General features: G+C 36.6%; 3 protein-coding genes and 1 non-coding gene across 5 annotated transcripts; 2 read left to right on the top strand and 2 right to left on the bottom strand.

Annotated features, from left to right (window-relative positions):
- Positions 1 to 13,264: 13,264 nt before the first annotated feature.
- On the bottom strand, positions 13,265 to 26,590 carry kcnv1 (potassium voltage-gated channel modifier subfamily V member 1). The gene is made up of 3 exons (XM_073847684.1): positions 26,350 to 26,590; positions 22,992 to 23,960; positions 13,265 to 14,483 (listed from the first exon to the last, which is right to left on the bottom strand). The coding sequence occupies exons 2-3, from the start codon at positions 23,935 to 23,937 to the stop codon at positions 13,972 to 13,974; spliced, it is 1,458 nt and encodes a 485-aa protein (XP_073703785.1). The 5' UTR covers positions 23,938 to 23,960; positions 26,350 to 26,590; the 3' UTR covers positions 13,265 to 13,971.
- A 3,184-nt stretch (positions 26,591 to 29,774) lies between these two features.
- dek (DEK proto-oncogene) lies at positions 29,775 to 35,346 on the top strand. 2 transcript variants are annotated; one of them, XM_073847341.1, is made up of 11 exons: positions 29,775 to 29,848; positions 30,392 to 30,604; positions 30,783 to 30,991; positions 31,082 to 31,176; positions 32,573 to 32,693; positions 32,821 to 33,138; positions 33,247 to 33,366; positions 33,616 to 33,724; positions 33,863 to 34,008; positions 34,276 to 34,344; positions 34,432 to 35,346. In XM_073847341.1, the coding sequence occupies exons 2-11, from the start codon at positions 30,415 to 30,417 to the stop codon at positions 34,441 to 34,443; spliced, it is 1,389 nt and encodes a 462-aa protein (XP_073703442.1). In that variant the 5' UTR covers positions 29,775 to 29,848; positions 30,392 to 30,414; the 3' UTR covers positions 34,444 to 35,346. The 2 variants fall into 2 exon arrangements, with proteins under 2 accessions (XP_073703442.1, XP_073703441.1); XM_073847340.1 differs by having other exon boundaries at positions 30,783 to 31,176.
- Positions 35,347 to 38,397: 3,051 nt separating this feature from the next.
- On the bottom strand, positions 38,398 to 38,469 carry trnae-cuc (transfer RNA glutamic acid (anticodon CUC)). The gene has a single exon. It is a non-coding gene; the product is annotated as a tRNA-Glu (tRNA).
- Positions 38,470 to 46,089: 7,620 nt separating this feature from the next.
- On the top strand, positions 46,090 to 70,462 carry scap (SREBF chaperone). The gene is made up of 22 exons (XM_073846779.1): positions 46,090 to 46,285; positions 48,719 to 48,839; positions 50,157 to 50,314; positions 50,440 to 50,648; positions 50,743 to 50,848; positions 50,946 to 51,118; positions 53,379 to 53,505; positions 54,063 to 54,175; positions 55,420 to 55,514; positions 55,601 to 55,699; positions 55,865 to 56,077; positions 57,736 to 58,100; positions 58,193 to 58,339; positions 60,979 to 61,180; positions 61,265 to 61,380; positions 63,127 to 63,628; positions 63,726 to 63,811; positions 63,915 to 63,997; positions 64,198 to 64,364; positions 66,138 to 66,218; positions 66,955 to 67,161; positions 67,270 to 70,462. The coding sequence occupies exons 1-22, from the start codon at positions 46,164 to 46,166 to the stop codon at positions 67,513 to 67,515; spliced, it is 3,738 nt and encodes a 1,245-aa protein (XP_073702880.1). The 5' UTR covers positions 46,090 to 46,163; the 3' UTR covers positions 67,516 to 70,462.
- Positions 70,463 to 72,089: the final 1,627 nt, after the last annotated feature.

Below are 72,089 nucleotides of genomic sequence, written 5' to 3'. Positions count from 1 at the left end.
TCATTCTGTCTCCCTCTTTTCTAGCTGGCACGATGATCCATGAATGGTCAGCCCCCTAAAATCCCGTCTTCAAAATTGGACGAGCTTGTGACTCACTACAGCATTTTTTGGCAAGTATTTAAAAGCCGCCTGAAATCCTTCACACCATGTGTTATTCCAGATTAGCAGTGACATTTGCGCTTGAATTTAAATATTTGTGTTGGACAACATAATACAGTTCGAGATTACTCTTCACCTTTCAGAGAGTGAAAATAGATAGTGTTTTGAAATGAATTGTTGAACGCTGTGTTGTTTTGAGAGAAAAAAAAAGCATTCTGCCTCTCAAACAATAATGCTGTTACAGTTTCCCAGAGTATTTTCTGCATATTTACAACAATATATCTATTCCAAACCTGCTGATTATTTGACCAAAATAAGAGGGGTCATACAAAATGATGATTTGTGTTAAACAGTTAAACTGCCTGCTGTTCTTCAGAATAATCCTTAAGGTCCAACAAATTTTTTTTTTTTTTTTAGCATTTTTGTGTATTTGAATCCTTTCCAAGAAGGACTGTATAATTTTGAGATCCATCTTTTCATACTGAGGACAACTGAGGGACTCATATGCAACTATTACAGAAGGTTCAAATGCTCACTGATGCTCCAGAAGGAAAAACCATGCATTAAGAGCCGGGGGTGAAAACTTTTGAAAAGAATAAAGATGTGTACATTTTTCTTATTTTGCCGAAATATCATATTTTTCTCATTTAGTAAAACGTTTTGAATTTGAAGTTCAGGGTAAATTTTACTTATTTTGTCTTCTGCAAAACGTGTTAGTATTTTCTGTTGCTTCTGAAGGGCAGTACTAAATGAAAAAATATGATATTTTGGCAAAATAAGAAAAATGTACACATCTTCATTCTTTTCAAAAGTTTTCACCCTGCGGCTCTTAATGCATTGTTTTCCTTCTGGAGCATCAATGAGCTTTTGAACCTTCTGTAATAGTTGCATATGAGTCCCTCAATTGTCCTCAATGTGGGAAAATGGATCTCAAAATCATACAGTCATTGTTGGAAAGGGTTCAAATATGCAAAAATGCTGGAAAAACCAAAGAACCTTCTGGGACCTGAAGGATTTTTCTGAAGAACAGCGGGCAGTTTAACTGTTCAGGACAAACAAGGAACTCGTGAACTAAAAAGTCAAGTGTATGTAAACTTTTGAACAGGGTCATTTTAATAAATTCAACGATTATTTTCTCTTGTGGACTATATGTAAACGTCTATTACGTAAAATATCTTTTTCAGGTCAGTTCTAAATAAAACATAACATGCAATTTGTATGATCCCTCTTATTTTGGTAAAATACTGAACATTTTGCAGATTCTGCAAGGTGTATACTTTTGACCTCAGCTGTTCTAAGTAATGCATCCTCAGTTACCCAATGTTTGTAGAACTGAGCTAATGTGTATAACTGCTTATCTTATCATATTGAGCACACTTCCACTCAACTTACTCTAAATTCACTTAGAAATGTTAAATATTTTAACAACTTGGTGTACATGCTCGTCGTTGCTCTTCAGCAAACTGTCAGTTGATGGCACCAGAAATAAAACAAACTCCCCATTGTTCACATTCTACATGTGAAGAAAAACAAGAAGTCGTCTTTGGCTTCCAAAGCAAATGTTATCTGACACAGTTCTGCTTCAAAAATGGGATTACATATTCCTCCCACTGACACAGAAAGGAGAACAATATCAGCTGATCTTCTCTTGAGCTACATAAGTAGCACTAATGTTTGATCCGTTGCAGGAAGTGCTGTAGATAGCGGTTTAATCCGCCATCACAGGTCTGCGAAAGGACCAAAGAGTTGCTAAATTGAAACATACTCTCACTCTGAGGTCCTGCTGAAGGGCTACACTTAAACACTGCATCCTTCTGAAATAAAGCACAGTATATTAATGCAATGCTGGAGATATGCGTGAGCACTTTACAGATAATCGTCCCAGTTACCTATTTCTATTTGGCCTTGTGGAAATCATTTTGTGGAAAAGGATAAGGCCAAGGATAGTCCTTGGGCAAAGACTAGTTGATACGCTAAACTCAGTTTATCGGTCCTGTCATAAAACAGGGGCAACCATTAGCACCAACAGGTTGACTTCAGATGCATGAAGCTTCCTCCCACTCACCCTACAGGCAGGAGTCCAATTTTAGCTGTCTGTGGAACATTGACTGTTAAAATATATATATATATATATATTATTTTTTTTACCAATTACATGCACTGGAAACTGTCCCTGAGCAAGTGTGCTTTTTTAAAAACATAACTAGTTACTATATGAATATAAGGACTGACTGTTTAAAAACCAAATGTTTGAAGTCTGACATCAAAGACTTGTGCTCAGCCGATCATTATTTAATCAAAGGAATAGTTTTTACGTCTGAAGAAGATAAGTTAGACAGCTGAACGATCTGTAAAGTTATCTGAAGGCCAATGGACTTGCTCATTGGATGAAAAGCCACTGAATGGGAGCAGTTCTCTGGCATTAATTTTTCCTTTGCATATTTAAGGTCATTGCACAATTACATGTTCTCGGCAAATTCATATTCAAGATGTTTCATACAGCTATAACAAGTACATCCTTGGTTTGCAGTGGCCTTGTCCTACTCATGTGTCCCAGCTGTAATTTGTTTGCATGTCTGCCTTGGGCTTTCTTCTCTTCTTCACTTGCCTTCATCTGGCCTCCATTTTGACTTTGCTGCTGTCCTGCCTGGTTCTGTTTCTAAGAGTGCGCTCAATTTTTTGGAAAGTATATACAGTTGAGGTCAAACGTTTACATACACCTTGCAGAATCTGCAGAAAGTTAATTATTTGACCAAAATGAGAGGGATCATACAAAATGCATTTTATTTTTATTTAGTACTAACCCTAATAAGATATTTCACAAAAAAGTTTACATATAGTCCACAAGACAAAATATTACTTGAATTTATAATAATAACCTTTTAAAGTTTAGCATACGCTTGATTCATAATTCTGTGTTGTTACCTGAATGATCAACAGCTGTTTTTTTTAGTGATAGTTGTTCATTAGTTGTTCATGTTTGTCCTGTTAACTGCCCGCTGTTCTTCAGAAATATCCTTTAGGACCCACACATTCTTTGGTTTTTCAGCATAATTTGTGTATTTGAACCCTTTCCAACAATGACTGTATGATTTGAGATCCATTTTTTCACACTGAGGACAACTGAGGGACTCATATGCAACTAATACAGAAGGATGAAATGCTCACTGATTCTCCAGAAGGAAAAACGATGCATTAAAGGATAACTATTGCCAAAATGCAACCTGGGCTGTTTTTTTACTGTAAACAAGACAAACATATATCTAAAAGTAGGGATGCACGATATGTATCGGTCGATAACTTGCGCGTTTTGTCAGTAAAGCCGGTTCTGTAATCAGCGGTAAATGCCATCAGGTGCGTGATTTCACGTTGAGCCGTATATACTACACACAGCCGTTGTTTACAGACGAGCTGCGCACATTCACACTGATAATGAACATTGCTATGCGCAGCTCGTCGGTAAACAACGGCTGTGTGTAGTATATACGGCTCAACGTGAAATCACGCACCTGATGGCATTTACCGCTGATTACAGAACCGGCTTTACTGACAAAACGCGCAAGCTTTATCGACCGATTGGTATCGGTGCATCCCTATCTAAAAGCATAATTACGACAAACGAGTCATATTGAGATTGACCGTGATTTTGTTTTGTGGTCAATGGCCAGTGAATGGGAATACTAGGGGCATAAATTTGAGCGCATCAAAATCGATATTTTTACAACACTAAGAAGGCTCGACACACCATGAAACTTTGCTCGAAGTATCACCTGGGTCTCTACACATGAACTCCAGCACTGAGAACATTGTTTGTGTACACAGAGTTTACTAAAAAGAAAGGTTTTGAACAATTCACTTTCACTGTTTGGGTTTCCGCTCGCAGCCATCTTGCCAGTCAAGAGGTGTCGATCTCCGAATGCGAATGAACGGACTCCATAGGACGAAATATTAGGCTTATATGAGGCTCTTTTTACAACTAGAAGGTTAATATTGTTTTTCACTTGCAACAAAACAACTTAATTAGCCGTGCATTTATATGGAAATATGCTTTGGAGCTATCCATCCTCGCATTCGGAGATCAACATCTCTTGACTGGCAAGACGGCTGCGAGCGGAAACTCAAACAGTGAAAGTGAGTCTTTCTTTTTAGTAAACTCTGTGTACACAAACAATGTTCTCAATGCTCGAGTTCATGTGCAGAGACCCAGGCGATACTTTGAGCAAAGTTTCATGGTGTGTCGAGCCTTCTTAATGTTGTAAAAATATCGCCATTGACCACAAAACGAAATCACGGTCAATCTCAAAAACGTCTCGTTTGTCGTAATTATGCTTTTAGATATAAGTTTGTCTCGTTTACAGTAAAAAAAAAAAACAGCCCAGGTTGCATTTTGGCAATAGTTATCCTTTAAGAGCCAGGGGTGAAAACTTTTGAACAGAATGAAGATGTGTACATTTTTCTTATTTTGCTTGAATACCTTTTTTTTTTTCATTTAGTACTGCCCTTCAGAAGCTAGAGAAGATACTTACATGTTTCACAGAAGACAAAATAAGTTACATTTACTCTGATATTCAAAATCAAAAAGTTTTCACCCCCAGCTCTTAATCATCCATCGTGTTTCCTTCTGATGCATCTGTGAGCGTTTAACCCTTCTGTAATAGTTGCATATGAGTCCCTCAGTTGTCCTCAGTGTGAAAAGATGAATCTCAAAATCATACAGTCATTGTTGGAAAGGGTTTAAATACACAAAAATGCTAAAAAAAAAAAAAAAAAAAAAAAGAATTTGTGGGACCTGAAGGATTTTTCTGAAGAACAGCAGCCAACTGTTTAGGACAAACAAGGGACTCATGAACAACTAAACAATTTTTTTTTTTGTAAATTCAACTATTATTTTCTCTTGTGGACTATATTTGAACATTTTTTTATGTGAAATATCTTATTCAGGTCACTAAATAAACAATAACATGCATTTTGTATGATCCTTCTTATTTTGGTAAATTAACATTTTGCAGATTCTGATCTACCTATCGTCTATCTGTTTATCTTGAGATAAATTATTTTTTTTAGTTAAAAATTACACTTATTGCAGTTATTTGAATTCATTTAAAATTCTACTTCCTTAAATTCAAATGGCAATTTATCTTTTTCAAATCTAAATTAAATTCTGGAGTTTCATTGGAATCACTTTTGAATGTTTAACTTGGATAGATAGACTACAGAAAATAGTTACATTTAGATAAATGAAGTACCAGAGTGTTGCTCACACCATCCTCAATACACAGTCCTGAAGCCTCACAAAATGCTGGCCGTCCATGCTTGTGACCCAAAAGACCATGGGGGCGTCCAACTGCATCGCCCTGGGCTTGTTCAGATCGGAGAGGGAGGTTTGTGTTAAAGAAGTCAAAGTTCACAATACTGTGGTGCACAAGTGCATGAAGGTTCCAACTGAGCAAAACTGTGCTTTATATACAAAAACAGATGATCCACTTCACTTCGCCTTGATGCTCCAGCTTGAGTTTCCTTCCACATGGATGATGTGAAATCCATTTAGTGCAGGGATGATCAGTAGGGCAATTGTACAAACACGGTAAATCGATAACAACAAGATCTTCAGCCATTAAGGTAAGTGAACCAAAGGGCAATTTGTTTAGTGAGCGTAATATGCAAAGAAAGAGGAGAGCTGGATTTTAGATTCTATTAGAATGCTGAATGTCATGATGTGGCAGCTAATTGGACAAAAAAAGGATTTTCAGATGAAAGAATTCGGCCCAAGAAGTCTCCCTCGAGTTCTGCTTAAATTATCCGTGGGATCACACTTCACCATACTATTTTGACCTTTTGTGTAGATGGTATTGGTTTAAATTAAACCTGTACACCACAGTATTTGAACATCTTTACACAAACAGTCTGTCTATAATAGTCTTTGTTCTAAACTCGTGCTTGTCTGTCTCTCAAGAACGACCCTTACCCCTTCCCAGGTGCCCTGACCTAGTTGTGAGACGCCTCATGGAATCACAGGGCATTTTAACACTCGTTTTTCATCACCGCTGTCAGGTCTCACCGGGAAATAGAACAGCTTGACCAGTGTCCTTGGCTTCAAAGAGGAAGGATATCCTGGTTATCATGTGAACAGTGATTTCATAACCATTAGCTAGTGTCTGGTAGTTGCACACAGTGTGATACTCAAAGCCAAGCATGATTACTTTTGCTCTAGTACTTAGGGATTTGAACAAAAGGAAACAACATACCAAAATTACCAGCTTGTTAAGAAGACCTAAAGAGATAGTTCACCCAAAAATGAAAATTCTGTCATTACTCACCCTTATGTAGTTTCAAACCTGTATCTTTGCAACACAAATTAAGATATTTTTATTTTTAATACAGAAGATCTAGAGAGTGAACATAATGAGATGACATAATTCAGTGGGAATCTGTTCTCAGATGCAATGATAACAAGAGTGCATCCTTTTCTCTTTTGGAATACTCTTCTTCTGTGTTTGTTTACATTGGTTTTCGAAACAGCGCCACCACTCTCCTCCTTTTGAGCACGTGCCTGCTCTGGGCATGTGATGTAATGCTCAAATCTTATTGGACGGCCGTGTTTTCGTTTTGCGAAACTGAAAAGATTCGTCGGACTGGTTGTTAAAAAACATTCACTTTTTCGGTACGCGGGTGTTCTCAGTCTATGTGGAAGCATCCATAGGAATCTGATGTTTTATTCCAGTGCGCCATCACGTACGATATTCGTTTCTGTGCTCAGTGTGGAAAGGCCTTTAAGGCCCAGAAAGATAGTAAGGACATTGTTAAAATAGTCCATGTGACATCAGTGGTTCAATCTTAATATTATAAAGCTACAAAAATACTTTTGTGAATAAAGTCGTCATTTTAGTTTTCTTTGCACACAAAAAGTATTCTCGTAGCGTCATAAAATTACGGTTGAACCACTGATGTCAGAAAAACTAGAATGACAACACCCTAGAATTGTGGTGTTGAGTTTTGTAGTGCTAATCACACTTTACACACGGTGTTATGGGGATTTGGTTGACGTTTTCTAAATGTGATTTGCAAATTGCTAGAATCTTCTGTGACAGTCATTCAGACATTATTCTGTGCTGAGTCAAAATAGTCTCAAGAAGTGCTTCTCTTATTAAAAGACGCCAGCTTCTGTGCTTTTCAAGGTGAGCTGTAGCATTGGCACATAGAGAACCATAAGCTTGAGTGACTGAACAAATAGCATTTGGAAAACACATTTAACATTTCCTTTCTCAACACCGATTTGTGGCACAGCATTCAAACTAGTTTTTTTTTTTGAAGGGATAAATAGTGTGTGTAGAGCTAGTGTGTGTGTGTGTGTGTATGTGTGTGATGTAGCATAGGAAACAAAAAGCTGCAGCTAACTGCATGTTTTATTAGGTTAACCCTTAAACTATTTACAGGTCATTTTTACCCATTTATAGCAATTTTTGCCAAATTAGACCCATATTTGACAAACCAGGCACAACATTTAACATGCTTTAAATACACTACTGTTTAAATGTGGTCTTAAGGATTTTTTAAAAATTGTTTTGAAAGTTCAGCAAGGCTGACTTTAAAGTGGTTGCCAAAATTATTAGAACACCAGAATTTTTACCAGCTAAAAAAGTCAGTTTTAAGTCAGTTATTTCTATCTTTTGCTGTAGTGTGTCAGTAGGAAATATCAGTTTACACTTCCAAACATTCATTTTGGCATTAATTGTAATAATTTATGTTTGCACAAGGAGTCTGACAACAGGCAGTGCTCCACAGAGAGATCTGATCTCATCATCATCCAGTCTGTCTGGAATGACATGAAAAAAAAAAAACTAATTCAGGCAGACTAAATTCAGATGAACTGTGGCCACGTCTCCGAGATGCTTCAAGAAACCCATCTGCAAAGATGCTGTCAAAAATTATTTATCTATATAAATTAACTTCTTTTAACTGAATTAAATCAACATTTGCTGTGACCATCCTTTGCATTTAAAGCAGCTTTTGCCTATATAGGTGCACTTGCGCATAGTTTTTCAGGTAGCTTTGCAGGTCTCTTGAAGCATCTTGAAAACGTTGCCACAGTTCTTTTGGATTAAGTGAGTCTCAGTTTGTTCTGTTTCTTCATGTCATTCCAGGCAGACTGGATAATGATGAGATCAGATCACTGTGTGGAGCACTGGCTGTTGTCAGACTCTTTGTGCAAACAGAAATCTCACTGTATTATTACAATGAATGGCAAAATGAATGTTTGGAAATGTAAACTGATATTTCCTACTGACACACTGCAGCAAAAATAGAAATAACTGACTTTGAATCATTTTTTAGCAGGTGAAAATACTAGTGTTCAAATAATTTTGGCCACATAATTCATCAAAATACAATAACAAACAGCCATATTTTAAAATATTATTACAGTTTAAGATAACTGTTTTCTGTTTTAACATGATCATTTCTTATTATTATCATTGTTGTAAACAGTTGTGCTGTGGAAATCATGATACCGTCTTTACTGCTACTTTTGATCAACTTAATGCATCCTGCTATATAAAAGTATGAATGTAATCTACATTTTACATTTCTTTCTTTTAGAACAAATTGTATTACTTCAATATTTCATACACATTTTTGTTTAACCAGAATACACTTTGACCTGGAAAAACAGCAGATTATTGCCACGACAGTAAGTGCAAACCTCTTTAACCGGTGACTTCCCCTTAGGTCTTTTTATATATCTTCTCTTCTTTTGCCTTGTCCCGTTCATTTCAACTCATGCATGCATGCATGCACACAGACCTGTACACACATTCACAAATGCAGCCGGACAGACAGTGCACTCTAATTACATGTGGGCCTCTTGGACTCGCATCTGAATTTTCTGGTGCCAGGAAGACAGGTTGGGGAGGCATCAGTCACATAGGGAATAGACACAGCCCTTATGTGTAGATCAAACACATTCAAATGCATCCTATATATAGCTCAACCAGGGCATGTAGAGTGCTGTTTTCCTCTAACTGAGTCCCAAATGAATCAAGTCAGTTTAAATTTTATGATTGTGGTTGGAAAAATAAAGAATGAAACTCTGAGCAGAAAAAATGATGATCTATTTTTTTTAACCACAGGTTCAAACTAAATCTGTTTTGCACAATTCACTTAGGATACAAAGTCAAAGAAAATTGTATCTGCTGTAGATTTAATTAAAATCTAGGACAACCTCTAAAGAAAAAAACATTTTTTAACTTTTTTTTTTTACATGCCCTTAAGTATTCCAGCTGAAAACAAAACACTAAAGACAGAAATAAGATGCACACAGTGATCTATGCCCACAGTAAGTTTGCTTCACTTTTAACTGTAATAGTTAATATAACAATGCATTTATATGTTACAGCAGAGTTTAAATTTCCAAAAATGAAAATTAGCCCATTATTTACTCATCCTCCAGGCATCCCAGGTGTATAGGATTTTCTTCTTTCAGACGAATGCAATCGGAGTTCTTTAAAAAATATTCTGCCACTTTCAAGCTTTATAATGGCATGGGTGGGTGTTTCTCTTCATCAGTCCAAAACAAGTCTAATAAAGTGCCTCGCACAGCTCTGGGGGGTGAATAAAGCTATTCTTATTCTGTATAAAAATTATACATTTTTAAAACTTAATAATCACTTTAATCTAGCTTGTGCCAACTGGGTGTACACAGAAGCTGTTCCGAGTGCATGACATAGGATTTATGGGTTGCGCATGCACCGGTGAGTCTCGCAAAAACCAAAGTTTGTTTACGGGAGCAAAGGAAGCAAAGTTTCCTTACTTTAGCAAAGGAAAACCAGTTTCCTCTTGGTTTATGTCAAAATCCTTCGACATTTTTCTTTACAAATCCTCCTTTTGTACTTCTAATTTGTGACTGTTGTTTCTGAGTGGCGCGTGCGCACCACTGACGTCCTACGAGATCCGCCTGGAGCAGCTTCCGTGTACGACCAGTTGGTGCAAGCCAGATTAAAGTGATTATTATGTTTGAAATATGGATATTTTTCCTACACAAATGCATCGATTCACTACAGGAGGCCTTTATTCACCATCCGGAGCTGTGTGAGGCACTTTTTATTATGGATGGACGCACTGGACTTGGACTTGTTTTGGAAGTGTCAGGAAAATTTTAAATATAACTAAGATTGCATTCGTCTGAAAGAAAGAAGTCATATACACCGAGGATGCCTGGAGGGTGGTTAAATAATGAGCTATTTTGTTTTTTTATTTTGGGGTGAACTAACCCTTTAGGGCATTTAAACATCTTCAGGAGCTAAAGCCGATATCCCTTAAATGTCCTGGGAACAAGGCGAGCAATCTGCTGTTAGAGGAACCAAAGCTCCATTTAAGGACTTTCATAGTCTGATATTTCATGAGCGATTGAAGGGAGGTATTCTTGTTCATCTGGAAAGATTTCAAAAGGCACAAGAGATGGAAATAGCACAAATCCAACATATCTCCAGGCTGTGGATTTAGCATTCAGCTTGGATTCTGTGGATTTATTAGGACAGCAGGACTGGTGATGTCTTTTTCACAGACACAGAGGCTTTTCCTTGATTATCCTCAACCTAGAATTTTATATATTTTCCTCCCATGCAAAAATCGGTTATAATTTGCTAAAATGTTTTGGGTGGTTGTTAGGGCATTGCTATGCAGTCTTTAGATATGGTTCGGTCCCCTTCTATATTGAAAAGGATATTTTTCACCTGTTTTTTCGTAGATTGGTCCAAAACTCTTAATTCAAATGAATTTGTGACCCTGGACCACAAAACCAGTCATAAGGGTCAATTTTTGGAAATTGTGCAAAACATTGTTACTGTCTTGCTTTAGCCAATAGAGCGACTGATTCTCTCTAAGCTTTTAAACTCTGAATGTCTAGCTGCAACTGTTTCGGAGCAATGTGTCAAATAAGCCATGCATCTTTGAGCAGACCTGTTGGTCTTACAAGGTCATTGTAATCATCTGGCCATTTGTGATATTTTAAAAAGATCAACCAGTCACAGGGAGTTTGCACAGGGAAAAGTGTTGCTCTGATGTAAATGCAGCCCTTAAAAACATCACCCAAACAGGAACATTCAGACATAGATTTTATTACATGTCTTCATGGAACAGTAAAAACTACTTATATTACAAACAATCTATGAGTTGCACAAGGATGAACGGAACAGGCATGTAGCAATTAAAAAAAATCATTTTGTTGATTGTAATTTCACGGTAAAATACATCTCCCGGCTTAACGTGCAGAGACAATTTTAGTCAAAATGTGAATTGCCCTGGTTGTTTGAAGCAGCATAATAACACTGATTCAACCAATGGTTTGCATTTGGGGTGGGGCTAACTGCTGAACCAATGTAGCAGTGTTTAAGAAACTCGTTTGAATAGTCTTTATTTTTGCAATTCTGTTTTGTGCCACTAGAGGTGCAGAAATCACACACTCCTCCCTAAAATGAATCTTGAAGGGATAGTTCACCCAAAAATGAAAATTACCCTATGCTTAACATAACCTCAAGCCATCCTAGGTGTATATGACTTTATTCTTTTAGATGAGTGCAATTGGAGTTAAATAAAAAAATTGCCTGGCTTCTCCAAGCTTTATAATGGCAGTGAACGGCTGTTGAGATTTTGAAGTCCTGTAAAGTGCATCCATCCATCATAAAATGTACTCCTCACAACTCCGGTGGGTTAATAAAGGCCTTCTGAAGCAAATCGATGTGTTTTTATAAGAAACATATTCATATTTAAAAATGTATAAACCATAATCAATAGTTTTCGTTAACTATCGTAGGTGCATTTACAAGAGAGTGGTGTTCCAGCGGATGACAAAGGATGCAGGTGAACGTGGTGATTTTATTAACCACCTGGGGCCATGTGGAGTACTTTTCATGATGGATGAATGCACTTTATTAGACTTCAAAATCTCAACAGCCATTCACTGCCATTATAAAGCTTGGAAGAGCCAGGACATTTTTTAATATAACTCTGGTTGTATTTGTCTGAAAAAAAGAAAGTCATTTACACCTAGGATGCCTTGAGGTTGAGTAAATAATGGGGTTATTTTCATTTTTAGAATCTCTTTAATATACTTTTGTCTTTAAAACAAATTTTCCCTGAGGTTAAATAGTTTTTCTTTTAAAATAAAATGTATAAAAGCATTTATAAATTATAATAACATAAGATTCTTTACTTTATAATTTATAATAACAGTTGTAATTTAGCTAAGACCATTTTATAGTCTGTTAAATGGCCTGTTTTGCTGCTGCTGCCTTTAAAGTTGGCATGAAATGAAAATTCAACCTATTTTAACTTCATCTGTTTTCTAAATGCATGTTAATGATCTTATTGTGAATGATGATGATGATGATAATCAAAAAGTCATAACTTGATCATTTACTCCCCCTCATGTCATTTTAAAGATATTTTGAGGACTGCTGGTAACAAAACAGTTCTGGTTCCCACTGACTTTCATTGTATTTTTTGTCAATGCTATGAAAGTCAATGAGAACCAAAACATTCTGCGAGATTTCTTCTTTCGTGTTCCACAGAAGAAAGAAAGTCATATAAGTTTGGAATGACATGAAAGTGAGTAAATGATGATAGAATTATCATTTTGGGCTTAACTATCCCCCTCTTTAAAGGCTTAGTTCACCCAATTTTCCATGATTTACTCACCCTCAAGGCGTCCTAGGTGTATATGGCTTTCTTCTTTCAGTCGAATCCAATCAGAGTTACATTAAAAATTGGCCTAGCTCTTTATAATGGCAGTGGGCAGGTGTTTCTATTCAACAGTCCAAAAGAAGTCCAATAAAGCGCATCCATCCATACTGAAATATGCTCCACACAGCTTCAGGGGGTGAATAAGGGCCTCCTGTGGCGAATTGATGCATTTTGGTAAGAAAATTATCCATTTTTAAAACGTAATAATCACTTTTCTCTAGCTTGCACCAACTGTCATATGTGTAAGCCGTTCCAGGCGGATGCCGTAGGACATATGCGTTGTGCATGCACCGCTAATTTCACGGAAAAAAATGTTGCACAATGCATACTACGCCATCGCTTCCGTGTACGACAGTTAGTGCTAGCAAGAAAAAAGCGATTATTACATTTTAAATATGGATATTTCTTCTCACAAAAACACATTGAATCGCTACAGGAGGCCTTTATTCACCTCTCGGAGCTGTGTGGAGTACTTTTTGTTACAGTTGGTTGCACTTGGACTGTTGGACTGTTGAACAAAAACATCCGCCCACTGCCATTATAAAGCTTGGAAGAGCCAGGACAATTTTTAATACAGCTCAGACTGGATTCAAATGAAAGAAGAAAGTCATATATACCTAGGATGCCTTGAGGGTGAGTAAATCATAGGCTAATTTTCATTTTTTGGTGAACTAACCCTTTAAACTCTACCTCTTTCTTACAATCAACTAAACCAAGTCCCCTTTTTCGATAATCAACATCACAGTATGGAAGAAAAGATCTGTTGCTACTTCCATTACATCGCAACATTAAGAAATGCCCCATTTGCATGTGAAATGAGCACCAGCACTTTATCTGCAAGCTGCAGGTTTGCGCTTATTTCTAATACAGTTTAAAACTTCAACCTCTTTGCAAAGCTGCATTAGATTGTTACAGAATCACAAAGTTAGGTTTGTGACATCGGAAACATGAGAACGTTCAGTTGTTTTTGCTGTATTTTTTAAATAAATTATTTTGAGGCAAGTTACAGTATGTTTTCCTAATGCAAAAAAACTCTACAAAGATAAAGATTTTGATTCCTCATGAGGTCCTTAAAAGACTTCTCTCACTCACTTTCTCTCTCTCAGTCTTTCTCACCGGCAGCTTGCAGGCCTATTGTTACCACCAGAGATCTCCTGCACTGCTGCGTGTGCTGGCTCGCTCTCGCCCCTGCAGCCGCAGCATCTCCAGCACGCTTCTGGCGTAGGCGTCCCGCAGGTTAACCCCTATCGCCGTCATATCCGAGGCAGAGTTGCGTGTCAGCCGCTTCAGCGCTTCCCCGTGCCGCAGTGCCGCTTCTTTCATTTTAAGCGTGAAGTAGCAGGCGGAGAAACGATCGTTGATGATGGCGATAGGTAATGCGAGAATGAGAATGCCAGATAGGATGCAAATGAAAGCCATCACCTTTCCTAATGCCGTATCTGGACGGATGTCTCCATACCCGACCGTGGTCATGGACGTGGTGGCCCACCACCAGGCACTGGGCACATTGGTGAAGGTGGTCTCTGGCATGTCGTGTTCAATGGCGTATTCCACTGTGGCGAAGATAGAGATGCCCACAGAAAGAAACAGCATTAGGAGGCCAACTTCCTCATAGCACTGGGCAATCGTCAAGCCCAATGATTTGAGACCTGGAAAACACAAAGAGGAGATAAAGATAGTTAATCTAAAGGCCTATTCACACCAGTACAAATGCCAAACAGACGTCAAACAGTATGTTTTCAAATAGCCGTTTAGAACAGATGGTTCATATGTTCTGATAGTTCTGGGGTAGATCTGAACACTAGGATAGTTCACCCAAAAACGAAAGTTATATATATTGTTCCAAACCTGTATGACTTGCTTTCTTCTGTGGAACACAAAAGAAGACTTTTGCTAAAAGAACCACATTTTGCCAAAAATATTGGTAACTAAATTGTTTTGTTTCTTATTGACTTCATTGGGAAACAAAACTGTTTAGTTACCAACCATTTTAAAAGCAACTTTTCACTAAATACATGTGTTAAATTAACAGCCCTAATTTTAACACTATTACTGCATGCCAAGAGGATAGAGAGTGCTACAAGTAATTAACCTAATTACACAATTACTTTTAACCTTTAAACAATAGCATGGAAAAGGAGAGGCCTCACAAATTATGAAGGAAGAAATAACATTATGGCACTTTCAAACAATTTGTGTAATTTGTGTCAATGTTTCCCAATGCACTGAACTCACTGAATCAAGCTACAGTTGCGGTCAAAGGTTTACATCCCCCTTTCAGAATCTGCAAATGTTACCAAAATAAGAGCGATCATACAAAATGAATGTTATTGTTTATTTAGTACTGACCTGAATAAGATATTTCACATAAAAGGTGTTTACGTAGAGTCCCCATTAAAAGTAATAGTTGAATTTATAAAAATGGCCCTGTTCAAAAGTTTACATACACTTGCTTCTTAATACTGTGTTGTTACCTGAATGATTCACAGCTGTGTTTTTTTATGTAGTGATAGTTGGGGAATGGAGAATGGAGATGTGTTTTGAACAGAATGGAGACGTGTACATTTTTCTTGTTTTGCCTAAATATTATATTTTTTTCATTTAGTACTGCCCTTCCGAGGCTACACAAGATAGTTATGTGTTTCCTAGAAGACAAAATAAGTTCAATTTACCCTGATCTTCAAAATCAAAAAGATTTTCACCCCCCGGCTCTTAACGCATGGTTTTTCCTTCTGAAGCATCAGTGAGCGTTCAAACCTTCTGTAATAGTATATGAGTCCCTCAGTTTTCATTAGTGTGAAAAGATGGATCTCAAAATCATACAGTCATTGTTGGAAAGGGTTCAAATACACAAAAAGAAAGCTGGAAAACCAAAGAATTTGTAGGACCTGAAGGACAAACAAGCGACTCATAAACAACTATCACTAAACCAAAAAAGACAGCTGTGGATTATTCAGGTAAGAACACAATATTAAGAATCAAGTTGTCAGTATTTTGTCTCTGTTCTGTTTTGTTTTCCCAGTGTTTTTCCCCTTCTGTTTCTAGTCCATATGGTTTAGTCCTTGTCTCCCCCTTTTGGATTGTGTTTAGTTGGTTCGGTCTTGCCCATATTTGTATTTCCCCCTCGTCATCTTGTTTGTTACCACGCCCCCGTTTCTGTGTATTTAAGTCTGTGTCTGATCACTCCCAGCTGTCCGTCGTTAATGTTATTTATGTTTCATGTGCTCCTTCTTGCTCCCGGTTTTTGTTTGTTTGTATTCATTTGCAGTGTTTTATTTAATAAACTTCTTTATATTCATCTACTCCGGATCTCCTCCTCCATCTCCACTCCTCAACCCATCAGACTGTGACAGAACGACGGACCAAACAAGAAAATGAACTGGGCTGAGGACAAACTTTGGAACCTCCAGCAAGGTGAGCGTTCGCTGGAGGAATATGTGGAGGAGTTTTTGAGCGTTTACCATCTGGTGGGATGGAGTGACAAGATGGTTAACGCATGTTTCCAGATGGGACTAAAGGATGATAGTTTGTTTAATTTGATTACTCCTGGTGATTGCTACCGTCCCGTAGCAGATTTCATAAATTTTGTTCTCGATTTGTGTGATTCCTCGTTCCAAGTCCTGTTGGAGGATGATAGTCCTCCTCCCATCTGGAAGCATGCAGTCACCCCATCTCACCAAATGCCAGATCCCTCCGCATATCACTCCAGCAACCTCACCCCCTCCTTGCCTCCCACGTGTCCCCAAGTCCTCCTAAGCCCCACGTTGGTCCTCAGCCCAGTATCTCAGGCTGCAGCGTCAGCTCACAAAATGGCCGCCGTTCCTGAGTTTCCGGCCAAGATGGCCGTCAAGCCTGAATCCCTGGCCAAGATGGCCGTTGATCCTGAGTCCCCGGCCAAGACGGCCGCCAAACTTGAATCCCTGTCCAAGATGGCCGCCAAGCCTGAGTTCCCGGTCAAGATGACCGCCGTTCCTGAGTTCCCGGCCAAGATGGCCGCCAACCCTGAGTCCCTGGCCAAGATGGCCACCGTTCCTGAGTCCCCGGCCAAAAAGGCCGCCAAGCCTGAATCCCCGGCCAAGATCGCCGCCAAGCCTGAGTCCCCGGCCAAGATGGCCACTAAGCCTGAGTCTACACCCAAGATGGCTACCGCCAAGTCAGAGTCTCCGCTGGTTCCGCCCAGCCTCCCAGAGTCTCCGCTGGTTCCGCCCAGCCTCCCAGAGTCTCCGCTGGTTCCGCCCAGCCTCCCAGAGTCTCCACTGGTTCCGCCCAGCCTCCCAGAGTCTCCGCTGGTTCCGCCCAGCCCTCCAGTGACCGCTCGCCCAGAGCTTGCTCCTTCAGTGTCTCCGCTGGAGACGCCCAGCCCTCCTGAATCTCCGCTGGGGTCGTCCAGCCGTCCAGAGCCCGCTCCTCAAGAGCGCTGTCCAGAGCCCGCTCCTCGAGCACCGTCCAGAGCCCGCTCCTCAAGAGCGCCGTCCAGAGCCCGCTCCTCAAGAGCGCCCTCCAGAGCCGGAGCTCTCTCCTGCGTGCCCTTCTGTGCTCTCCTGGGTGGACTATGCCCTAGGTTCCCCCAAGAAAATTTTGGGGGGGTCCAGGATCAGCCATGGCCTCCTGGACTGTTTACTCGGCCATGGCCTCCTGGACTGTATACTCGGCCATGGCTTCCTGAGCCCCCAGATCCGCCATGGCCACCTGGACTGTATGCCCTGGAGACCGCCCCTGTATCCTGTGTTCCCTGTATCCCTGTCTAGCGGTCTCCAGGGCACCCACCCTCCCTCCCCAATGGATGTTAGACGGCGCGAGACGCGCCTTTTGGGGAGGGGGGTGTAATATCAGTATTTTGTCTCTGTTCTGTTTTCCCAGTGTTTTTCCCCTTCTGTTTCTAGTCCATATGGTTTAGTCCTTGTCTCCCCTTTTGGTTTGTGTTTAGTTGGTTCGGTCTTGCCCATATTTGTATTTCCCCCTCGTCATCTTGTTTGTTACCACGCCCCCGTTTCTGTGTATTTAAGTCTGTGTCTGATCACTCCCAGCTGTCCGTCGTTAATGTTACTTATGTTTCATGTGCTCCTTCTTGCTCCCGGTTTTTGTTTGTTTGTTTTCATTTGCAGTGTTTTATTTAATAAACTTCTTTATATTCATCTACTCCGGATCTCCTCCTCCATCTCCACTCCTCAACCCATCAGACTGTGACATAAGTGTATGTAAACTTTTGAACAGGGTCATTTTTATAAATTCAGCTATAATTTTCTCTCGTGGATTATATGTAAATGTCTTTTATGTAAAATATCTTATTCAGGTCAGTACTAAATAAACTATAACATGCATTTTGTATGATCCTTCTTATTTTTGGTAGAATAATTAACATTTCGCAGATTCTAAATGTAAACTTTTGACCTCAACTGTACAGCAAATGTTTTAATGTGTTTTTATATATATTTATATTTGACCTCATTTGCCACTGCCCAATTGAAATGTAGCCAGTAATTACTGAACAATTTGCATGCCAAATCTTTACTTCCCTACGTAGATGCTGTTAATAGAATTTGAATCAGTGACCTCATGATTTTATTTTGGGTGTGACATGTTCTACAGAGAGCATGAACTTCTCTTACATTGGATAAAAGTGTGCTGAACAGATTTCCGTGTGCAAACATGGTAAAGGCCACCTATTATGCCCCTTTTTACAAGATGTAATATAAATCTCAGGTGTCACCAGAATGCCAGAATGTGTCTGTGAAGTTTCAGCTCAAAATACCCAACAGATCATTTCGAAAATGCCTATTTTGAATGAAAGCAGAAACACAGTTTTCATGTTTCCCCGCTGCTGCTCCCCGCCCCCTTTTCAATAATAGGATTGTGGCTTTACAGTTCATACCTCAGATACTCTGCTAAAAAACATCTGTTTGGATTTGATTTTCATGTCTATCGCGCTGAAATAATGCGTTTTGAAGCCATACCCGTTTAAACTTCTGATAAAAGGTTTTCTGAGCACACATATCCGAAGCACGCTCACAGAAAGTGGCTGTCACATGGCATGTGAGTACTAAACTAAGTTCTCTTTCATGTGTTATTGCACTTAAACTTTCCAATACACACAAGGAATACAGCTGGAAAAGAAATCTCAAAAACAAAATGGCGCCACTGTGGGAGGAAATGTGCAGATTAAGGGCCGGTAATATTATAATAAGATTCCCTTCCTATGTCACTAGGGGAGCGAAATCTGAGCGGCTCATTTTCTGGGTTGTTCTTTTTCACATTTTCTGGATTGGTAGATGTACCGGGGACTCAATTATAGCACTTAAACACGGAAAAAAGTCAGATTTTCATGATATATCCCCTTTAAAAAATAATATTGCTATAGATATCTTCGTAAGTTCACGCTAGTGTTTTATGAAGTAACACTGGTCAAGTGTTGGTCTAGCTTTCAGAGAGTCTTTTGAATGCATGCTTTACATTGTGTCAGCTTATATAGGTTAGATCCCATAGCGCCTAAACTTATAAATATATATATATACCACTGCCAGTGTGTGAATCTTACTGCAAAGACTCAGTCAAGAAGTAATATAACAGTAATCAAATCATCCAAGAGATTCTTGTATTTAAATATAGACACCTGAGAACAGCAGCTACACTTTCTCACTCCAAAATGGCACGTCTTCCTGAGAAATGCTTTATTTATTCTTTTTTTAGCTGCCTCGCTGAATACATTTACAGAAAGAGCATCAAGCATTTAAAGTCGACACCTAGCCTACTTATTGTGCATATCAAAGCATGTCCTTATTTTTAGAAGCAGAAACAGTATGTTATCATTAATACACTGACTTTTACAGCCTCTTGACCCACGTCTGAGGTGCTGGAGTCAACATGAGTGGCTGTGAAGAACTAGGCTTCTATTTTGAGAAAATAAAAATGCACTGGGGAACACTCAAAAGATTGATGTTGAATTAGTTTTTTTCCATTCTCATCTAGACTAACGTGTCACATTTGTCTGAACACAGCTCATATTTGATGTTTACGACTATGGGGACTGACTCCGTTCATTTTTATTTGGTTTGTGTCTTCTGATCAGATTAGCTACTACTGGGAATAAACTCCTTCAGAGAATGCTGTAGACGAGAGGGACCCGATTATTAAAATGTGACGGATATGAAAATAGGCTCAGCATTCCCTCTGTGGATTTTCTGTCAGTGTTTACTTCAGATATTTATCCTGAGAACAGAACTGATATTGTCTGCTTAGAAATGTGTTAAACCTAAACAGAATTATAGTGAGAGTGAATTCATTTATTTAGCCACAAAATAAAATACAAAATTCTTTTATCTCATTTAAACAAGAACTTTTGGAATTAATTCCATGCAAAGGATTAATTATGAAACTATTTTCCCTTATTTCACATTTCCACATGGAAGTTGGCATGATAAGCCCCAGTTCCACCAAATTCCCCAACCGTACCCTCTCCTTTTAGCTCTTGCATATTATGTCATTTAATTATTCATGACTTTGTGGCTGCATCTTAGAAAGAGATTCTTTCCTTCCACAAAAATGCAAGATCAAAGCCACAAGTCTGTGCTCAGTAACTGTTTGTGTGTCTAAGGATCTTCCTCTAAGTCTCCCTGGGATACTGTCAAAATATGAATGGATGAATAAATTTACTCACTCTCCCAAAAATAGACTGACATCTTCATGAATTATTTCACTCCCCAGGTTGAGAGTCCATCAGGACAGAGTGTTAAACTACCCAAATTTTCTGGTGGACTGCTGAACAGTGTGCTGTATATTCCATTTGATGATATATGGTTTATATGATTTTATATGCAGAGCTTCAACGCAATTTTCTTCATCTTCATTCATAAATTCATAACGTTTAATACAGGTTTCAACTTTGATTTTACAGTAATGGGTCAAACTACATTTTGATTAAATTTTTTTTATATATTTTTTTTTAATATAGTGGAATCCTGGATTGCATTTGCTAAAATTCTAGTTTAAGTCATGTCTAGTTTATGATGCTTCATTTGAGAAACAGACTAAAATGTAAGCATCTATTGGATGAAAATCTTGCCTTGAACCGTAAACATCAATATACATGTACAACCTGATCTTACAGCAATATGTACATATTTTACGAGGTGGCTAATTTGTAAGAATTTGTACAATTTGTGAAAAAACGTATGTATTTTACAAGGTGGCAAATTCGTAGTAATTTGTATGACGTACCAACGACGTACCAACTCCTAACCCCACCCCCACACTTACCCCTCACACAAATTGTACAAAATCGGATGAGTGAAGTTGTACAAATTTGTACGAATTAGCCAAACTGGTCAGTTATGTGTTTTGCAAGTACCAATGGCAACTTGCAAGTACATATGTGCAACTTGCAACTGCAAAAAGCTAGACTTTCAGCAAATTACTTTAATTTTAGTCTATTTCTCATTGAAAATGTGTGTTTGTAATCTTTTTTTTTTATTACAAAAAAGTAAATTACCTGCGAAAGTTTGGGGTCAGTAAGACTTTTTAAATGTTTAAATATTTAAACTTTAATTTGGCGAAGATAAACAAAAACAAAATTACAGTAAACATTTGTAATGATTTCCATTTAAAACATGCTATTCTTTTAAACATTAATAATAGTCAGAGAATAATTAAATAAAATATATATAATAATTATGGGGTCGACCAATTATTGGCCTGGCCAATTATCAGCACCAGTATTAAGCATTTTTATGGTTATCAATATCAGTCATTTTTAAAACCGAATTGCCAATAAAATAATTTAAAAACATTTAAAGAAATTTTTTTTCAGAGCCTTGTTATTCTTAATTTTGACATTAATTTCCATTTTTACACCATATTGGTTCAAAATATTGGTTATCGGTCTTCTTGATATGTAATAATCGGTATCGGCATTAGCCCTGAAAAAACAATTTTCCAATAAAGTAATTTAAAAGCATTTAAAGAAAAGTTTTTGTCAGAGCCTTGTTACTCTTAATTTTGACATTAATTTCCATTTTTACACCATATTGGTTCAAAATATTGGTTATCATTCTTCTTGATCTGTAATAATCGGGATCGGCATAAGCCCTGAAAAAATGATTTTCCACTAAAATAATTTAAAAACATTTAAAGAAAAAAATTTGTCAGAGCCCTTGTTATTCTTAATATTGGCATTGATTTTTATGCCATATTGGTTCAAAATATCGGTTATCAGCCCTGAAAAAAACGATTTGCTGATAAAATCATTGAAAAGCATTTAAATAAAGTTTTTGTCAAAGCCCAAATTCTTAATTTTCACATTCATTTTCATTTTTACACCATATTGGTTCAAAATATCGGTTATCGGTCTTCTTGATCTGCAATAATCAGTATCAGCATCAGCCCTGAAAAAACAATTTTCCAATAAAATAATTTAAAAGCATTTAAAGAAAAGTTTTTTTAGAGCCTTGTTACTCTTAATTTTGACATTAATTAAAATTTTTACACCATATTGGTTCAAAATATTGGTTATCAGTCTTCTTGATCTGTAATAATCGGGATCGGCATTAGCCCTGAAAAAAACAAAAACGATTTTCCAATAAAATAACTTAAAAACATTTAAAGATTTTTTTTTTGTCAGAGCCTTTGTTATTCTTAACATTGACATTGATTTTTATGCCATATCGGTTATCAGCCCTGAAAAAACGTTTTGCTGATAAAATCATTGTTTTTAATCATAAAGTTTTTGGCAAAGCCCAAATTCTTAATTTTGACATTCATTTTCATTTTTACACCATATCGGTTTAAAATATTGATTATCGGTATTCCTGATCTGTAATAATCAGTATCATGACAGCCCTGAAAAAACGATTTGCTGATAAAATAATTTAAAAGCATTTAAAGAAAGTTTTTGTCAGAGCCCTTGTTACTCTTAATTTTGACAATAATTTTTTTTTTTTATGCCATGGGTTTAAAATATCAGTTATCGATCTTCTCGATCTGTAATAATCGGTATCGGCATCAGCCTTGAAAAAACACATATCAACCCCTAGAAAAAAAACACATATCAACCCCCTATTGTCAAGCATAAGACACTTTTTTCAAAAACATAAAAAAATGTACCAACCCCAAACATTTGAACCAAGAGTGTATGATTTTACGATATATTTCAATAGGTATGTCACCTGTTGAATGTCGGCCAAGTTTAAGCATCCTGAGAAACCTCAGTAGCCGCAGCACCTGAACTACCCGTCCAACGTTCTCCAGCTCCGTAGATCCTCCATGCAGGCTCTCCACAGCCAGAGTCACATAGAAGGGCAGAATAGCCAGCAGGTCAATGATATTCACCACACTCCTGCTGAACCTACACTTATCTCTAACACACATGAACCTGAGCACCAGCTCACCGGTGAACCAAATGATACAAATGTACTCAAGAACGTCCAAGATGAAGGGTGCACCAAGTATAGTGATGTCCAGCGAAATCAGAGCCATGTTCACGATGGACACCACCACAAAGAACATGGATAGCGTCCCAAACGTCTTGGCCGCCTTAGAGGAGTCCGGCTTCTCCATAAGGTCCCATAGACGTTGGCGTAAATCCTGGCACAAAACACCGGTGAAGTCCTCCTCCTCGTCATCCATTACATCAGCATCCTTACGAATATCCAACGACTCCTTCAATTCCTTTCTGCGATAGTATTTGTCCCTGCAACAGCTGTCTATGCGGAGCTCATCAATGCCCCAGTACTCGATCTCCTGGAGGAACGAAATCACACACAGCTCCTCTCGAACATGCAAGTGACCTGTTTTGTAGAAGTTCATGATGTACTGAAAGGTCTGCGAGTTGCGGTCAAAGAAGAACTCATTCTCCAAGAAATCTGCATCGTCGCACAGATCTAAAGCAGAGTCTCGATTGGAGAGCGCCAGCTTGCCCAGGCGAGTCTCCGGGTGAGAGGCCAACAGTTCCTGAGAGAGGATGTAGCGGCTGCCTCCGACATTTATAATGAAGAAGTCCAACGGATCGTCACTCTGTAGCGCTGGCTCGCTGAAGAATACACTAGAGTCCAACGACAACAGCGAAGCGTTGTCCTCATAGAACTCTGCCGGACTTGATGAATCCGTAATCATGGTGTTCTGGGTAACGGCGAGCCCTTAGAGATCAAGAGGAGGAAAGTGCATTAGTATGACAGACTGGAAAGAGTAGTATCAATAATAATGAGGATTTGCCTGCCGGTCTAAATTTAGAATAAAACTGACACATATTTGAGCTTTTCACACTTTGAATAATGTTTCCTATCCCTGGGTGAATAAATCTTGAGTTATCATGTTCCATGTTTTACACTGTTCTTACTTCATCACGGTTTAGTAAATGTGACCCTGGATCACAAAACCAGTCATAAGTAGCATGGGTTTATTTGTAGCAATAGCCAACAATACATTGTATGGGTCAAAATTATCGATTTTTCTTTCTTTAATACCAAAAATCATTAGGATATTAAGTAAACATCATGTTTCATGAAGATACTTTGTAAATGTCCTACCATAAATCTATCAAAACTTAATTTTTCATTAGTAATATGCATTGCGAAGAACTTAATTTGGACAACTTTAAAGGCGATTTTCTCAATATTTAGATTTTTTTGCACCCTCAGATTCCAGTTTTTAAAATAGTTGTATCGTGACCAAATATTGTCCTATCCTAACAAACCATACATCATTGAAAAGCGTATTTATGTATAAATCTAAAAAATTAACCCTTACGACTGGTTTTGGAGTTTTGGAGATTTTACACTGTATTTGTGAATCATTGGTTAATGTTGATAACTAATGCACAAAATGAAAAATATATCTATTAAATGTTCTATTAAGGAGTTAGCTCACCCTAAAATGAAAATGTTCACCCTTATGTATTTTCAAACCTGTATGACTTTCTTTTTCAGATATTCTGAAATATTAAAGTACAATATTTAAAATGTATTTTAAATATCTTATTGAATGTCAGTGGTGTTCAAGGTCATTTTGGACCTCACTGACTTTCACTGTACATACAAAAACTTGCATGTCTTCAAAATATCTTCTTTTGTGTTCCGTAGAAGAAAGAAACTCAAGCAAGTAAATTAACACAGAGTTTTCATTTTTGTGTGAACTATATCTTTAGGTCTCCAGACGCACACAGCAAAAAACAATTGTGTCTCTGCATAACTCCAGTTAATGTTTTTGTGCTGATCTTTCTTTTTTTCAGATGCTGGAACTTTTCAGCTTTGCAAGTTTCTGCAATTGTATAAAGCACATGAATATTTAATAATGTAAGCATTGAGATGTTGGTTGTCGCTGTAACATGCAAGCAACACATTGTTTCACTTTGACACCTTGAAAGTTTTATAACCTAGGGTTAAACTGACCTTTAGTCTAGGTTTAAAAAGACGTTAGCACAGGTTTAAGTTTAGTGTGTTTTATCCAGCATAATATCACACATTATAATGCTTCATCTACCTTACTATACTCACATATTTATTTTAATTGATATAAAAAGACAGTTTGGATAGTCTGTGTTTACAGTAGACTACGTGTAATACAAACTTATTGAAAGCTCTGTGTATTGAATGAGCAAATTCCCTTAATGAAAATATTTTTTTCTCTTTTACGCCATCACTGGCAGACATCAGACACGGTGGGAGGGAAAAGAAGCCTTTGGCAGTGTCCTACTTCTTCAAAGCTGCGTCGAGATTTAAATATTTTAGCTGGCCTGTCTAATTAATTGAACTAATGGTACTATTCTTGTAATCATTAATTCTCTTTGGTAAGCTCCTCTATAATATTGTCACGATGGTCATTTTAAAGCCTGCATTTTTAACAAGACCCCATGGGACGACACTAAAAAGATCCGAGCACAATGTGAGAACAATAGCCTACCTTTCAGAATTGATTTATTTTTATTTACTAAAGCAACCTACTGTCAATGTAATGTATCAGCACTGCTGTTTTTACCTCATCTGATCCTTAAAAACACTTTCATTAGTGTAACCCAATATACTCACATTAGATGATATTTTATGACTAGAATACAACCAGTCAGTGTAGAATGAAGTACATTTCAGGATTTTAAGATAACTTAGATTTAAGTGTTTATTTTGTTTACATTCTCGATAACAAGAATGTTTCATTCCAGAGAAGAACACAAAATTCACGAAAGCATTCTAAAAAAGAATAAAGTTCTAAAATGAGAGAAGCTTTTGTTTAGAAAACAAAATCTAGCCTAGTTCAATGTTAAACATATTCAGCGGTAAACATAAATGAGAGGTTTGTGTAGATTTAGAGAAGTAACAATAACATATTAATATTTTATAGAATTCAGATAATGTCCATCTCTCAATCTGATAATGCCTGCGCAAATTCATGCACTGTTTGTCAGTTATTTTAAAAGTGAAAATACATTAATACCCAAACAGGCTGCATTTAAGAAAGTCATAAACTAATGCAATATTATAAATACCAAAATATCTAAAACAATACAAAAATACAGTAACTGTGGACACCCACCTTTAGCTTATAAGCCTACACTGCAAGCGCTTGTTCGAGGTAAGCTGGATCCATCTGTCTCTTTACTCTGTTCCCACTTCAAAAGATGTTGATCCTCTGTCGATAAACTGAAGTACATAATGCAATCCGAATGTTCCAAAATGTTCACAGTGAAGAACCGACGCAACTCACGTTTTCACAGGTTCACCAGAGTTCGGAACAGTTCTGAAGCGCGCTGGTGCACCTTTCACGAGCGTTTTAACACGCGCTGGAGAGAGTGCGAGCTATCAACCAATCAGGAGACATTTTCAGGCTGCTAGGCAACAAACTCCAGACACTTAATACAACCAGTAAAAAATTAGACGCGTTGTATTCGTCTGGAAAAATCAAAGCCCTTCGCTGTCACGAGATTTACGCTCGTGTGTGCGCGCAGCACGTAGAAAAGCAAACCATGCTTTGTTCCTCGTGGGTGGGTCAACTTTGCCCTTAAACCTACGCTTGATTCAAATAACTTTTCCCACACATATCAAAACAAAGTCCATGGTTTGGTAGTATGAGCAGGGTGGACATGCAGCAGCGAGTTGCTTTACAGAGTTGCTTTTATAGCATAAAACCTGATAAAACTGGATTCTGTAAATGGTTATAAAGGTTTGTCAGCCCCTGCTTTTAGGAAACCTGAAATGTACAGCACACGTTTTTTAACACCTTAGATAAAGCAACAGCAACGTGGAATAAAATATACAATCTATTTACTTTGATTAGAAAATTGTTGATCTCACTGCAGGCTTGCATATTGTATAACTACATAATTGTATAACTGACGATGTGTTAATGAATGAATAAGTACTGAATCAGCAGGTGAGATGGAAATACGTGGTAGAAGATCTGGTCAGAATAGCATACCATCGAACTATCACTATTGCTATTATTTTCTGTACACTCAGAATATATACACTACCAGTCAAATGTTTTTGAACAGTAAGATTTTTAATGTTTTCTAAAGTCTCTTCTGTTTACCGAGCCTGATTTATTTGATTTAAAGCACAGCAAAAATAGTAAAAGTTTGAAATATTTTTACTGTTTAAAACTGTTTTCTCTTTTAATGTATTTTAAAATGTAATTTATTCCTGTGATTTCCAAACCAAATTTTCAGCTTGATTACTTCAGTCACATTATCTTTCAGAAAACATTCTAATATTCTGATTTGCTACTCAAAAAAAAAAAAAAAAAAACATTTATTAATATTATTATGTTAAAAATTGCTAAGTATAATTTTTTCAGGTTTCTTTGATGAATAGAAAGTTTAGGAGAACAGCATTTATCTGAAATAGAAATCTTTTGTAACATTATAAATGCCTTTATTAACACTTTTGATCCATTTAAAGCATCCTTGCTAAAAAAAGTATTAATTTCTATCATTTCTTTCCCCCGAAAAATTATACTGACAAGCTTTTGAATGGTATAGTGTATGTCACAAAAGCTTTTTGTTTCAGATAAATGCAGATCTTTGCTGAAAATGTTCTCAACTGTTTAAATATTGATGATGATAATAATACTAATAATAATAATAATAGTAATAATAATAATAATAAATGTTTCTTGAACAGCAAATCAGCATATTAGAATGATTTCTGAAGGATTGTGTGTCACTGAAGACTGGAGTAATAAAGCTGAAAATGTAGCTTCAGTTACCAGAATAAATGTCATTTTGAAATATATTCAAATAGAAAGCAGGAAAAATATCTCACAATATTACTGATTTTGCTGTATTTATGATCAAATAAATGCTTTTAAAATAATTTTTAAAATAATTCTTTTAAAACATTGAACATCGTACTGGTTTAAAACGTTTGACTGTTAGTGTATTAGCTGTGATCTTTAAGATGTTTTTCTTGATTCATTATTTGGTCTGACTTCTTAAAGTTATAAACATTTCTACATAGAATTGGATTAAAATGTTAAACAACGGCTGTTATGATGATAACCACTCACTTGCTGAATCTAACTTGCGGTGTGATTGTGTGACAAATATGGAAAGATGCATTATGTGTACCAGATGTAGTAAATACTTTTGTAAATGCTATTTCTCAGAATGCAGTATAAAGTAGCATGTTGCCCCCTGCTGTTGGCAGATGTATTGCTGCTTTATTTATGTATTAACTTATTTAAATAAATAAATAAATAAATAAATATATATATATATATATATATATATATATATATATATATATATATATATATATATATATAATAAATAAATTCACTGAAAAAAAAATGCAGATATCATTTCAATAAGAAAAGAAGAAGAGCAATAGCACGAGTACACTTACAATATGAATTTTCATAGGCCTACATTTTAAAATATACAGTTGAAGTTAAACTTTACATAACCGCATTGCAGAATCTGCAAAATGTTAATTATTTGACCAAAATAAAAGGGATCATACAAAATGCATGCTATTTTTTTATTTAGTACTCTCCTGAATAAGAAAGACATTTACAAATGCATTAACTTTTTGAATTTGTAGCTTCTGAAGGCAGTACTAAATAAAAAAAAAATGATATTTAGGCAAAATTTAGGCAAAATAATAAAAATGTCGAAACCTCCTCATGTCGTTCAAAAGTTTACACCCCTTAATGCATTGTTTTTCCTTCTGAAGCATCAGTGAGTGTTTGAACCTTTTATAATAGTTGCATGTGAGTCCCTCAGTTGTCCTTAGTGTGAAAAGATGGATCTCAAAATCATACAGTCAATGTTGGAAAGGGTTCAAATACACAAAAATGCTGAAAAAACTAATAATCAGTGGGATTTGAAGAAATCTTTTGAAAAACAGTGGGCAGTTTAACTGTTCAGGACAAACAAGGGACTGTGGAAAGCTGTGGATCATTCAGGTAACAACACTATCACACTATTATAAAGTGTATGTAAACTTTTGAACGGGGTACTTTTTATAAATTCAACTATTATTTTCTTTGGTGGACTATATAACATCTTTTATGTGAAATATCTTATTTAGGTCAGTACTAAATTAAAAATAACATGCATTTTGTATGCTCCTTTCATTTTGGTCAAATAATTAACATTTTGCTAAATCTGCAAGGTGTATGTAAACTTTTGACTTCAACTGTACATACTTTTTAAACATAATAGACTACTGTAAAGAATACAAAACTATTTGAACCCTTGCCAACAGGCAATTGTAAGCTCATAGTTAATGTGATGAACTAGTACTACACTAAGTTACACTTTTAGAACAACAGTGTTGAATCTGAGTGAACTAACATCAGTCATAATTCACTTTAATTGTATGTCTATAAAACGAAAGTGTATGTTTACTGAGGTTGTAATTCTGAAACCCTAACATCTTTTCTCCTAAATGAGAAAACTGTATTTTGGGGGCCTATCCGTTTAATACGCTTCTGTATCGGCGTGGTCACGTGATAGCCCGCCCTCTCTTTTCAAACGCCATGTTTACTGCGCACCTCCATCGCGACCAATTGGCAGCAACACTAACGTACAGTGAGTATATGTATTAAAGTATGAGTCCATGGGGTTTATTGAGGTTCTACAGTCTGTAACATGTTCTCTAAATTTAATGTTAATGCACGCGAAGGCAGGACATGCCACGATTTGTTGCAAAAGGGAATTTAATTGTGTTTTTGTGAGCAAGTAGGCGGGACGAATATGCTAGTCTGCTGTGCTATCAGTATCACGCCGCCTAAAAGCTTTGAGTCACCTATTATGTATAAGTAAAAGTTTATTTTTTTTCTCACGTTTGAGCATGTAATTTACGTTTTCCGCCGTTTCAACATAGTTTACCTCGTATTGAAGATACTTTCGTAGCCTGTTAGCATGAAGAAGGTTTGTGTCTGTGTCTTATAAAACTGGGATACAAACACGCGCCAAATTCGTTCTGCAGCAAGAGCTCACTGTTGATAATGTAATTACAGACGGTGAATAGAGCTGTTGTCTGTGTATGGAAACTATATAAGAAATGCACGTCTACTAATAGTATTCTGTTGAATTTGACGATTATAGCATCTTTTTACCCTTTTAATTTAGTGTGCAACTGAGAAATTTACATCATGAGTGAGGAAATTGAAGCTGTCAAGACAGAGGATGTTCCTTTGGGTGAAAATTCAATGAAAGAAGAAGAAGAAGAGGAGGAGGATGAGAATAAGAAGAAGAAAAAGAAGAGGAAGAGTCCATCTGATGATACAGAGCAGGATGAACCAGAAGAACCGAAACCTAAAATCAGATCTAAACCCAAATTGTGTAAGTTAATTCACATTTTCACACGGTTTTGTTTGAAAGAAATGTCATTTGTGATAAGTATCATTAAGTATTGAGTTTTAATATATTTTCTTTAGCTCATAAATTAAATAGTTTCAATATCTCAGTCAAAAGTTAAAACTTTAGTTTATTTGTAGTGTTGTTTTAATTGTCTTTGCAGTCGAACCTGAAATTCTAGAAGGAAAACGGGAGAAAAAAATCATCCAGAGACTTGATTTGATGAGTAAACCGAAGGAAAAGCCAAAGATTGAGAGCACAGGAAAAGGCGCCAAACTGGGAGACATTGCACGGATTAATCACTCCATCGGAAAGCTTAAAGCGCCTCTGCTTAAACCTTTGCATAAGATTGTATATGATCGACCGGGAACTGTATGGTTTAGTTTTAGAACTCATTTAACACATAAATGGCCAAAAGTATGTTACTACAGATTTGTAAAATGCTGCTTAATGTTCTTACAGGCGTCATCACTACGGAAAAATCTTCGGCTGTTTAATGGATTTTCTTTTGGGGAGGACAGTGACCTTTACAGCAAAAAAATGGAGAAGGTGAAAAGGTAGTTCATTTAACTGGTTTGATTATTCTTTTATATATATATATATATATATATATATATATATATATATTTATATATATATGCAGTTGAAGTCAAAAATTTACGTACACCTTGCAGAATCGGCAAAATGTTAATTATTTTACCAAAATAAGAGGGATCAAACAAAATGCATGTTATTTTTTTATTTAGTACTGACTTGAATAAGATCTTTCACATAGAAGACATTTACATACAGTCCACAAGAGAAAATAAGTTGAATTTATAAAAATTACTCAGTTCAAAAGTTTATATACGCTTGATTTTTAATACTGTGTTGTTACCTGAATGTTTCACAGCTGTGTGTTTTTTTTTTTTTTTTTTTTGTTTAGTGATAGTTAATAATATATATACCTGCCTGCTGTTCTTTAAAAAAAAAAAAAGCCTTCAGGTCCCACAAATTCTTTGGTTTTACAACATTTTTGTGTATTTGAACCCTTTCCAACAATAACTATGTTTTTGAGATTCATCTTTTCACACTGAGGACGGCTGAGGGACTCATATGCAACTATTACAGAAGGTTTAAAAGCTCACTGATGCTTCAGAAAGAGACATGATGCATTAAGAGCAAAGGGGGTAAACTTTTGAACTGAATGAGGATGTGTACAGTTTTTCTTATTTTGCCTAAATGTCATTTTCTTTTCATTTAGTACTGCCCTTCAGAAGATACTTACATGTTAAATGTTTCCCAGAAGACAAAATAAGTTAAATTTACCCTGATCTTAAAATTCAATTAATGCATCATGTTTCCCTCTGAAGCATCAGTGACCTTCTGTAATGGTTGCATATGAGTCCTCAGTGTGAAAATATGGGTCTCAAAATCATACAGTCATCGTTGGAAAGGGTTCAAATACACAAAAATGCTGAAAAACCAAAGAATTTATGAGAACTAAAGGATTTTTCTGAAGAACAGCAAGCAGTTTAACCCTTCAGAACAAATAAGGGATTCGTGAATAACTATCAGGTAACAACACAGTATTAAAAATCAAGTGTATGTAAACTTTTGAACGGGGTCATTTTTATAAATTCAACTGTTATTTTCTCTTGTGGACTATATGTAAACGTCTTTAATGTGAAATATCTTATTCAGGTCAGTACTAAATAAAAAAAATAACATGCATTTATGATTTTGGTCAAATAATTACAATTTTGCAGATTCTGCATGGTGTGTGTAAACTTTTGACTTTAATTATATTTACACATCAGTGGGGTACATACATAAAGGTATGAAGGCACAAATTGGGCCACAAACAGTGACATTGGCAGACCCATTTTTGTTCTGTAATATTCATCACGTCATATTTTTGTAGTTATCATTGGTTTGAAGTGGGTGTGATAATGAGGTTTTTCTGTCTGGTAGACTTCACAAAGAACAACTAAGAACCATTTGTCTGACTCTTGATCTGGAGAGGTCTGGAACACAAGTTGTTCTTTCAGAGAGGATCATGAGATTTCTCATACGTCCAACAAACTCAGGAAAGGTGAGGTTTTGTTTCTGTCTGAACATAACAATAACACTTTTTTTGTGTCGTCGTAAAGCCAATGTGCTACTGAATATTATTGGTTAAATATCTCATGAGTTCGTCTTTTGCTGTTTGTCATCTATAGCCTGTCCTAAAGAAGAAAAAGAAGACAGCCAAAGATGGCAAAAGAGAAAAGTCTTCATCCAAAAGTAAAAAGCCACAGAAAAAAGTAGAAAGCGGGAAGTCCAAACCCATTGTCACTGATTCCAGTAGTGATGATGATGACGATGATGATGATGATGAGGGTAAAGAGAACAGCAAGGACACTGAGAAGTCTGCAACAGTGAGTCAAGACAATAAAGACGGTGAAGATAAATCTTCTGATAAAGAGGAGGAAGATGATGATGAGGAAGAGGAGGAGGATGATGATGATGCTCCGGAAGAAGACAGCAAGGAGGAAGAAGTCAGTGAAATGTTTTAATATACATTCTCCACATTTATCATTTTACAGTTCGGGAAATATATTGACAGTCCTACTATTTGTAAATTGCTTGTGTCTGCAAATCAACAGAAATCTACTCAGAAGAAGAAATCTTCAACTACGAAGTCTACAAAGAAATCTGAAAAGTCAGAACAGAGTGCATCAGATGAAAGTGACCAAGATGTTCATGAAGACAAGAATGCAAAAAAGGTTAGACACAAACGCTTACTAATAATATTTTTGAATTCTGAAAGTGTTTAAATTCACTTTAAATTCACAAGTTCACTTACAGATTTATTAAATAATAAACATCTATCCAAATAGTTTTAAACTGCAATTGCAAATTTTATTTATGACACCATAAGAACAAGTATAACATTTGTAGCACTTTAGATTTACAGACTTAGACACTTCTGTAAAATTAATTTAAACTGACCACTTAATTCTCAACTTTCTTAGACAAAAAAGCCTGCAGCAAAGAGGAAAGCTCCTGCAAAGCCTATCCCTAAAACCAAGAAAGCTGACAGCAGCAGCAACCGAGGGAAAAAGAAAGCAAGCAAGAGCAAGGGTAATAATGCAGCAAATTCTTCAAGACCAGAAGTTAAAATCTGAAAGTTGTCTTTTTTTTCATTCTGGAACAACATGACATAAGATCATTTAGGATCATTTCAAAACTGAAGCCGTACATACTGTATTTTTCTTCCAGATGAAAGTGAAAGCTCTGATGATGATCAGCCATTGATCAAGATGATTAAAAAACCACCAACTGAAGAACAGCTGGAGGCGGCAATCAAGGATCTCTTAAAAAATGCCAACTTGGAGGAAGTTACAATGAAGCAGATTACCCGAAAAGTATGTTATTGCAAAACATTTATAGGTTTAGGAGTTACAGTGGTTCTTTTGACACTTCAAATATGTGAATTTCATTGCATTAACAAAATATAAAAAATTGAGACTTTAGAATTAAATTCACTTTTCTGATTCACTTTGCAATTGTGTAAAAATAGTAAAAAAAAAAAAAAAATTAATGCATGCACAGGTGATATCGATATGTTCCACTAATCTCTGAAAATCCTGCAAAAAATTTTTTATTATTTATTAACTTCCTTTTTGTTGTAGGTTTATGACAAGTATCCTGACTTTGATCTGACCAGTAGAAAGGAATTCATAAAGGAGACAGTTAAAGGTGTAAGTACCTCTAAAATGTTAAACCAAAATGTATAGTTGATTTGTCAGTTGGCAGCTTTCATAATGGGTAATTTTCTTGTTTTTCAGTTGATATCCTGAAGTGAAGAAAATGCCTTATTTAAATGGACAGCGAGAGTGAAGATCGTGTAGAAAACTCGATTTTCATTTCACTGTTGTGTAGTTTTTATTTTTATTTTATATGAGGATTCTCAACTTTCAAGCAAATTCTGCTTTTTTTGTATTTTAAGATGGTATTTTCTAAAATTAAAATTTTCATGTTTGAAAGTGAATGATCTGGATGGTTTTAGTTGTTGAAATACACCACATTTTTTTAAGTGACCCTTTTCCCCCTTATTTTTAATGGCACAGCCATACATAATCACTATATTGCATTTTGACTGTTTTATTTGAATGTCTTGGCTATGTCAGCTGCAGCTGCATTACCGTAATGTAATATTTAGGAAGATTACATTGTTTGATTGGTCTCACCCATTATTAATGAGTTTCATTTCTGAGGTCACAAATCCTGAGTGCAAAAAAGAAACTAATTTAAAAATGATTTTTTTTTTTGGTCTGCTGTTCTATTTCAACATAAAACATTTGGCAGTGTCAGCTTCCATTACAGTGTTGCGCTTAACAGATGAATTTGGCATTTTAATACTAATTTGTAAAAAGCAAACTGCATTGATTTTCTTTTTTTAATATCTTGTTTTACTCTCATTTCCAAAAGAATTTTTGTAAATATGCTTTATAAGTGCATTTTTCTTCATACGGAACAAAAACGTATCTTAAATCTGAGATGTTACTCATACCTGCAGGTCAGTGTTGTAGATTAGGTTCTCTGGTAAGACATGAGTTAAGGTTGATCAGTTGTGTGCACTGACCTCAGTAAAGGTTTATCACTTATCATCAGTCATATTGTTCAGTTATGATGTGTCACAAAAACTACGAAACAGAAATGAAGATGTGTGTTTATTTTGTAATAAATTGATTTTTCATAGGAAATAACCTGTTTGTTTCTTAAGACTAAGGTTCAATTGTCAATTGTGCTTCAAAGCTTATTTTTGTTATAGTTAAAACTGTTTTAATGTGTTCATCTGTGGGGCAGTTATAAACTTTTTTTAATTAAAAGGCTATAAACATAGTTCAGCACCATTGCTGACAAAAGGAGACTTCTAGCTTTTAAAAAGGCATTTGATTTCGTGACAGATTTACAAAGTTGAAACCCTATTGTAATTGTTAGAATGGCCAATGATGGTGATGAAAACTGATCGGGCAGACCAAACTGTAAGTCACAGATACGTGAAATTGGAGGAATAGTAGTACTCACACCATCTACAACAGGGGTGCCCAACCCTGTTCCTGGAGATCTACCTTCCTGCAGAGTTTAGTTCCAACCCTGATCAAACACCTATCTGTAATTAACAAGTGCTCCTTCAGATCCTAATTAGTTGGTTCAGGTGTGTTTGATCAGGGTTGGAGCTGAATTTTGCAGGAAGGTAGATCTTCAACAGGGTTGAGCACCCCTGGTCTCCGTCACCAGGGCTCAACCCAATCGGCCTGACGAAAGCGCATGCCTCGGATTCATCCAAAATTTTAGGGTATTTAGCTTTTTTTTTTTTTTAAACCTACTTTTGCATACTAGTGCACGATCTGAGCCAAATCAGAGCAGGAAGATTCTCTGGAGAGTAAATATAAGTAATTATTTAAAAAATGTAACTTTTGGCTCTCCATAGCAAAATGATGCCAAATTGTTCAAGGGCAGGCCTGCCTTTACTAAAACAGCTATAACATTTGAATGGAATGAGATCTCCGCCAAATGCATATGTAAAAGCTGAATCTAAGGTCACATGAAAAAAGTCATGGAGCTTGTCCACTTGTGATGCTATAAGACGGAAAAAAACAAAATTGGCTTTAACTATGCAAATGTTTGTCCTATTGTACGGTCTTGGTCCTAAGTGCCACTAATGGCTATAAGGACATTTGCGTATCTCAAAAACCATGACCGCCATAGGCAGATGAAATTTGAGCACCTATTAGGCAAGGTTAACAGGTCGATCGGAACAAAACTCATTGGGCCTGTTTGACTCACGGCCCTGAATATAATATTGAATATTTTTTTTATATTTAATGGTTTTTCGCTTATATGAAAAAAACATTGCAGTACAATTCTCTAGACTCTCTAGGTCAATACTGCCCTCCAAAGGCAAAGCGCAGTAACTACACATTTGGTCAAAATTGAATTAAGACTTAAAATTGACTTTGTGACAACTGTTTTGTCTTGTGGCAAAGTCTCCTGGTTCAATTTTGTCCTGTTTCAGAGAAACAAGAGTGTCAACATGTTTGTCTAGCTGGTGTAAAAATTTTAATTGGCGTAGTTACTGCACTTTGCCTTTGGAGGGCAGAATAGTTATAAAAAAAAATGTCAAAATTTACCCTTTGGGAATCTATAACAGGGTCGTTTATAAGAGGACATGTTCAAATATACCCAAAAGCCTAAATGAAAACTCAAAACTTAACAAATACATGGTGAGCACATACAACCGGTGATTCTAAGCACGTATGCCAAGTTTTAGGGAGATTGGACCACATCTGGCGCTATAACAGTCATAAATGTTAAAAACAAAACATATTTTTATCCTAAATGACCTGGATTAAGATAAAGGCTTGATTACAGTTTTTTTTACAGAAGCTAGGACACATTTCTCAATACTTAGGTCACTTTTGCAGAACTCTTCACACAGTGAGCACAACAGAAGTCAATGTGGGCTAAACTGAGGATCAATTATCATTGTTTTGGCACAAAATGCATTCAGTGACTACATCTCTCAAATTTCATGAATTCTTTTCTCACTCAGACACAACAACTGCCAAAAATCTTTGTACGTACAGGACATTTTGCACGTGCTTACATACTGTTTTCAAAACTGTTAAACTTATGTTCAAAACAATAACATAATACAAAACTGAATAAGACAGCAAAATTCAACAGCAATATTTTATTGAAACATATTTCAAATCTAAAAATGCGAGTAGATTAGCATAACTATTGTATCTGAATCAGTGGATGGTGTGTATACAAATTCTTGTATTTTGGAATTACTTATAATAAATAAATAAATGACATAAAATGTTGATGAATTCTGCATCATGTCTGATTCATTCCAGTAACATGTATTGCAGTTATAAACAATATATATTGCAATTATAAACAGATGTGTCCTTGTTTTACACAAGAAAACACTGTGTAATGCTACATGTTGTTAGTGTTTTTTAGCTCATTGTTTTGTGGGTGACAAAGTGTGTTTGTCGGCTGTCAAACTTTGCTAGTGTTCTGGAAGAATGAGTTTATTTGAGACCTGAATAAAGTGTTTTGGTAGTTGTAGTGCATTTTGAATGTGAAATGAACTGCTTTGCCAAGCTGAAAGTCGGTTAGGAGAATTGTGTGAAGAGTTTTGCAAAAGTGACCTAAGTATTGAGAAATGTGTCCTAGCGTCTGTAAAAAACTGTAATAATGTTATGCATTTTACATATGTGACACTGGACAACAAAACCAGTCATAAGGGTAAATTTTTTGAAATAAAGATTTATTCATCATTTGAAAACTGAATAAATAAGCTTTATATTGATATATTGTATATTATGATGGGACAATCTTTGGCTGAGATTCAACTATTTAAAATTCTGGAATCTGAGGTTGCAAAAAAACTAAATACTGAGAAAATCACCTAAAGTTGTCCAAATAAAGTTCTTTGCAATGCATATTACTAATCAAAAAGTAAGCTTTGATTTATTTACGGAAGGAAATTTACAAAATATCTTCATGAAACATGATCTTTACTTAATACCCTAATGATTATTGACAAAGAAAAATGTATAAGTTTGACCCATACAATGTATTTTTGGCTATTGCTGCAAATATAACCGTGCTACTTAAGACTGATTTTGTGGACCAGGGTCACATATGTGCTACAATGCCTTGAAGCACTTGAATTCCGGTAATCGCTACTTTTAGCTGTATTAGAAATATGTTTAAGGAGAAAAAAACAGTCATTCCCTGACCGGGAATCGAACCCGGGCCGCGGCGGTGAGAGCGCCGAATCCTAACCACTAGACCACCAGGGAGTGTTATTTAATCTGTTGAAAAATATGGATTTAGATTAAGATACAACGAAAACAAACAAAACCGTACTATCCTGTGTTTCAAAAACATTAAACCAGAGAAATCAACCAATGTTTGACACCTCAGTGCTTCTAAAGGACTACGTTAACAGATACAGTGTTTATATGCACCTGCCATCAAATAATGACAATTGAGAATTTTCCTCACATTATAATACATTGGGTTCATATAATGCAAACAAATCACTAGATAATTAACGTTACATTTAGGAAGATTTGTTTTGTCTTCTTCACTGCACACACTTTTTCGTTCCTTGTGGCTACTAGAGTTCGCAGTTTTATGCTTTTTAGAGTTAACATTTCCTGTTGTGGCCAACAGAGGTCGTAGTTTGACACGTTTTAGCTTTGTTCTGCAGGAGGTTGAAGTTGAGGGGTCACGTTGGAGAGTGGCTTTACAGTAGCTGACATGATACAGGCAGAACACTAGAGACTTACAGCCAGCCACCTGTCTGCTGGATCTCAACAGGAGCCGATTCAGCGTGAAAACAAGCCCTCAGACGAAGGAAAGCCCCTGTCATTAGGGTAAGCGATGATTTGAATGCTATTGTTTTGGTTTGTGTGATTATATTCCTAAATTAGAGCATTTTAGAAGCATGAGAGGCCTTACTATTTCTGTTAGCTGGTCCAGTAACATGCTGTCAAAGCACTTCCTAGATAGATGTGTAGAGCTCGCAGCCACATTGAGGCGATGGACTGCGTATTTTTAGGCTGATGTGTTTTATTTAGTGACTATGCGTCAAGCTAATCCAAATAAAGCAGGTGCTTTATACATGAACTGTTGCTAATGCTAAAGCGTTAGCCGCTCGGCTAAAGTTAGTGCCATGGAAACGTATCGGTTTCATCTCCTTTCACAACAAATAGACAATAATTTTTGAAGGATTTTAAAGTGCATGAAATGCAGAGCAGAGCAAACAGCTGAGTTCATGCAAAACAGTATTCATATGTAACGTTAGTTCAGCGACTGTTAGCTTTAGCTCTGCTGGAGTGATTTCACCTCAGCTAATTTACAGTTTAACTGACTGACAGAAAAAACGTTGAAATTACATCAGCCTGAGCACCAGATGTTCTGTTTTTCTAATAAAGTACGTAGCTTGTGCAATTCCGTAAAAGTACCGTAAGTAATAATGTTAAAAAAAGGTGTCTCAGACATCACTGTACCATGGTACTACCACAGTATTGATTTGTAAGTATATTAAATAAACTGTAAATCTGTCCAGTTTATATTCAGTTTTTGTTTTGTTAGTGCAAAATGATTTGATGCATTTTCCATGTGATTCTCATTGAGTTTGTACTTTTATTATTTTGATTTTTAGTATCTGTGAGATGTTTTGGAAATAGTTACTTGATATCATGACTGCATTTGGCTATATATAATAAATATATGTTTCTTAAGTTTGTTTTAACCAACAATTTTGCAAAATTGTGAGTTTGACAGGAATCGCTGGTTAGGTTATTTCAGTGTCTTTAGCTTATTTTTTCTGCTTTGGAGCTAGTGATGGACGTAAGAGTTATCAGAAACATAAATATATAATAATATGTATATCTGTATTGTGTATACACAGTAAATATAGGTTTATGAATTTATTTTGTATAGGTTTATCTCTTTGGAAGACATTAAATACAATTATATTGTAAAATTAAAGATATTTAAAGATATTTTTTGGAAGTGAATGTGAGCAGGCATCCCTGACAGCTATTTTGCAGTAGATTTACGGTGAGATGATTTACGGTGGAACATTCTGATGTAGACATAAATCCAGTTAAGACAGCCTGAATTTTAAAGGCACCTAAAACTCAAGTATTTTTTTAATGCATGAGATGGACTTGATGTTTTCATTCAGTGTCAGGTTTCTAGTTTTGAATGCCTTCATTTTGGAAGCTGACATTAACTGGTGTATTTTATTTGCCTTATGTGATTTTAAAGCATTGCTGTGTTTGTGGAAGAAAAACATGTGCTGTTTGTCTTTTTCTGATGTTTTTTTTTTTTCCAAAGCAGCAACTTTGCGTTTGACTCTGAAGTTGTATCCCAGCATGCAAGCATGATAGTTACCAGGCTCTTGTGTCAACAAATTGTCAAACAGGGTTGCAATGCACAAACTGGTCCGTCTGTCAGCCGCACACACGTGTTTGTCAGCCCGCGCTTGTACATTCCCTCAAGAATTTAAAGTCATTGCCTGTTTCCATGCGGTAGCATTTGGGTTTGCCAAGATTTAGAGACTTTGAATGGTGTCTCTGGGCTCTCTTGAACATCTCCCAGATTCGGCAATAGAAGGAAAGAATGAGTTTGCGCACGCAGTAGAGAGAGAGAGAGATAAAGACTCAGCCATCTATGCTGAAATGTGAAAAGGACTGTTAAGCTTTGATAAATAGGAGTAATTGACCACAAATTGCAAATTCTGTCATTATTAATTTGTTCACTGTCACGTCTTTCAAATGTGTATGACTGTCTTTAATGACGAACAAATAGGTATGTCTTGGCTGATCTTTTCCATACAATTAAATGCACTAAACAGAGTTTTTAAGCTTCAGGGAGGATGCAAAGAAATAAAAGTATCATACAACTGTTCCTTATGACTACTGTGCTGTAAGTCTATAAAAAAATTTGGGAAAAAATGTTGTGTGTATATATATATATATATATATATATATATATATATATATATATATATAATATATATATAAGTCAAGCCTGAAATTATTCATACCCCTGGCAAATTCTGACTTAAGTTACTTTTATTCAACCAGCAAGTTTTTTTTTTTATTACAAATGACACAGACGTCTCCCAGAAGATAATAAGATGATGTACAAGAGGCATCATTGTGGAAAAAATGATTACTCATGTTTTATTTATATTGAACAAAAACTGGCATGTCCAAAATTATTCATACCCTTCTCAATAATTGAAAAAGCCTTTATTGGCTATAACAGCAATCAAACGCTTCCTGTAATTGCTGAATAGCTTTTTGCATGTCTCCCACTCCACTGGTGTTTTTGCCCATTCATCTTTAGCCATGAGCTCCAACTCTTTCAGGTTGGAGGGTCTCCTTGCCATCACCCTGATCTTTAGCTTCCTCCACAGATTCTCAATTGGATTTAAGTCAGGACTCTGGCTGGACCACTGCAAAACGTTAATGTTTTTGATTGCTAACCACTTCTTCACCACTTTTGCTGTGTGTTTTGGGTCATTGTCGTGCTGAAATGTCCACTGGTGCCCAAGGCCAAGTTTCTCTGCAGACTGCCTGATGTTGTTGTTAAGAATTTTGATGTATTGCTCCTTTTTCATGGTGCTGTTTACCATGGAATCCAGTGGTGTGCAGTGTCTGTTGGACTGTCTGCATTGAGATGTTGCCACCAGCAGAGCCCAGATTCATCAGGATGGCCTTGGTGGTGATCCTTGAATTCTTTTTTTTTACCTCTCTCACTATCCTCCTGGCCAGCACTGGTGTCACTTTTGGTGTCCAACCACGTCCTCTGAGATTTTTCACAGTGCGGAATGTCTTGTATTTTTTATTAATACTTTGCACTGTAGCCACTGGAACTTCAAAACATTTTGATATTGTCTTATAGCCATTTCCTGACTTGTGAGCAGCCACAATGCGCAGCCGCAGGTCCTCAGTGAGCTCCTTTGTCTTTAGCCATGACTGTCCAAAAACCAACAGCAGAGAGCTTCTGTTTTTTTCTGTTCTTGTTGAGCTGATTAAAACAGCTGTTCCCAATGAATCAGGGTAATTAGAATGCTTCAGAACAGCTTGGACTATTTGGAATGGTATAGAACTTTGGATTTTCCCATAGTCTGTGACAGTTTGCAAAGGGTATGAATAATTTTGGACATGCCACTTTTTGTTCAAATATAAAATAAAAGCTGAGAAATATTTTTTTCCACAATGATGCCTCTTGTACATCGTCTTATTATCTTTTGGGAGGACTCTGTGTCATTTCCAAGCAAAAAAAACTTGCTGGTTGACTAAAAGTAACTTTAAGTCAGAATTTGCCAGGGGTATTAATAATTTCAGGCTTGACTGTATATATCTTTAGGTACTATGACAAAGTATTAAGTATACTATTCATGTAAGGCATTTGAAGGTTCATTTCTTCCAGCTCATCTCAGCATGTCTCTAGTAATATCTGCTAATAGTAGCTTGCTTTGCTGGTTTGACAGGACAGAGGTGCTTGTATCTTATAGGAAGAGAACATTGCATTGATATCATCTCAAGAGTTTGTAAAAGACCTGCTTTGATTAAAATCAGTTAAATCTGCTTTCCATGAAGTGTTTGGCACATCTTAGTTCTCTGTGTTTGTTTTTATGAAATGTCTTGCAACATGTGTTTTGAAAGTTGCCCACAAACTTGAGTAGTACATGTGTTGCATCTTTCTAAAGCTGTGTGTGTCATCTTGTTTACGTAATATTTATAGAAATGCATGAACGGTAGCCTCTCAGGAGGGCAATTCCTGGGGGGAAACTTTGTACTCTGTGGTGTAGTCACAGGGGCACCCGATGACAAAAAGAGCTCTTTGTAAACCATAGACCGCCAGTATAACCCTTGAACCCTCTAGTTTCAGAGATTGAAAGTCCAGAAGTTTCCAAGGATGCATTTATTTAACCAAAAATACAACAAAAATAGTAATATTATAAATTATTATTGCAAAGTAAAATAACAGTTTTCTATTTTAATATATTCTAAAATGTAATTTATTACTGTGGTGGCAAAACTGTTTATCGCCCTAGCCGATTATCATCGCTGATTTTAAGCATGTTATGGTTATGTATATCGGTCATTTTCAAATACTATTTAAAAATCAATAAATAAAATAAAATAAAATAAAAGTGAAAGCATTTAAAGCGTTTTTGACAGAGCCCCTGATAATTTTTACACCAGACATAGCCTATATATATATATATATATATGTTATCGGTTCACTTGATCTGTGTTAATCAGTTGGCCGTGTCTGAATGTGTTTGTACTGTTGGTGATTAATAGCAATAAAGCTTGCCATAAGATACTACTTATTAGGGATGGATGATTTCTTATTGTTTGCGATATACTGGTAAAAATTATTTCCGTGATAACAATGATAAAGTCTAGTTGCTGACATATTTCTGTGTGCAACAGTGAGGAGTGACATGTCGAAAGGCAGATGTGAAACTGAGGAGCAGTATAAACTACAGTATAAGCTCCTTCTACAATCTGCAACTGGTTTGATCAGGGCTGTTACAGTGCATTGAAATAACCTTTTGTGATCAGACGTGGTTTCATACTACAGAGTGAGACAGAAATCATACTATTTTATAGTATTATAAAAGCTATGTCGATTAGCATTGCATTATAAATATACTTTATCCTTTTTAAAGGGATAGTTCACCCAAAAATGAAAATTTGATGTTTATTTGCTTACCCACAGGGTATCCAAGATGTAGGTGACTTTGTTTCTTCAGTAGAACACAAACGAAGATTTTTAACTCAAACCGTTGCAGTCTGATATTGATATAATGGCAGTGAATGGGCACCAAACCTTTAAAAGTAAAAAAAAAAAAAAAAAAAACATGCACAGACAAATCCAAATTACACCCTGCGGCTCGTGAAGATACGTTGATGTCCTAAGACATGAAACGATTGGTTTTTACGAGAAACTGAACAATAGTTGTAGAATTTTTTACGTCCAACTGTCCTGAGCGAGAGCTCAGCATCCGGCGTGTTACATGTGCACGCGCTCTGGCGTAGTAAACGCAAATGCCGGAAGCGATCTGTCACGTGTATACGACACTCATTGTTTACACAGTGCACAGAGATTGTGGGTATAGCGGCTATTCAAAATGGTAATTACTTACGCTTATCCTGATTGTTCAAAATGATTTAAAGCTAAAAGATTACGTTTGCTTGCGCAAACTCATCCGGGACTGTTGACTGTTCACCGACTTCACCATTTCGTGTCTTAGGACATCAATGTATCGTCACGAGGAGCAGGGTTTCATTTGGATTTGTCTATGCATGTTTTTTTTTTTTTTTTTTTTTTTTTTTACTTTCAAAGGTTTGGTGCCCATTCACTGCCATTATATGACTAACAGTCTGCAACGGTTTGAGTTAAAAAATCTTTGTTTGTGTTCTACTGAAGAAACAAAGTCACCTACATCTTGGATTCCCTGGGGGTAAGCAGATAAACATCAAATTTTCATTTTTGGGTGAACTATCCCTTTAAAGAACACAGACAAACCATATATACCATATAAGCAATCGTATTATTATTCTCAAATTTCTCTATCTGCGTTGTATTCAGCTACAGCGATAACTGGATTAGAGATTTCCTGGAGCGTTTTCAGTGGAGTTTCTGCACAAGGGTGCCCTCCAGCTTCCAGTATGAATTAAACGGTCATTACATTACGTGTGTAGTCAGTACTGCTTAATACCCTATTCTGGGTAAAAATAGGAAAGATAATACTTTTCTCTAAAGAAACAGGATTTCCTGAATTATCGTCATATATTACATATTGTAATTAGGGCCGGGACTTTAACGCGTTAATTTAGATTAATTAATTACACAAAAATAACGCGTTAAAAATTTTTAACGCATTTTAATCGCACTAAGTTTTGCACCGCGGAACGTTTCTCACTGGATGAGATTAGGCGGACCGATTATACTGGAGCACAAACTAGCGTTCAGACAAGCCAAAGACGTCCGTCCTAAATAGTATTGTATGTCCCAAATCGTAGTATGTTTAAAAAGTATTCCAAAGATTCCCGGATGGTCTACTACTTAACGATCAATGCACACTTTTAACTGCTAATATTGCCCGCAACACACTGCGCCGTGAACGAGGATTCGATTAGAACTACAAACACGCATAAAAAGTGTTAAAAAACTACAAACATGGAGGATATACGCAACCAACGGACAGGTAGAGAAAGGGGTTTGAGTGATAAATAATCAGTGTGTAACCTGATAAAAACTATTTTTTAAATGTTATCCGCATTATATTCCATGTGCAGCAACTTTTATAATGATAGGTTTGGTCATTAACGTTTAAATGCATAATTAAGCAAACACAAGAGCAGAGTTCTCGGAATGAAAGACTCGTTAAAGAACGTGCCTCTTGCTACATTTAATGGCAATATTGTACTGGTCTGGTGGACTTGGTTGAACAAAAATAAGCAATATTTTGTTGCTTAAGCTTATGTATTGAGTCATTATTCAATGGTATACTAAAAATCCATGTAAAATTCTTAATTCTCACTGTTCTCAGGTCAAATATTTACATGCGATTAAAATGCGATTAATTTCGATTAATTAATTACAAAGCCTCTAATTAATTAGATTAAATTTTTTAATCGAGTCCCGGCCCTAATTGTAATACATTTTAAGTCCATATCGCCCATCCCCACTACTCATTTAGTGGGTTTGTGAAGCGAAAATATATTAGTTATTATGCATAATGTGCTCTGAAATGCAAAAAACAAAAAGCTTTTGGGTTTTGCCAGTAAGAGAAAAAAACATATCCAAACATAGCTTCACATCACAGTGAATGAAATCCAAATATACTTATGTACATGCTTATTTGCACAGATCCCTGGATGCCCGCCGGTGCCCTCGCCCTGGCCGCACACGCAGACTCGATGGCCATCAGCTGACCCCTCCCCCCAGGATGACGGTGAGAGAGCGGCTTCGGCAGAACATCTCGGCCGCCTTCTACCGGCACGGCCTGCGATGCGCCTCCTACCCGGTTCCCATCATTCTCTTCACCTCTGCCAGCATCCTGGCCTGCTGGTGAGTCTGCAGTCATGATATTTGATTCAAAGAAGGAAGTAATGGGATTGGAGCTAGATTTAAAATAATCAGGGACACAATGGCCACTAGGCCACAGCTCTGATGGCCTCTGTCAATGCTGAAGTACTTTATGTACTTCTCTGGGTTAGGAAAAGCAGCTTATCTGTTCAAATCTGTGGGTGGGATGGATTCGGGTGTGAAAGGGTGAGAGAGGGCAACAGAGGAATGGAGTTGGCTTGTGGTCGGTTGTTCTGCACAGTTTGATTCGACAGCAAGATCGTGCCAGGAGGACTGTGTGTAGCACAAACACAAAAGTGGAGAACTGAGCTGGAGAAAACGCTTTTCTCATGCCTTCTCTTTTAGTCTCAGTCAGCAAAATGTGAATTAAATTCTCTGACGCTTCAGATAAAGGGCAAAATCCATGCGGAAAAGAGTGAGTGTGTGAACATTTCTCTCAGAGAACAGCCCAGTGTCTCCAGCTGCCTGGAGGAACAGAAGTAGGCTTTGTGAAGGTGGCAACCACTTGTCACTACGGACGTCTGAGTTCTTTCTCAGCTAGAGAAGAGAAGGTACTGGGTAGTTACACAGAATAGCTTGACTCAGCCTCAAGACAGATTATAAAGGAATATGCTGAATTAAACACTAATTAAGCACACAAAACTACACAAAATTACAGTTGAAGTCAGAAGTTTACAGACATCTTGCAGAATCTACAAAATGTTTTTTTTTTTTTTTTTTTAGTACTGACCTAAATAAGATATATCACATAAAAGATGTTTACATATAGTCCACAAGAGAAAATAATTGTTGAATTTATAAAAATGACTTTGTTCAATGTGCTTGATTCTAAATACTGTTGTTACCTGAATGATCCACACCTGTTTTGATTTTTTTTTTTTTTTTTTTTGTCCCTTGTTGTCCTGAACAGTTAAACTGCCTGCTGTTCTTCAAAAAAATCTTTCAGGTTGCACAAATTCTTTGGTTTTTCAGCATTTTTGTGTATTTGAACCCTTTCAAGCCCTGACTATATTATTTTAACATCCATCTTTTCACACTGAGGACAACTGAGGGACTCATATCCAACTATTACAGAAGGTTCAAATGCTCACTGATGCTTTAAAAAAAAATGCATTATAAGTCGGGAGTGTAAACTTTTGAACAGATTGAAGATGTGTACATTTTTTCTTATTTTGCCTAAATACCTTTTTTTTTTATTATTTACTACTGGCCTTCAGAAGCTACAGAAGTTACATACATGTTTCCTAGAAGACAAAATAAGTTAAATTTACCCTGATATTCAAATTCTAGGTGTATATGACTTTCTTCTTTCAGGTGAATACAATTGCAGTTATAGTAAAACATGTCCTGCCTTTTTTCAAGCTTAATAACGGCAGTGAATGGGTGTTGAGATTTTGAAGTCCAATAAAGTGTATCCATCCATCATAAAAAGTACTCCACACAGCTCCGGGGGGTTAATAAAAGCCTTTTGAAGCAAAGTGATGCATTTGTGTATGAAAAATATCCTAATTTAAAACTTTATAAACTATAATCTCTAGCTTTTTTTTTTTTTTTTTTTTTTTTTTGGCGTTCAAAATCTTAACACCCATTCACTGTCATTATAAAGCTTGGAAAAGCCAGGACACTTTTTAATATAACTTAGATTTTATTTGTCTAAAAGAAGAAAGTCATATACACCTAAGATGGCTTGAGGGCGAGTAAATCATGTGGTAATTTTTGGCTGAACTATCCCTTTAAGGAAAGCATGCTCTGAGATTCCTGGTGTAATGTATTTTACTCAACAGCCTTCTGTTTTCCCTGATGTCAACAGTGTCATGTGTTTTTAAACCTTATTTTCATCAGTCTGTGCTCTTCTCTTTAACACACTACTGTTGTGGGAGGGGGATGTTCAGGGCTTTTCAAGCACTTTAAATGGGAAGTGACAGATGTTCCTTTTGTGAGAAGTAGGGGCTGGTCAGATCATCCATCTGGAGAGTTTACCAGTCCCTCAGTGTCTGCACTGCAGGCGGTATTGTGGGTCTTGTGCAATCATTTTTCCTAGAAAGTCAAAAAGTCTTGTTTTTACTATCCTTAGCTTTCCTAGAGCTTGTTTGCCTGAGGATATCACAGATGACAAGTTAATCATACTGATCAGTGCTCCGTCCTGGTGTAGTTTTACATTTTAAGTTCACTCTTGCTGCACCTGTGTTTGACTGATTGAGTGCTGTAAAACTGTCAGTTAAAAATGCAAAAACAAGATTTTGCATACATATCGCTCTTTCCATTCAAATATGCTTTGTTTTATGGACCTTGTACGGGCTCTTCGTTAGGAGAAGGCCATTCCTTGATTTGGAGGTACCGTGTCTGTGAGGAATGCAGCTTGACGTTGGTAATAAAGATTGATTTATCGTTCTGTAACCATGCTTTCTTTTACAGTTACCCTCTGCTGAAGCTGCCTCTGCCAGGAACGGGACCTGTCGAGTTCACTACTGGAGTACGAGATTACTCAGTCCCATCCCATGAGTCTCAGGGTGACGTGTCAGAGCGCCCTGATTGGGTAAAATAAAATGCTTGTTTGATATTTGCTTTTTTACTATTATTATTTAAATACAGCCTTGGTGAGCATAAGACTTATTTCAAAAAATATTTAAAAAAAAAATCTTACTGACCCCAAATGTTTGAATGGTAGTTAACAGTACTTTAGCCTGCTCTCTGTGTAATAATGAAAACATTTATTTTAGTGAACAAATAAGCCTAAACTCTCAATTTCAACATTTGGAACAATAGGGCCCTATCTTTTTCTTTTTTTCAGAAATTTTTGTGTTTTAAAATTTTTCTGATAATCAAATGAAGGCTTATTTAATCAAATTAAAATGAAACCCTTTAATTTTTTGGCAAACAGAGGGTTACTGTTAAAATTATTAGCTACATGGAAGTAAAATAGTGTGTATATCCAGTTAAAAAGTTTTAATAATAATTCATTTTAAATAAATTGAATTATTGAATTGTTTTATTTAAATTTTTCAGAAATAGGAATATATAAACACCTACATTATACTGTACAAAAGTAATACAAGTCCAGTATAGTTCTGTTACATGTTAAACCGGACCTTTATTTTGACAGGTTGCCGTGAAGTTTTTGTATGTATACAGTATGATATGATGCTAGTTTTCTCAAATTAACCAGTAAAATTTATATGAAGTGACACTAAAAGCACCTCTTGAGATTGAGTTTATCTGTTCATGTGAAACACAAAGGCCAAAAATTACCGTGAGCGTCATATGTGCTTCAGTATTTGTGTAGTAAACAAAACCGCATCTCCTCTATTCATACATACAGAGGCAAACGAAACATGTAGGATTTATATTTGAACCGTCTTTTTGCATTTCAGTACTCACAGACACTAGTCCATATCGCAATTCAGACCAACTTTTGATTTATTCATCCAAAAATCGACTAATTCCATGGCATTCCGCAATATTGTAAATTCTGTTTTCATGAATGGACTCCGCAGTTCCGTTCGTGTTTTCCTGGAGGAGAAATTGTAGATGCGCAACCATATAGAGACAAAAATGGCATGCCGTCGTGTAAATATGATAAGTGGCAAAAGGCTATTTTGTTTGTTTAATAAAAGAACAAGGTAACCTGTTCTATAGGAAAGGTAACCTTAAATGACTTCTATTGTGATCTTGCGCTATATATAAACAAAAATAAAATAAAATTAACTTGACCTTCAAGGGGGACAGGGGGTGCTGTTGGGGGGGTGGGCCGCCCCCCTAATATAATGGCAGGGGAAGACCATTTGAAAAAAATTTCCATTGAATTACAATGAAAAAGCAACTTTCTAATCTAAAACTGCTTCTCTTCTTGCAGTATCGGGGTCCTCCGGTGGCCTACATCCAGCAGGTCTTGGTCAAGGCAGCGGTTTCACCATGGGACAACAGTCTGGTTCCTGTGGACGTGTTCCGCTCTCCCCTTGGGCGCGTTTTCAGTCTCTTGGAGGAGATCAGAAACCACGTTTACACAGATAGGTCTGAGATTCCACCCTGACTTATTAGCTCACATTGATTGATTTCAAACCATTTATGTTTGTGCTTGTCACCACACATTTCTCAACCTCATTCTTTCCTGTTTTTCCTCTCTTCTCTCTTCTCAGAAGTTTGGAGGCGCTGTGCTTGCAGGTGACGGACCTGTTGCCAGGGTTGCGGCGCATGCAGGCGGTTCTTCCAGAGCACGGCTGCCTGCTGGTGTCCCCTGGCAACTATTGGCAGAATCAGCGTGACCGGTTTGATGCAGATCCAGACCTTCTGAAGACAGTCCATCAACATGAACCCAAAGGCCTTCATACTTCAGCCACTCTAAGAGGCAGGAAGCTGCTTAAATACAATTTAATCTCTGCTCAAATTAAGTTACCCCCTGTTTGTTTAAAAACTCCATTTTTACTGTTTGTGCTTTTTAGATTTACTCTTTGGTGTCCCAGGGAAGCAGACGGGTGTAAGCCTGTACAGCAAGAAGAGAGTGGTGACATACACCATCACAATTGCACTAAGCTCATATGATGCAAGGTCAGCCCTTGTAATATTTCCGATATGTTGTGGTTTCTGTGGCAGGTGTTACATTTTCTAAATATTGTACAAATCTACAATGTGTGTGTTCGGACAGGTTTATAGCCAGTCTTCGAGGCCGTCTGAAACAGCTTCATCCTTCAGCGAACTGCACCCTGCGTGAAGACCACATGGTGCACGTCCATTTCAAAGAGGAGATTGGCATCGCTGAGCTTATCCCTTTAGTCACTACTTACATCATCCTCTTTGCTTATATCTACTTTTCCACCCGTAAGAATCATCTCTACCCATATTCTATTTTATTTATCTTTTTAAGAATTGTTCGTTTTATTTAGAAAAGATGGATTAACGGATTAGTTCACTTCCAGACTAAAAATGTCCTTATAATTCACTCAACCCCATGCCATCTAAGATGTTCATGTCTTTCTTTCTTCAGTCAAAAATATATATTTTTTTCTCCTTGAACTTCAAAATCGCCCAACATCGTTTTTTTTACCTTTATTTTTTGGTAAAGGGTGTTTGACTTTCTTTGCACATTCGTTTTGTAAACACTAAGTAGGTCCTTTCGGGTACGTCACGTGTCACACAAAAAATGCACAAAAAAATTGAGCAACTGTTTTTAACATTGAAAATATTAAGAAATGTTTATTGAACACCAAATCAACACATCTGAATGATCTCTGAAGGATCATGTGACACTGAAGACTAGAGTATTGACTACTGAAAATTAAGCATCGTCTTCTCAGGCTTTAGCTACATTTTAAAATGTTATTACAATTTAAAATAACTTTACATTAATTAAATTAAATTACATTACATTAATATATTTCTTAAATTGACTTTTCTTGTCTTTTTAATCAAATAAATCCTGCTAAAAATAGTGTTGCAGTATATTTAAATAAAAAATAATTTAACATTTTAATATTTCACAGTATTACTTTTTTTATTCAATCAAACAAATTAATCTATTGTTAACATAAGAGATGTCTTTCAATCTGAAGTGTACAATTATTTTTCTGGTTTTCTGTTACAGACATTCTGGTTGTGAAATGTAAAATGTTAATTGTGCATTCTGATTTTGGAGTTAGAACGGAGTATCATACTGTGTCTCAGTGTTGTAAAACAATAGGTGATATTCTCTTAACATGTTTGTTGAAGATTCCAGAAATATTTTATTTAATTGGACACATACTTTTAGGAAGTATCTCATGTGCATTAGATTCTGTAACCTTTACAATGAAGATATTTGCACAGATCAACCTGTGTAAGGGAGTTTTTGTCCACAGTTAAACTGCCTGCTGTTCTTCAGAAAAATCATTCCCACAAAATGATTGGTTTTCCAGCTTTTTTGTGTGACTGTATGATTTTGAGATCCATCTTTTCCCACTGAGGACAACTGAGGGACTCATATGCAACTATTACAGAAGGTTCAAATGCTTACTGGGGCTTCAGAAGGAAAATGCGAGGCATTAAGGGCTGGGGTGAAAACTTTTAAACAGAATAGTGTTCTTTTTTCTTTTTTTTTTCAGTACTGCTCTTCAGAAGCTACAGAAGATACTTACATGTTTAACAGAAGACAAAATATGTTAAATTTACCCTGATCTTCAATTTCAAAATGTTTTCACCTCCGGCTCTTAATGCATGGTTTTTCGTTCTAAAGCATTAGTGAGCGTTTGAACCTTCTGTAATAGTTGCATATGAGTCACACAGTTGTCCTCAAATCAAACAGCTATTGTTGGAAAGGGTTCAGATACACAGAATTGCTGGAAAACCAGTTAATTTGTTGGACCTGAAGAATTTTTCTTAAGTTTAACTGTTCAGGACAAACAAGGGACTCATGAACGACTATCACGAAGCAAAAAAACACAGCTGTGGATCATTCAGGTAACTACACGGTATTAAGAATCACAAGGATGTAAACTTTTGAATGGGGTTATTTTTAAAAATTCAGCTATTATTTTCTCTTGTGGACTGTATGTAAACATATTTTATGTGAAATATCTTATTCAGGCCAGTACTAAATAAAAAATAACATGCATTTTGTATGATCCCTCTTATTCTGGTAAAATAACATTTTGCAGATTTTGAAAGAGGGATGTGAACTTTTGACTTCAACTGTACCTCCTAGGAATGTCACACTTGATCAGAAATATTGCAGACTTGCCAGAAATGGGAATATTCGTAGTGTTTTCTGCTGTTCTTTATTGTTCTTTCTCTATTAATCATTCTGAATATCTCTAAAATTATTAGAAATTAATACGACAGTGTCAAAATTGGACATTTTTCCAGGTGCCTCTGGGGAAAGCAGTAAATTGGCAGCAGAAAGCTTTCAGATTAGCAAAGCTGTTTGGTTTCTGACTGAGCTTCCGCCAAAGGGTTTTTAAGTCTGGCCTGGCAATTATCCTCAGAACAGCACGTTCAGCATGAAGAATTTACATACCCTCCAGCAGCATTTTATATGCTTAATGACGTTTTTGTAAAATGCTCTTGACAAAAATAATTCGGATAATCCTTTCCTCTCAATTCACAGGAAAGATTGACATGGTGAAATCCAAATGGGGCTTGGCGCTGGCTGCTGTAGTGACTGTTCTCAGCTCTCTGCTCATGTCTGTGGGACTCTGCACCTTGTTTGGCCTGACGCCCACGCTAAACGGAGGGTAGGAGCTGGGCCAAAACACACCTTCATTCATACCACTCGAACGATTCTGTGCATCAATATCACAGGGCTGCTACAGACTTATTCCCTCAGGAATTAAAATGTCACTGTTTGATCTAAGCAGGTTGATGTATAACCAATCGTCAATAATAATGATAGCAGTTTAGGGGAATTTCATTGCCAGGAAGTGTTTGAGTGGGCAGGGATATGCCTCTGCCAGCCTATAAGGTTGCATGTATGGATCTACACTCACAGTGGTGTGAGCTCAAGCTGTCCAAACAAATTTGACTTGGTTCACCAGAACAGGCTGCTGTCAATACATACACACTATTTAGGCCATGTGTGTACACCATATTGATCCAAGATACAACAGGGCTGCGGAAGGTCAACTCTTCAGCTAATGAAAGAATGCTAGAGTTAATTATTCTGTTAGGCTTTTATCATCAATAGTGAGCTAGCTCCTCACATTGCTTACATACATTTAATATTTTTTCAAATCAAACATTAGTTTTGATTGATTTTAAAAAGTTTGGTTGTTTTTCTCTTCCTGTTTTACAGGGAAATCTTCCCTTATCTTGTGGTGGTAATTGGTTTGGAGAATGTCCTTGTCCTTACCAAATCTGTTGTGTCAACGCCTGTCGACCTTGAAGTCAAGCTGCGTATTGCTCAAGGTCAGAGATCATGCAATCTTCTCTTTTAAAATATGTGCCCTCATTTTTTCTTTCCTAGTCTTTTGAATATAAGTAGCAGCCCATTTGGTACTAAGCATTGTCTTACTGTTGTGTAGTGAATAGTTTGTTTTATAGTCAAATTTAAGATTAGGTTTTAAAACTAGGCCTATTAATATAAAACATAGTTTGAATAATTGTCTTTAAGATAAACAACAAGCATCAATACTCTAAAGGTCAAAAGTTTTTGATTTTTTTGTTTTTTAAAGAATTCTCTTCTGCTCACCTGCATTAATTTCATTCGAAATACAGCAAAGCAGTGATATTGTGAAATATATTTACTATTTAAAATAACTGCTTTCTGTTTGAATACATTTTTAAATGTAATTTATTCCTGTTCAAAGCTAAATTTTCAGTATCATTGCTTCAGTGTCACATGATCCATCAGAAATCATTATGCTGATTTGCTGTTCAAGGAACACTTTTTATTGTTATTATTGTCAATATTTAAAACCGTTGAGTACTTTTTTTTTGAGGATTCTTTTATGAATATAAGATCCAAAGATCAGAATTTATCTAAATAAAAAGCTTTTGTTACATTATACATTATACCATTCAAAAGCTTAGAGTCAGTATAATTTTTTTTTTTTTTTTTTTTTTTAGGGAAAGCAATTATAAAAATGAATACTTTTATTTAGCAAGGATGCTTTAAATTGACCAGAAGTGATGATAAAGACATTTATAATGTTACAAAAGATTTCAGATAAATGCTCTTTTTCTGAACTTTCTATTTAGAAACTTAAAATTCTACTCCTTTTATGATTAAAAAAAAAAAAATAATAATAATAAATATTTTTTGAACAGAAAGACTGAAAGACTGCTTTGAAATCACAAGATAGATATTCAAACAGATAAGTTATTTTAAATAGTAAAAATATTTCATTTTTTGCTGTACTTTGGATCAAATAAAGGCAGGCTTGCTGAGCAGAAGAGACTTTGTTAAAAACATCAAAATCTTACAGTTCAATGTATGTATCAAAATTGACAAATATATTTTAAAAATACTGCATTTAACATGTTTTATTTATTGTTAACTTTCATAGTCTTAAAAAACATTTTGAAAATAAAAGATAAAATTCTGGCAACCTAAAAAGCCCTTAGCAACCTCTTAAGCAGATTAAAATCTTTGAAAAAGTATGAGATGTGATTTTTTTTTTTTTTTTTTTTTTTTCTCCTTGAATCTTAAGGTCTAAGCAATGAGAGCTGGTCCATCATGAAGAATATGGCCACTGAGCTGTGCATCATCCTCATTGGATACTTCACATTTGTACCAGCAATTCAGGTGAAGCTCTTATAAATAACATATGATCTGCTTTTGGTGGTAGTTGTACAGTTCCAAATTGCAAACATTTTTTCTTATGCGTGTAGGAGTTCTGTCTGTTTGCTGTGGTTGGTCTGGTGTCCGATTTCTTCCTGCAGATGTTTTTCTTCACCACTGTGCTGTCTATTGACATCCGCCGCATGGAGGTGAGAACCACCCACACAGAGAACATTCTGGAAAATATCTTTTACGATTCCATGAGAAATGTATGAATCATTCATTGCTTTATCTGAGCATGCTGAATGTTCAGAATGTTCAGTTGTATTGTACTTTATTGTATAACTTCCAACTTCATGTCTTTACATAAACAGTTGGCTGATCTGAACAGGCGTCTCCCAGCTGAAGCGGGGATGCCTCCACCTAAACCAGGCCCTTTGCGTCCACGAGAGACACCTCCACCACCCCGCCCTTCTCCCCACACTATCACCCTGCAGGCTCCTGCGTTCAGGAACCTCCGCTTGCCCAAGAGGCTCAGGGTGGTGTACTTCCTAGCCCGCACACGCCTGGCACAGAGAATCATCATGGTAAATATTAGGCTCTTTAAAAGTTCATTGTGACATTCTGTGCTGGTAGCGGCATCAATCAGGATAGTAATATTAGGAATAAACAATTAATCATCAAGGATGCATTAAACTGAAAATAAAATGTTATGGTTACAAAGACATTTATGATGTTAGGAAAGATTAATTCAACTATTTATTTGACTAAATTGTGACCCTGGACCACAAAACCAGTTGAAGGTATCACAGGTAGATTTGTAGCAATAGCCAACAATTCATTGTATGAGTCAATATTATCAATATTTCTTTTATGCCAAAAATCATAAGGATATTAAGTAAAGATCATGTTCCATGAAGATATTTTGTAAATTTCATACTGTGACTTAATTTTTGATTAGTAATATAAATTGCTAACAGCTTTATTTAGATAACTTTAAAGGTGATTTTCTTAATATATATATATATTTTTTTTTTGCACCCTCAGATTTCAGATTTTCAAATAGTTGTATCTCGGCCATATATTGTCCTATCCTAACATACCATACGTCAATGGAAATTTATTTAGCTTTCAGATGATGTATAAATCTCAATTTAAAAAAAATTACCCGTATGAACGGTTTTGTGGTCCGGGGTCACAATTGAATGAATTCTGTATTTTGGAACTTTCTATTCATCTAAAAATTCTGAAAAATATTCTTATAAAGTATAAACTTTTTTCAAAACGGATAATAATAAGAAACATTTCTCAAGCAGCAAATCAGTATATTTGTGGCCCTATGAAATCTGTTTATTTTATTTCCATAATTCTGTTTTAACTTTTCTGATTCTGTTTTTTACATTTAAAATGCTTTAATGGTTAAGTTAAAAAATATATATAAATCAAAAAGCATGTATTAATTAAATGAATTCATGTATTCAGTATATGTTTTCAAATTCAATTTAATTTATTTTACCAAATTCTGTTTTTTCCATTATTTTTTTGGGAATTCCATTTAATTGTTTTCATTATTTTATTTATTATTCTTTATTTACTTTTTTTTTTTTTTTTTTTTTTTTAGAAATACTATGTTGTGTATTTATGTTTTTTTTCTGGTAAATTATTTCTAATATTCCTTAAAATTATTAGTATTATTAGTAGCACTATTATTACGTAATCTATTTCTGTCACAGTTTCTTCAAGTTAAACCAAACTTTAATTTTGATGGGTTGCTGTGAAGACTTTATTGATAGTTTTTCTCAAAAGAAATGGTAAAATCATTTACTGTCTCTCAGAGCAGTTCTAGAGGTTGCCTTCATGTACTTGAAACTATATATTCTATTATACTATATATTGAGGCAGCAAAGGCTGGAAACACTGCAGGTCATGTGTGATTCAGTATGTGTGATACCGCGCCTCTGTGCCATTCATTCACACAGAGACACAGAGAATGCAGGATTGATATAACAAATATATGATAAAATATTAAAATGTAAACAGTTATTTTAAGTTGTAATAATGTGTGTAACAAGATTTTCTGTTTTTGCTATATTTTTGATAAAATAAATGCAGTCTAGGTAAGCATAAGAATCTTACTGAACCCACACTTTTGAACAGTCTAAATTAAATTGAATTAAAAATATATGAAGGAAGCATAAAATAATTTTGTATGTTATCTTAATGTGTTGTCTGTTTTATTTAATAGGTTGGCACTGTGATCTGGATTGGGATCCTGGTCTACACAGACCCTGCTGGTCTGAGGACTTTTCTTGCTGCCCAGGTGTCAGAGCAGAGCCCTCTTGGGGAAGCAGGGCTTCCTCCGCACCTGGGCGTTGCTCCAGTATTTCCTGGTGGAGATCCAACCAGCACTCTGAGCGTGCTTCCTGCCCCTGAACCCACTCCTCTACCTGAAAACCAGTCCCAGGGTCACCGAGCAGCCCGCCCAGGAATTGCTCCTGTGTCCAGCCCCCAGATTACTTGGGGCCCTGAGGATGAAGAGCTATGGAGGCGACTTTCATTCCGACACTGGCCGTCACTCTTTAGCTATTACAATATCACTCTTGCAAAGAGGTGAGCTACTCTCTCATCTCTTAACAGATGATAAGGTTCAGGCCCTGTCTTAACATCACTTAACATACTTTTGCCCCATCTGATGCTCTCAGGTACATCAGCATTCTTCCAGTCATCCCTGTCACGCTTCATCTCAGCACTCAAGAGGCCATAGACACACGCCATCCACAGGATACACACCACGCTCCTCCTCCCAGCATCAAGACCTCCGATCTGCAGACAGACCTCACACTCTACAAGTCAGTGTCTCACTTCACTTATAAATGTTACTTATTCAGTTACAAATTCAGTTTGAATAATTATAAGTTAACCGCAGCTTTTTAACCAAAGAACCAGGCATTTAACAAATGAAGCCAAAAAGATACGTCCCTGCTGTTGTTTTTGTTTATTTGATTTAATTTATTTGTTTGATACACTAAGTTTGGGGTCGGTAAGAATTTTAATGTTTATGAGAAGCCTCTTATGCTTTCCAAAACTGCATTTATTAAATCAAAAATACAATAAAGACAGTCATTTTGAGAAATGTATTAAAATGCAAAACAACTGTTTTAATTTGTAATAGTTTTTTGAAACGTAAATAGGGGATCAAGCATGTAGCCCTGAAACCCTACTGTAATTGTTAAAATGGCCAAGGATCAGCAATCTCCATGTAAAACTGAATGGGCAGACCAAACCATAAGTCATAGAGACTTGAAACTTGGAGGGATGGTAGTACTCATACCGTCTACAGCGTCACCAAGGCTCACCCCAATCAGCCTGATGGGGGCACTCCAGCGATCAAAAGTACAAAATTGCTCGTAACTCCTAAACTGTTCTTTGCAGGCTTAATTGTCTTATGTCATTGGAATCCTTGGTGCACGCCTTGGATTCATCAGTTACCCTGGCCAAATTGTAAGGTATTTTGCATTTAAAAAAACTTTTGTGAACTAGTCCTAGGTTTTTCGGTAGATCAGAACGAGGTCACATGAAAAAAATGCAGGGCTTAGCAATAAAAATGGCCATAGCTATGCAACCATTTGTCCTATAGACATGAAAATCGGTTTGCAAGTTTTGGTCCAAAGTGCCACAAGTGGCTGTAAGGACATTTGCGTATCTCAAAAAACATGTCCGCCATAGGCCGAAGAATTTTGTCACACGTTCACATATTTGTATCATATTGTCCAATTATACCCAAAAGTCTAAACGAAAACTCAAAGCTTTACAAAACCCGGTGAGCACATGTGACTGGTGATTCTAAACAAGCCTGCAATAGTTTAGGGAGATCAGACCGCAGCTGGCATTATAACATTCACAAATGTTAAAATGTTTTATTGCTATGATAAATTACCATAATTTGCTAAATTTTTAAATCATTGATTTAGGTCGTTACAGGCTTGTTATATTAAATACAGTGTCTGTTTTCATATGCGCTTAAATGCGTTAAAGTGCTTGGGCCGCGGTAATCACTGCTTGCAGCTATATTTTATTGTTGTGATGGTAAAGCTGAATTTTCTGTCATTACTGCAGTCTTTAGTGTCACATGATCAATCAAAAATCTTTCTAATATGCTGATTTGGTGCTCAAGTAGCATTTCTTCTCATTATCAATGTTGGCAACAGTTGAGCTGCTTAATATTTTTGTGGAAGCCGTGATAGGATTAATAGAAAGTTTAAAAAAAAACTGCATTTATTAATATTTTTTGTAAGATTCCGTTTTTACTGTTACTTTTGATCAATTAAATGCGTACTTGCTAAATAAAAGTATTAATTTCTTTTCTGTCGTACTGTCATACTGACCCCAAACTTTTGAAACAATTTTTTTTTTCTGACATAGTATCTGACATAAATATATAGTATGGTATTGCACTGATTTTATGTAATTTTTATATACATATTGCCCTTTTTTACTGGGTAGTCTAACATGGTCCGTTTTGTGGCGATACTACAGAAACACATTCCACCAGCTCTGTCGCGTCACAATAAATAAAGACTTCATTCTCTTTCATAAAACTCCTACTCTTTTTGGGTGTTCACCAGAGGGTTGTAAGGATAAGAAAGGAATTTTTTTTTGTTCTTTTCCCACCTTGTTGTATTTATAGATGAGACAGTAGTCATTCATTAGTAATCTGTAAGTTGCTCAATGACTCTTCTCAGAAAACATGCATTACCGCTTTCCTTTGTGGTCTTTCTGTGAACAAATGTCAAGAGGTTTAAAACCTCATGGCCAAAATATTCTTTTAACAAACAAGCACTTACATTCTTCATTTATACATGGAAAAACTGTCACTGATTAACAACGAGCACTCATTCATATCTCATACTAGCACACACTGCAGATCCAAATATGTAACTGTGGAGACAAACAATAGCCTCTTTCATTTACAAACAAACGCACTCAGATTGTGGTGTTCAAGGTCATTGTTCCAAGGCCCCGTTCTTATCTATGAGGCTGTTATGGTTGTTAGATACGCATCAGAAGGATGTAGGTCAGTTTGCTCTAATTCTTTCCTTGGCCCCCTGCCTGTGTTTCCTGTTTTCTGAGCTGCATTTACCCTGCGAGGACAAATCAAGAGTGTGCGCACGTGCTCAGACGTTGTCCAACTTTCTGCTTGTAATGCTTACCTTTGAGTTCCCATTCTTGGAGGTGGGTGGACTGGAATTTCAAGAGAGACTTGTTTTGCAGGGGCTCAGGTTCATATGGCAACTTTAAATTGATTGACCTATGCATTAAAGGTGAAGTGTGTAGTGTCTTTGTAAGTAGGGCAACACACAGATTTGTAAAAAAAATAAGGAGTGTTTAATGTCTAGTTTCTCAGACACACCCCATCTGGCATTGTTTGGAGTAATAGGTTTTATTATGTTTAATTTTTTAACATAATTTATTATGTGTGTTTGTGTAGGGTGGCAGCTCTTGGACTTTTCGCCGGCGTGGTGTTAGTTCTCTTACTCTTCTGTCTGTATCGTGTGCTCTGCCCTCGGAACTACGGGCAGAACGGGGTGCCCCATGGTCGCCGGCGTCGTGGAGACCTGCCCTGCGATGAGTACGGCTACTCGCCGCCAATCAGTGAAATTTCCCCTCTGCTGCTGAGAGGCCACAGCATGGTGAGAATTGAATTGACATGTACTGACATGATTCCATAAATGCACTCTGAGATATATAAAATTGCCTTTGGCATCTCTTCCCAGGACATTGAGTGTCTGGCCAGTGATGGCATGCTGCTGGCCAGCTGTTGTCTGGCGGGACAGATCCGTGTGTGGGACGCACAAACAGGAGACTGTCTTACTGTTATACCCAACAATGGGTAAGGACTTGTATGAATTCAATTAAACAGACCTGTACCCAATGCATGGCCCCTAATAAATTTAATATTTAAAAAAATATATATAGGCCATTGTATATTTAAAATACAGTATATTATACAGGGTTCCCATGGGTCCTTGAAATCCTTAAAAGTTTGTGAATCTGAAAAAAAAAAAAAAGTCAAGGCCCTGAAAAGTTTTTGAAAATGAACAACATAAATACAGGTCCTTGAAAGTGCTTAAATTTATTTTGTGCAAGAAATTTTCTGTGAAAAATTCCATATTATTTCCTCTGATCTGCTAATGTGTTATTTCTCTAACACTTGATTTATGTTAAGTTACACGCATTTACAACAAATAGAATATCAGATCTCTGTCATGTGGCCAAAAATAAATGCAAAAAAAATGTTTGGCTAAATATAGTGTAAATTATGTCCCTGGACCACAAAACCATAAGTAGCATGGGTATATTTGTAGCAATAGCCAAAAATACATTGTATGGGTCAAAATTTATTTTTATAAATGTTTCTTTTATGCCAAAAATCATTAGTATATTAATTAAAGATCATGTTCCATGATGATATTTTGTAAATTTCCTACCGTAAGCGTATTAAAAAAATAATTTTTGATTAGTAAAATGCTTTGAACTTAATTTGGACAACTTTAAAAGCGATTTTCTCAGTATTTAGATTTTTTTGCATTTTAGTTGTATCTCGCCAAATATTATCCTATCCTAACAAACCATATATCAATGGAAAGCCCGTTTATTAGATTGTACATTATGTATGTGTTTCAAAATATTGACCCTTATGACATGTTTTGAGGTCCATGGTCTCACATGTAGTAGAAAACTCATTAAAGATTTACATTATTTACAAAAACCACATCGTTTTGTACATATTTTGGACTATGGAGGGTGCCATTATTTCAGTGATGTAAAATGGTTGCACTTGGTGAGCTATTGGCGCTGCCTGTTGCTATTTTTACCATAACACAACTCGAAAAATAAAATACTGATACAATGACCACATCTACTGAAAAAGCTTATAGGTGGCAATGGATATAAGCGTTTAGTTAAACCAATTGTTGCACCATCGATTTTCCCCACAAGGAGTCTAAACGCCCCCAATATCGGGAGAAATCCTCGCTGAGAAAGTCCTTTAGTGGCTGCAGAGTCATGGCAAGAATTGCATGTTTAGGTCCTGCCAGGATGGCATCTAGCATTTCTTGTCTCTGCCATTTATAAGCTCTTTCAGTAGCTGTGGTGTACTAAAAGCCTCAAAGGCATCGGGGCTGAAGTGGAGAGGACAAAGACGCGGGTCTTTAGGAAGTTTTATTGTTCTATTAGCATCTTCCTATTCTTTTCTCCTCTTCTTATCGCTAGTAAAACAGTGAAGACTTACATTGCTTTTCTTGTTGCCATTTGACTGAAAATTACAACCGAAAGCTGCACAATGTGGCACTGTATCAGTATTTTACTTTTTGCAGTTGCTTATTCAGAGTTGTGTTGCAGTAAAAGTAGCAACAGATAGTGCCAGTAGCTTACTTAAGTACAATCATTTTACATAATTGAGATAATGGCGCCTCCAATAGTCCAAAATATGTAAAAACTATGTATTTTTAAATAACCTAAATCTTTTATGGATTTACTAAACATATTTTAGTAAAAGACATCATTTCTGTTATATTAAGCTATACAAGTCTTAATACCATTATTTGTATTTTTAAGTATGTGTGTCCACTGTTAGTCTGCGCAGGAGCAGCAGCAGTGGTTGTTGGGAGCACCGTGATGGCTGGGATCACATAAGTGCTTGTGAGGCTGAGGGCCTTATGGGGGCAGATTTTCGGGAACCAGGTGGAGGAGCTATAGGAGGGCCAGATGTAGATATTTTTCCAATAAGGAGGAGGACCACCCCTGCACGCCCTGCCCTGTTTGGGGACCAGCCAGACCTCACCCCTCTCATCGACACCAACTTTGGGTCGTTGCCCCCCAATCAGACTTTAAACAACTCTGGCTTTGACTTTGGGGAATTGGTGGAGAAAGCATACCAGGAGCATGAGCCCTCGCCAACACTGGCCTTTCCGCCTTCTCCTCCTGCTTCACAGCAAAGGCGACGTAGCCTCGGGGACCAGCCTGTCTTACCACCAGAGCTCCCTCCACAGAGCAGTGGCGACTGGGACAGCTCAGTGTGGGCCATGGAGCTGAGGGGTAACCTCATTGCCACGGGCCGCAGCAGCGGCAAACTGGAGGTCAGAGAAAGAGAGGACTTTTATAAGACGAACATACTGATTTATCAATGTGATTAATATGCCATCCTTATTTTCTTGTTTCTCTCTGTTCTTTCAGCTGTGGGATGCAGTAGAGGGATCATTACGGTGCAGTAATGAAGATGGAGTATCTGGAATCACTGCCTTGGCTTTTCTTAATAACAGGTGCGTTTCACAACAACCCGAGACTCATATATAAGCCACACTCATTTCACACCCATCCGCTCGACTTATGATTTCCTGCTAATGGGGATATTTTCAATTGCAGAATTGTGGCAGCTCGTTTAAATGGCTCACTGGATTTCTTCACTGTGGAGATCAACAAGCCTCTCGGGTTGCTGCAATATCGTGGTGAGTCATGTCAAAATAATCGAAAAAGGATATTAAAATACAGCATTCCCACAGTCCTTAAAAACTTTGAAAAAAATGCCAAAACCAGGCCTGGAAATGTCATGCAAAGCTTGAAAAAGGGAAGATAAATACTTACAGTTGCTTATTTTGGAGGACCAAAATAAAGAGGCATTTTAAGCGTTTTCCATTTCGTGTGTTAGGACCCCCAGGCCGAGGCAGTTTGCCCCCCTCCCCCTGTTATAGCAGCGAGGATGTGATCAGCTGTCAGCTGACACGCTCAGTGCAGTGTGCCCACCAGAAGCCCATCACTGTGCTCAAAGCTGCCGCTGGCAGAGTGGTCACCGGCAGCCAGGACCATACAGTCAGGGTAAGGAACATATGAGCATGTGGAAATCATCAACATGCTTCAGGATGACTTTAAATATGGTAAAACATGTTAAATAGGGCATATAATGTGAAGCTTTGGTAAATTAAAAGCAGTATCATTTACAAAATATTTAATACAAATATAACGTTTATATGTGGAACTTGAATTGTTTGTTTAGATCCTTGTTTCAGGGATGTGATTTTTCCGGATTAATCCGGAATTCCGGATTTTTCGACCTGAAAATGTGACCTATGTCACGTATTTGCGACCGTCCACGCAAATGGCGGATGGCGAAGTATGATTCCGGACCGCAAGATGCGTCCATGCGGACCGTGAAAGCTTTTGACATAATAATAATAATAAAAAAAATGCCGAACGCTATTTCTAATAAATACATTTATATCAAGCACACTAGGGTCAGCGTTTGGGTGCAATCTTCCGTGCAGTGAGGAGAGAAAAGATCGGCAGACAGATGTAGCTTTCAGTGAGTGAAAAACGTTGATGGAAAATGCATTATTTTGGGGTTACGTCGCAAAATATTGTAAATATATCTTTTTATACTGTATTTTTATACATATTTATATTTTAAACCACGACGGTGAGCCAATGGATATCACACAAGCAACGTGAAAACTGCATATATTAAAGTGAAAGTAAAAACAGCGCTTTCAGCATCTAATGTGCACATTCTCTAAGAGACAATGATAGACGAATATACTTCATATGCTGATATTAATTTACTTCCCTAATATTTCTCTTCTGCAAAATAAAAAGAAACGTATTTTGTGTAGGCTAAGGGTTTTTGAAAGTCAGTTCTTGAAATAAAGCTCTTCATATTTATTGATGACTGTAGTGTTATTAGGGGTTAAGAAAGACTAATTATTTCAGGTGGTCTTAAATGTGGGGACTAAAAGGCAAGAATTGCGATGGAACTTTATAAGGTTATCCATTGAATAAATATGAGCGCTGCGTGTTTCAAAGTCAGCTGCGGCGCTGCTTTGTGTATCATTCTGATAGCACCTCCTGCTGGAAGAGAATGATCTGACATTTTTAATCAGCTCGTACGTCTGCTGTTGTCAAAAAGACCAATGTAAACAAATCAGTCCATGGTTTTAAGCACCAAACACGTAGAGTTGTAAATGTTATCTGATGGATCGACAAGATCATTTGTTATACAAATTTAAACAATTAAGGCAATAAAATATGTGTTAATTAATATAATACTTGATTGACAATAATTGTTTAAATGAATATAAGAATTGATACTTTTGACTCTTGAAGGCTGGAATGTGAATTTTATAATTTAAGAAATCTTTTTTGTTTTGGGAAATCTGTATCTCAATTGTAAATCATGCTTTTTACAGTCATTTTAATAATTTATTTATTTATTAATTAAATTTTGTTTAGGTCTTTAAAAAAGTATTTAAATGTGTAGAATTTAAGATTAAATATGCTGCAGATACCCTGGTCTCACGAAAAAAAAAACATAAGTAGTTTTTTATATAATTGTCTGGACCTCGAGCCGTTTTAGTTGAAGACCCCTGGATTAGATGATCGATTTTGAGTGATTTTCTACTATGGCAGGATGTTTAAGCTGCATTAACATTAACTTGGGTCTTAGTATATTTTCCTGCTTTTTTGTCCTTAGCCAATCACATGCCTGTTGTTTAGATGATGCAAATCTGCAGAGCTTCCTGTGGGCACAGATTGTGTGCAAGCCTACAGTTAACTCACGCTTTAGTTTGGTGTTAATTAAAAAAATTTCTTTTACAGGTGTATCGTTTGGAGGATTCATGCTGCCTCTTCACCCTGCAGGGCCACTCAGGTGGTATAACTGCCATATACATAGACCAGGTCAGAATCACATCACTAGATCACACATATACACTTTAACATTTCTAATGTAAAATACTGTGAATTAACTGAATGATGGATGTATAAATCATAGATAGATGGCTGGATGGATAGGTAGTTGGATGGGTAGATAGAGGGATGGATGATTGATGGGTGGATAGATAGTTGGAAAGATGGATAGATAGTTGGGTAGATGGTTGGATGGATAGATGGATGTGGATGGGTGGATAGATAGTTGGAAAGATGCTAGAGAGATAGTTGGAAAGATGGATAGATAGTTGGGTAGATAGTTGGAAAGATAGATGGGTGGGTGGATAGTTGGAAAGTATGATGGATGGATGGGTGGATAGTTGGAAAGATGCTAGAGAGATAGTTGGAAAGATGGATAGATAGTTAAGTAGATCATTTGTTGGATGGATAAATTATAGATGGATAGTTGTGTAGAGATATAGTTGGAAAGATGGGTGGGTGGATTAATGGATAAATGCAGGATAGATAGATAGTTGGGTAGATCGTTGGAAAGATGGATGGGGGGATGGATGGATAAATGCAGTAGATAGTTGGAAGGATGGATGGAAAAATGCAGGATAGATGGATGGTTGGAAAGAAAGATAGATAGTTGGGTAGATGATGGATAGGTGGATAAATGCAGGATAGAATGCATACATGTTGATATTTTTCACAAATTAACAATAACACAATAAATAACACAAATTTCTTCTGTGCTGTGTTGTAGACCATGGTTCTAGCCAGCGGAGGCCAAGACGGTGCCATCTGTGTGTGGGACGTTCTTACAGGCAGCCGGGTGAGCCACGTGTACGGTCACCGTGGTGATGTCACCTCATTGGTTTGCACAACTTCCTGTATCATTAGCAGTGGGCTGGATGACCTCATTTGTATTTGGGACCGTAGCACAGGCATAAAGCTGTACTCCATACAACAGGTGCGTGATTGTGAGAATTGGAACTGCATGATTCGGTCAACATAATCAATATATTGTAATTATTATAAAGATGAATCAACATCTCTAATGTCTTTCTCTCTGGTTCAGGAGGTGGGCTGTGGGGCCAGTCTAGGGGTGATTTCTGAAAGCCTGCTGGTGACAGGAGGACAGGGTTGTGTGTCATTTTGGGACCTGAACTACGGGGACCTGCTGCAGACAGTGTACCTGGGCCAGAGCAGCGAAGGTCAGAGCGTCAGGCAGCTCCTGGTTCTGGACAATGCCGCCATCGTCTGTGACTTTGGCAGCGAGCTCAGCCTAGTCTACGTGCCCTCTGTTCTGGAGAAGCTGGACTGAACACAAACATAGAAACACCAGCCCACAGATTTAGCGAATTGTCAGAGTGGCCAGCACAAAAGCACTCACCCTTTAACCTGCATCAGCGCAGGTTCATCGCAGACATGAATGACGTTTCTCACGTACAACCCTACACTTAGTAGGGAGGAAGCGGTCACTTTCTACCACATCTGAACAGGATGTAAATGCAAAACCAGACTGTTTGGTGTTCCACAAGCTTCTGATGCTCCATCAGAGCATTTTGTACTTTTGGTAGAACATCATACAGAATATTCTGTGTATGAATCTGAGGCTAGTACAGTAGCTGCTGACAGTGAGAGCTGGCTCACATGGCCTGCCTTAAGTTTGTTTGCGTGTATGTGAGTGGTAACAAGCTCACGGTGAAAATGCCAGGTGGCCCAGCCCAGAAACTCTCAACTGCGTGACAGCTAGAGGTGAGAGAGTTCACAATAATATGTTTGCAGAGGGAGAGGAGGAACGAAAGGTGGTCGTTGGGGCAGAAAAAGACAGATATTTCCTGCTGAAAGGAGTGTGTTCTTTGTGTGCAACTATGTTGAGTGTTTGAATCTTCAGAAGTGTTCAGGTCATATTGCACCCCACAATCAAAAGAACTCTTTGAGGTTTAATGAAAGACTAGAAATTCTTCTTGCAACCTTGCAAAAAGACGAAACCCATTTTTAACCAAAGATTTGTAATGTGTCTCTCATGCTCATCAAGACTGTATTTGTTTGATCAAAAATACAGAAAAAACAGTAATATTGTGAAATATTATTGCAATTTCTAATATTGGATTCATATTTTAATATACTTTTAAAATATAATTTATTTTTGTGACTCAGCACTGAATTTCCATCAGCCATTACTCCAGTTTTCAGTGTCACATGATCCTTCTGAAATCATTCTAATATGCTTATTTATTATCAGTGTTGAAACTGGTGTACTGCTTAATATTTTTTTGGAAGATACTTTTTTTCTTTGATTCTTTGATGAAAAGAAAGTTAAAGAGAACAGCATTTATTCAAAAAAGAAATCTCGTTTAGCAATACAAGTCTTTACTATCACTTTTTTTCAATTTAACACATCCTTGCTGAATAAAAGTATTAATTTCCTAAAAAACAACGAACAAAAAAAAAAAAAAGAAAAAAAATTGACTGACCCTAAACTTTTAAATAGTAATGTCTGTTGTAACATAACATTTCTATTTTGAATAAACTGTTCTTTTTAACTTTTTATTTAACAAAGAATCCTGAAAAAAGTCTCACAGATTGCAAAAAACATTAAGCAGCACAACTGTTTCCAACATTGATCGAAATAACATTGAGCATATTAGAACGATTTCTGCTGGATCATGTGACACTGAAAACTGGAGCAATGATGCTTAAAATTCAGGTTTGCTTCACAGGAATAAATTATATTTTAAATTGCAATAATATTTCACAAAATTACAGTTTTTGTTTTATAGTTTTGACCAAATGAATTTCAGCTTTGATGAGCATAAGAAACTTCTTTAAAAAACATGAAAAAAATCTTACTGATCCCAAACTTTTGAACAACACTCATATACAGGAAGTCATTTGTAATGTAAAAAAAAAGTGCAACTGTAAGTATATTTACATGATAGTATTTGTTATACTGAATTTGTTCATTTAAAAAAAAAAAAAAAAAAAAACATTACAGATCATTTTTTATTACTGAGTCGCAGCAATTACAGTTTTTTTTTTATTTTATGTTTTTTCTTTTCATATATTTATATTTTCAGTATGGAGAATTTGGGAGGGGGCTTAATTGTCAGAAAACGCAAAAATAATGTTGCAATGCAAATAATATTTATCTTTAAAGTTTCTTTTCACAACATATAATTTATTTTCTCTTGACTGTGGGGTGAAATATGAACCGGACGCTGTGTTTCTGTGAGTGTTTGTGTTTGTACGATACATACTGTATACGTCTGAATCTCTGGGGTGAGGGGGGGATCTCTTTTTAATATTGAAATTGATTATTTATTAGTGAAATTTCTAACAATTTGTATGAAAAGTGGAGACGTGGTCATAAATTTTAATTTACGAGAAAAGCTTTGACTAACTGTAATACGATTATATTAATTAAAACAGCAAGATGGGTGGCGAAAGGGAGACGTTCTCATTCCAGTCTTGCCTTAAACACAGGAAAAATGTTCCTTGGCACATGCTGCGATGTCCTATCTGTTAAGGTTTTTTCCTACAGCGTCTGTGTGTGAACGCCGTCAGTACGAATCACCCAAAGTCATTTTTAAATGCACCTAAATCTAGTTTGAGGCTGGAAAGTGATAGACAGGGCTGCTTTTTATTACTAGATGTGTATATTTTCTTATTTTCCTGTATTAAAATGTCTTTTTGTTGTAGAGCCATGAGCAGTTTACAGGTTTCACAGAGATTGTTGACCATTAGTTGTTCGTTACTGTATATTTGGGGCCGTTAGTAAGTGTGTTTATGAGAAGACATTAGTATATCCAATCCAGCCCTGCGGAAGCCACACTAATGTGGGCATTGGTTTGGCCTGTTTTTCATATAGCCATATCAGTCAACCAATTTTGTGGTTATCTTTCAGGACAAATGCACACAGTTGTGAGAACTGAAATTGAAATATTCAAATGCACTGAGAGACTTCTTTAGTTTCATTAGACAGTGGCAGAGATTTAAATTGCTTCATTTACATTACAAGTTTGTCTGAATGTGCATTCCACTGACATTTTTTTTTTTTTTTTGCATTTTGAATTATGGTTTGGTAAGAAAATATACCAAAACTGTCCCCGTTTTCAATGCAATGAGTCTTAGGTGGTTTTTGCTGCACTTTAAATTTTATTTGAAACATGATGCTTTAAACTTTAAGATGTTGTTTTGCAAAAACATAATCCCCAAAACCATTGAAATCAGTTTGGTTGCTCAGATTCCATTTGATAAAGTCAATAGAAATACACACGACTCAGTCAGTTATTAGCCATGTTTTACGAATGTAAATATTAGTTAATAATGTTGATGAGAGACCTGGTGTTTAATTAGTTAAACGTCACGCTTGAAACCATGTAGTAGCATTGGTTAAAACAATTGTACTACTTTTTTAATGTATGTATGTGCATTATACAGTGGGTTTGTGATTGTGGCATTGATTATGGATGAATGTTTATAAGACCAACTGGTCTTATAAACTGTGCAGATGTTGTGTGTAGAGCAAGGATGCTCAAAATGGTTTAAACATGAGAGAAATAGCAAAAAGCAATCATATATATCATCAGGACGTTGTATGATGTATGGCCAGTTATCGCACAAGAACAAATGTACAGCTTGCAGCTGGGAACAGTCCTGAATTATTTAATATATAAGTGATTAAAACGTTCACCATCGTGTTTTTAGTATCAGACAATGAGATGACGCACTTCATGAACAGAACAGACTGCTGAGAGAAGACTGATTTAAAATCATTTCCGTGACCATACTGAAAAGCATCATTTACTTGATGGCAGGGGTTGCTGCCACAAACAATGGCAACTGTTTTATTGTAAGGAGTGAAATAGCACCAAGCTCCATTGTGTTTTTACTGCTCTCTCTTTCTCTTCCCAGAGGAGCACATTCCTAGACGTGATCGATGCGTGCGGTATTGACGTGAAATACTGCTCTCGACTTGCTGTATCTTACTGCTGCTGAAGTAGAAATGGTGTGGAGGATGTTTAAAGTGATGTGAAATGCCTGAATGTTGCACTGTTTCTTAAGGTGGAGAGGGGGCAGAGAGAGACTGGGTGTAAATATTGTTTTGTTTTGGCGGTTTTTTGGGCCTGCTCTGCCCTCTTCTCGGCCTTTCCCAAATACACTACACAGTGTAACCAGACAGTAGAGGATGTAACTTATGCTCTGTTCTATTTTTAACACAGGAATAAAAAACCTTTGTACTAATTCGCAAATAAAAGGCTTTCATACAAAATGTGTGTTTGATTATCTTTGTCCTCATTTGTTAAACTTCTGGTATTAAAGGGGTCATCGGATGCCCATTTTCCACAAGTTCATATGTTCTTTAGGGTCTTAATGAAAAGTCTATAATATACTTTGGTTAAAAATTATCAATAGTAGTGTAAAAAATCACCCTTTTACCTTGTCAAAATCAGCTCTGCATAACATCAGCTCATATTATTGTATGGCTCTTTAAATGCAAATGAGCTCTGCTCGCCACGCCCCTCTCTGCCTGGGACCTGATGTTTACTTTAGCCGCATTACAACAAGCACATTAATAACAAAGGCCATGTCGCCGCTGATAGCCTTGTGCCATTGCGCTCCGGGCGTCCCGTGTTCGAATCCCGACTCGAGGACCTTTCCCGATCCCGCCCCCCATCTCTCTCCCACTTCGCTTCCTGTCCTATGTAATAAAGGCAAAAATGCCAAAAAATAAATCTTAAAAAACAAACAAAGGCCATTTGCAAAGATGCATAAACCATTATACTCACTTCTGCTGTGGGTGAAGCTGCATCAGGAACGATTTGCACGAACATAGACATGTAGATGGAAATCGTCGCTTTCATTTTAAAAAACGAAAGTAACGTTAAACCT

The sequence above is a fragment of the Garra rufa genome, chromosome 9 (assembly GCF_049309525.1).
Source record: "Garra rufa chromosome 9, GarRuf1.0, whole genome shotgun sequence".
Classification (NCBI taxonomy): Eukaryota; Metazoa; Chordata; class Actinopteri; order Cypriniformes; family Cyprinidae; genus Garra; species Garra rufa.
Note: the sequence above shows the minus strand (reverse complement) of the source record. Positions and strands in the feature narration are given on the sequence as shown.

Excerpts from the sequence above, each read along its gene's own strand:
- dek (XM_073847340.1), top strand. The coding sequence starts at position 30,415 with ATGAGTGAGGAAATTGAAGCTGTCAAGACAGAGGATGTTCCTTTGGGT. Across the intron at positions 31,177-32,572 it reads AAAATGGAGAAGGTGAAAAG|ACTTCACAAAGAACAACTAA; the intron begins GTAGTTCATTTA and ends TCTGTCTGGTAG. Across the intron at positions 33,725-33,862 it reads GAAAGCAAGCAAGAGCAAGG|ATGAAAGTGAAAGCTCTGAT; the intron begins GTAATAATGCAG and ends TTTTTCTTCCAG.
- kcnv1 (XM_073847684.1), bottom strand. The coding sequence starts at position 23,937 with ATGATTACGGATTCATCAAGTCCGGCAGAGTTCTATGAGGACAACGCT. Across the intron at positions 14,484-22,991 it reads ACTTGGCCGACATTCAACAG|GTCTCAAATCATTGGGCTTG; the intron begins GTGACATACCTA and ends TGTGTTTTCCAG.
- scap (XM_073846779.1), top strand. The coding sequence starts at position 46,164 with ATGACGGTGAGAGAGCGGCTTCGGCAGAACATCTCGGCCGCCTTCTAC. Across the intron at positions 63,629-63,725 it reads GCAGCAGCGGCAAACTGGAG|CTGTGGGATGCAGTAGAGGG; the intron begins GTCAGAGAAAGA and ends CTGTTCTTTCAG. Across the intron at positions 63,998-64,197 it reads CGGGTTGCTGCAATATCGTG|GACCCCCAGGCCGAGGCAGT; the intron begins GTGAGTCATGTC and ends TTCGTGTGTTAG.